Source organism: Hyalella azteca, unplaced genomic scaffold (genome assembly GCF_000764305.2).
Source record: "Hyalella azteca isolate HAZT.00-mixed unplaced genomic scaffold, Hazt_2.0.2 contig5114, whole genome shotgun sequence".
NCBI classification, from domain to species: domain Eukaryota; kingdom Metazoa; phylum Arthropoda; class Malacostraca; order Amphipoda; family Hyalellidae; genus Hyalella; species Hyalella azteca.
In genome coordinates, this window is record NW_025935314.1 from 699,492 (window position 1) to 766,531 (window position 67,040).

Consider the following 67,040-nt stretch of genomic DNA (forward strand, 5'->3'; position numbering starts at 1 on the left):
TACGACACTGTTCATCGCAATACCAAATTTATAACTTCCATAGTGCCATGCAATTATCAATCCTGCCACGAGAACCATTAGAACAGTTTAATTTCTGGTGTTGTTGCCAGAGTAATTAAAATACCTGAGACGCATAAACAAAGGAGTATGGATCGTCAATGCCTTGCTAGTAAAGCCACGAAATTCATGCTGCATAATAGAAGAAATTCATGCTGCATAATAGACGAAATTCATGCTGCATAATAGAATCTCCCACAGTGTCGCTCTTTGTTAGGAGGTGTGTGGAATGCCGTTCAAAGTGGAATGCAGGCGAGGTTTTTTCTACAATTTTTTTAGCGTTGTGTCTACTCCAATCAATTCTGAGTGTGTGAAGCATCCATAGATTTATAGGGTGTGTATTCACAACGCTAAGCATCGCAAAAAAATTAGTGTTAAATAATAGGAAAAGTACGACAATAATACTACGTCCTATATATAACGGATGATAGGATCATACATCTTATATCATCCTAACCGTCTCTTACAAATCGGTGATAGAACAATACTTTTCGTGTCATGCAGGATAAAAAGCGTTGATTTCTCTGTAATTACATGGAATCCTTATAAATAAATGGAGGTTTTCATGTCAATTGGTGCGACTTTGTATTGATTTTGTTCAAGATAATAAGGTAATTCTTTTCTTATACCTCCGTGATTCTGTTGCATATATAGCGGGGATCAAAAATGTAGCTAATGTAAGGGTAAAGCTGATGATTGTTTCAAATGTAATCGAAACAAAATGTGATCGAATGTGGGTGTGATGTGTGTCCGTGACAGCACACGATGTCCAGCGCCCCAAAACAGGCGTACGTGACAGTACACGATGTCCACTTTGTCCAGCGCCCCAAAACAGGTGTTCGTGACAGTACACGATGTCCAGCGCCCCAAAACAGGTGATCGTGACAGCACACGATATCCAGCGCCCCAAAACAGGTGATCGTGACAGCACACGATATCCAGCGCCCCAAAACAGGCGTTCGTGACAGCGCACGATGTCCAGCGCCCCAAAACAAGTGTCCGTTATCGTACACGATATCCAGCGCCCCAAAACAGGTGTTCCTGACAGCACACGATATCCAGCGCCCCAAAACAAGTGTCCGTTATCGTACACGATGTCCAGCGCCCCAAAACAGCTGTTCGTGACATCACATACGATTTCCAGCTCACACAAGCTGTACACAGCGTGCACAATTACAAAACTTTGGTGTAGGTTGGCAGAAGTTGTTCTATAATGTTCAAGTGTTGCAAAACTCCTCCCCTACTTGATAATGAATGAAGTTGCATTCGAAACGTCGCAATGAATTATAATAAAATGTCCCTTGGAAACCTGATATTTGAAATTAAAATTCCTATCAAAAGCCTAATTCGCCGAATAGAGAAAAACAATAAGAAAATTATCGTTAAGAAAAACTCGCTGGTCTTCAATGAAATCTGGATTAAATTACAAAACTGTACATGGATACCGGGGGCAGCTGTCAAACTGGCCACGAGTCTGACTATCCACGCGCATGTGGAGGATTAAATGGACAACTCAGGCTGCTTCAATATGTATATTGATTGACAACAGATTTGTTTTAATCATAGTAGTATTTCTGATATTTAATTGAAACAAAACTATAGAACAATACTGTGTTTTGTTCTATAGTTTTGTCGCTGTTATTGTTCTATGTATTGTTCTATAGTTTTGATTCATATCCGTCTTAGTCGCTGTTCTTAAAAAAAAACATGCACAAATCCCGCTGTGTTTCCTAATCTGAAAAGACCGATGCAGGAGTAACAAATGCTTATATAACTGATCACCATCATAAGTTGAGTATTTTTTTAACTGATAATGGGGCTGGTCTGCGAAACGTTTGCAATGAAGATATGGTGAATTCACTTGGCGTTTTTTTTTTTAATTTCAGTATTTTTTGAACTGACGCTGGAGCTGGTCTCCGAAACGTTTCCAATTAAGATATGGTGAATTCACTTGGCTTTTTTTTTATGTTTTAAAATTCAGTATTTTTTGAACTGATGATGTAGCTGGGCTCCGAAACGTTTTCAATTAAGATATGGTGAATTCACTTGGCGTTTTTTTTGCTTTAAAATTCTTACTCAAGAAAAGTTGAGCTTAATTATTCGATACGACGGAGACTCATGGCCGACAGGCTGGCATCGACGCAGGTGTTGGGCAGACGCTGAGGCTGGCGAGCAACTCTCCCCGCGCTGCTGCACCAGCTGCCACCTCACCAGCTGCCACCTCACCAGCTGCCACCTCACCAGCTGCCACGCTACCACCTGCCACCTCACCAGCTGCCACGCTACCACCTGCCGCCTCACCAGCTGCCACGCTACCACCTGCCGCCTCACCAGCTGCCACGCTACCACCTGCCGCCTCACCAGCTGCCACGCTACCACCTGCCGCCTCACCAGCTGCCACCCTACAACCTGCCGCCTCACCAGCTGCCACCTCACCAGCTGCCACCTCACCAGCTGCCACCTCACCAGCTGCCACCTCACCAGCTGCCACGCTACCACCTGCCACCTCACCACCTGCCATGCTACCACCTGCCGCCTCACCAGCTGCCACTCTATCTCCTGCTGCCTCACCAGCTGCCGCGCTACCACCTGCCGCCTCACCAGCTGCCACCTCACCAGCTGCCACCTCACCAGCTGCCACCTCACCAGCTGCCACCTCACCAGCTGCCACGCTTCCACCTGCTGCCTCACCAGCTGCCACGCTACCACCTGCTGCCTCACCAGCTGCCACGCTACCACCTGCCACCTCACCAGCTGCCACGCTACCACCTGCCGCCTCACCAGGTGCCACGCTACCACCTGCCGCCTCACCAGCTGCCACGCTACCTCCTGCTGCCTCACCAGCTGCCACCCTACCACCTGCTGCCTCACCAGCTGCCACGCTACCATCTGCCACCTCACCAGCTGCCAGCTCACCAGCTGCCAGCTCACCATCTGTCAGCACATGAGTTGCCACTACCATAGCTGTCGACCTACCGCTTGCCACCACACCAGCTGTCAGTATATCAGTAGCCGCCTAATTTTCAGCAATCACACCAGCTGCATCCACACCTGCTTTACCTGAACCTCATACCAATTTCTTCCTAACCACCTAGCTACTACTGCACCAATTGCCGACTTATTAAATGCCACCGCAGTTACTGCTGCTAAATAAATAGCTATATACTCTAATTTTAATATCTAATAATTATAATTTAACTCTTTTGAAAGCTAGAATAAAGCAACCGATCAACGTGTGAAGGAGCAACTTTTGATCAATACTCATAATTTTTGTGACGTCGGTGCACTGGAGGTGCGAGTGAAGCCATTTAACCAAATGACTCATAAGTCGTTTTGGCTGGCGGTGCAAAAAACGTTCTCGATACCCTGCCAGTGCGCTCCTGAGTCCAGGTAATTTGTGAGCATCTTTTCAAGTTAGAGTTATTTGTGAGCATCTTTTTTAAAGTTATTTGTGAGCATCTTTTTTAAAGTTATTTGTGAGCATCTTTTTTTAAAGTTATTTGTGAGCAACTTTTTTTAAAGTTATTTGTGAGCATCTTTTCAAGTTAAAGTTATTTGTGAGCATCTTTTTTTTCAAGTTACATAAATTCTCATGCTGACTGAAAATTTTACTCAGTCTATAGAATCATTTTCCCGGACATGCAAATTCTGTCAAACAGGCATACATTTTTAACCTCGAATTTTACAACATTTTAATATTAACCTGAATTGAATTGAAATCATTATTGTCACCATGCTTGATATTTGGATTTCAGATTATCAGTGAGTTAATTAATCTAAATAACTTTATTAGAAGTTTAATGCATTGCCGAGATGAAAGTGCGAGTGTCAAGAGTGGTTTATAAAGGATTTATAGCATCGAAGAAGTAGTATTTATGTGTGTCAGAGTGGTTTTTAAAGGATTTATAGCATCGAAGAAGTAGGAACCATAAGGTGGTTCGGCAGAGAGGAGGTTCACAGAGAGCAGAGAGGAGGTTCACAGTGGACCACACGCACTGCCATGCAGTGAAAGTGCTTCTCTGCACTGCGTCTTGCACTGCGCTGATCATATGCACTACTGCAAGGCAAGCAGCATGTCCAGTGCATGATATTTTTAGCGCATTTTCTCATTTATGGAAAAAAGGCGCTATTGTGCTCGTCATGTCCGTCCGTCTGCCCGTCCGTCCGTCTGTCTGTCTGTGACTTCACGTTGCCGAGTATCCATGATAAGCGGCAACGAGGAAATGCGCTCTCTGTCACTCGCTGCAGTGAGTACTGATATATTTTTATAAGTAATACGACGAAGAAGTCTGTATAACTTAAAACATTAATAAAATTTTCCTTCATTTTATACACGGTTGCCTATTCTGACCCGCATAGCCAGGCAACTTTTTCATTACGTGCTGAACAATAAGGTCAAAAATGCAATTGACTTCTCTGACGATTGCATACAGAAGTCTATGAATTTAAAGACTAAGATATATTCACCCGCCAAGCGCGTTTAAACGTGTTTTAGACTTGTTCAAAACTTGTATAGCTCCCAATTTGCGGACGCAACGCACTGATAATTTAATTAATGCACAACAACGCTGTAGAAAGTAACCAGCACTTCTGCTGTCTCTGACATCACAACGTGAGCTCTCTCTGTTTCTTTGGTTATAGTACAAACGGTAAATTAGAATTCCTTGACAAAGGATAAAACGAGATGAAATAAAAAATTTAAATGCATCATCTGATATTCTTTTTGAAGCATTGTGTTCTATTTATCAAAATATCGTATTTCATGTTGGAAGTTTGTAGGTAGGTGTACAGCAGTGAAATGTCGTCTGTATTTCAATAGTCATGTTGATATTAGATTTTATGTAAGTAGGAAAACAATATTCACGCGCCATGGTTAGAGGAAATTAGAAATCCTATTATTCACGTACTATAAGGTTGAGCTAACGTTGCTCTCGAGAGAATGTGTGAGATTAGTAGCAGGTTAATCGCGTTCGTACGTTGCTCATGCGAAGCGTTGAACCTTTGTCGCATCCACCCGGTGTCGCACATTCAGCCGGCATGAGCACGTTCAACTGGGCGACAGGTTTACCCGGCGTCGCGCGTTCACCCGGCATGAGCACGTTCAACTGGGCGACAGGTTCACCCGGCGTCGCGCGTTCACCCGGCATGAGCACGTTCAACTGGGCGACAGGTTTACCCGGCGTCGCGCGTTCACCCGGCATGAGCACGTTCAACTGGGCGACAGGTTTACCCGGCGTCGCGCGTTCACCCGGCATTAGCGCGTTCAACTGGGCGACAGGTTTACCCGGCGTCGCACGTTCACCCGGCATGAGCACGTTCAACTGGGCGACAGGTTTACCCGGCGTCGCGCGTTCACCCGGCATGAGCACGTTCAACTGGGCGACAGGTTTACCCGGCGTCTCGCGTTCACCCGAAATGAGCGCGTTCAACTGGGCGACAGGTTTACCCGGCGTCGCGCGTTCACCCGAAATGAGCGCGTTCAACTGGGCGACAGGTTTACCCGGCGTATCGCGTTCACCCGGCATGACCACGTTCAACTGGGTGACAGGTTTACCCGGCGTCGCGCGTTCACCCGAAATGAGCGCGTTCAACTGGGCGACAGGTTTACCCGGCGTCGCGCGTTCACCAGGCATGAGCACGTTCAACTGGGTGACAGGTTTACCCGGCGTCGCGCGTTCACCCGGCATGACCACGTTCAACTGGGCGACAGGTTTACCCAGCGTCGCGCGTTCACCCGGCATGACCACGTTCAACTGGGCGACAGGTTTACCCGGCGTCGCGCGTTCACCCGGCATGACTGCGTTCAACTGGGCGACAGGTTCACCCGGCGTCTCACGTTCACACCGGCACGAGCGCGTTCAACTGGGCGACAGGTTCACCCGACGTTGCACGTTAGTCTGAGTACTACCGGGCTTTGCACGTCAATCCGGGTAGCAGGTTTTCCCGGCATAGTACCTTCAACCTAGCGTCGCACGATTTACCGCTATTGACTATGCGTTTAACAAGAATTTAATCAATCTATTTTAGTAACTGTGGGCTCGATTCATATCATTTTTTGCTGACAACCTGACTATTAAAAATGTTTTTATATAGATACCAAAACAAAATTTTTCTCGTAAGTTGTACTGCGAATTCATGTCCTTCGCCATTGAAAAACCACTTCACTTCGCCGAGTTTTATATATTTTTCAACTGGCATTGCCGATTGACAACAAAAAGTGCAGACATAAATCGAGACAATTGCATCACTAAATATCAACTGCCGGAAAAATTATTATGCATTTGTTTTATATAATTTGCATAATGAGAAGTAAGGATCTACAATTGGCACAATTAAGAAAATTACTAGGAATTAAGATCTAAATACAATAATATGGATAAAATCAAGGTTCCCAACAGGAAGAATCACGAAGTATTTCACATCAGAGACGGAAATCAGTAATTATGAATGTTCCACCATTAGGCTCTCATTATTGATACCGTTGCGTAATTGCTGTATTGACTAATTGTTATTGAAGCTAAATTATATTCACAACAAACATCGTTTTCAATGAAATCTTATTTGATAATTATATGCACGTTTTTTTGTCAATATTTATCGTCTGCTGGCATTCCAGTTTCGCCACCCGCACCATCTGTCACGCCGTCCACTGATGCAACGCACCTTGTGTAATGCGACGCGGCAGCGGTGCCCCTTACGAACAGTCGAGCCATTCCGCACCTGTTCGCTATCAACAGACAATCCCATGAACGACATGCATGTCTGTAACAAGGATTGTTGTTGTTGTTATTGTTGCTGTTGTTGTTGATACTGTTGTTGTTGTTGTTGTTGTTGATGGTGGTGGTGGTGGTGGTGTTATTGTTGTTGTTGTTGTTGCTGTTGTTGTTGTTGTTGGTGGTGGTGGTGGTGGTGATGGTGGTGTTGTTATTGTTGTTGTTGTTGTTGTTGTTGTTGGTGGTGGTGGTGGTGGTGGTGGTGTTGTTGAGGTGCCACAAAGAAAGAGTGGATAAGAACAAGAGGTGGCGCAGAGTGGCCAGAGAGTTGAAGGAAAAATAGAAAATACAGAAGGAGATGAAAAAGGCGCATTGCACATGATTGGGTGGGTTGTAGGTGGGTAAGGTTTGTTTGGGGTTGAGAGAGGAGGGTTAATAAAAATGATGCGTGCTCATACTATTTACATGCGGTTTTTCGTCTATTTAGTGGGTTTCGTGAATAATTGCGGTCAGTTTAACTTGTGTCTTGTCAGTCAATGTAAGGTTATGTTGTGGAATGTTTGTTTGTTTATTCCTTGTTTGGCTATCTCGATAAATGTTCGGTTTCTTTCGTGTTCAATAGTTGCTTGTTGTGCTTGTTTGTTTTGTATTTTTTGCTTACGATATGGACAATTGGCGGCCAGTGTGCGGTGGTCGTGTAGCAGTTGAGACATTTCTTGTAGGTGTTGGTGCAGTGGGTGCATGTGTGGTCTTTTTCGGCGCTTTTGGAACAAGAGGTGGATGTACATTGTGCATTGGTGTGTAGGGCGGTCTTCTATTCGATAACATTTGTAGCATATGAGTAAGTGTGTGTGTTGTTCTTGTTCGCATTGTGAAGGTGTGAGTTTAGTGTTGTATATGTAGAATCCGTTGGTAAGTATGCGTTGGGCTATTGTGGTGTCCGTGCTTTTGATTTTGATGACGTGCGAGTAGTGTTTGATCTTAATGATGTCCTGTGTGTGTGACTGGTTCTGTTGTGTAGTGATTTCGTGTTTGATTTCGTCAGTAATGTGGCTTCCTACGTCACTGTCAGTTTGTCGTACAAAAATTGTCTATTTAGCTCAAAGGTCAGGAGGTATAATGGGTGTCAGGTTGATTTTATGGAAGGTTCAGTCGCTACATTTGAAGTTAGCTTGTCAATAGCAGTAGCGTCGTCAGTCAAGGCGTAAAAACCACTGTAAGTGTCAGTCAGTCGGATAAGTGGAGCGTCGAGTTCTTTGAAGGTTGTCTGGAAAATTTTGGGTATGTCGATAAGTATTTTTGTGTCGATTTTTTTGCAGTTGGATGCGGTAGGTCTGAGATCTTGAGTGTTCTAATAAGTTTGATGGTGGGTTGGGTGAGGATGAAGATTAGGGTGGGTGACCTTATGAGTGAGATGAGAGTCTAGGTCGTGATGATGATGATGTTGGGTTACTGCCTCTTGGCCTCTGCGATAAGCCCGTTGGGTTCCAGGCAGAAGTACCCCATGGAGGCGAGGGAATGAGGGTATGAGGAGGGTTGGGTAGTGAAAAAGTCGAATGTTCAAAAAAAGAGTAAAATCAAAAACAAAAACTAGAAAACAAGGAACAAGTATTCACTTGTTCCTAGTGACACGCACTTACGGTGAGAAAGCTGCTAAATCCAAGCAAGACAAGATTGGAGTTGCCATTTTATTACTATATTTCGCACCTGTTTGCTCACAGTAGTCAAGCCATGTAACAACTTATCTTGTTGTTACCAGGATGCAATGCTAGAGCTTCCAGTTTATCGAAACATTTCGCACCTGTTCGCTCACAGTAGTCAAGCCATGCAACGACTTGTCTTATTGTTACCAGGATGCAATGCTAGAGCTTCCAGTTTATCGAAACATTCCACACCTGTTCGCTCACAGTAGTCAAGCCATGCAACGACTTGTCTTATTGTTACCAGAATGCAATGCTAGAGCTTCCAGTTTATCGAAACATTCTGCACCTGTTCGCTCACAGTATTCAATCCCTGCAACGACCTACCTGCTGGTAACCAGGATTCAATGTTGGAGTCACATTTTATGGATAAATTAGGCGCAGGTTCTCTCACCGTTGATTTGACTTTGTAATTTCCACGTAAGTAAGATCTTGAACCGAGTTGTTTGGGAGCCATCTGGGCGATTTTTTAGCCAGCATCTGTCATGCGTGTAATTAATTAAGTGATTTTTCAGTAAAGTATTTTCGACCAGAAATTTTCCAACTAAACACAAACAAATAGAACAATTTATATAGTAACTTCCATCATTCAAAATTAAAATTGAATACATGTGAACTTTTTTAATTTTGTTTCGTTAAACCAAGAAACTATCACGAAAACAAATATTCTTGAAATAAGTATGAAATATTACAAAATAAATTTTTATTATGCGATTTTTATTATTTTTGATTTACCATTGCATGGTGTGGTTATCCATGCTGCTTCCTTGTACGCGTGTTCACCAAAGCGTTGCCAAGCAGGAACATCTGTTACTATATATAATCCGTATACCTCAATCATTCCCCTTCATTCCCCTTCCCACCTCAACCCCCTGTAACCCCAGCGGCAGCGTCTATGCCCCTCCCACTTCAAACCCCTGTATAACCCCAGCTTCCACTTCCCACACTCATTTGTTTTAATTCCCAGCCACCTGTTGATCAAGAGGATCATAATCGTGACGAAATTTCTTCACTTTCTTCCATTTATGCTCGTCTCTCTGATTTTGATTGTAAATATAAACTTTATAATGAAAAATACATGACAGCTGAGCGCCAGGTGATGCCTGCTGAGGTGAACTCTCCTCACAACACGCCTCACGACACGCCATGTGATGCCTGCTGGAGCGTGTATAAGCTGGAAAATGCTATGTGATACATACCGCAGCGTATACTAAGTACAACACGCCATGTGATGCCTGCTGGAGCGTGTACAAGCTGAAAAATGTTATGTGATACATACCGCAGCATATACTAACTACAGCACGCCATGTGATGCCTGCTGGAGCGTGTACAAGCTGAAAAATGCTATGTGATACATACCTTAGCATATACTTACTACAGCACGCCATGTGATGCCTGCTGGAGCGTGTACAAGCTGAAAAATGCTATGTGATACATACCGCAGCATTTACTGACCACAGCATGCCATGTGTTGCTTATTAAATCATATTCTCAATCAAACACGCCATCTGATTCTTCCCAAATCATATACTTAACCCAACGCGCCATGTGATGACAACAGCGTTTGTTACCAGGCCACGCAATATGATGCTTACTGAAAGGTATATACACAGCATAACACGTAATATGTGGTGTATGCCTGAACTAATGCTCGCCACAATAAGACATGTGATTCTAGCTGAACTTCTAAACATATGCTCATTACTCGCCTCTGAGAATGTGATGCTTGTTGAAACATACTTCCACAAAACACGCAATGTGATGCCTGTCGGAGCGTATTTTTGTCACACTTCTTCCTGAGCAGCCTGATGAATCACAGCTTCGTCACCCTTCAATCGTGCATCTGCATTCAAGCTTTTTAATTAATTAATTTCCGATACAAAGCAGTCACTCCTCAAAAACTTTCAAAGAAAATAACAAATCTGCGGTAAAATCCATCCTATTTTCAATATCTGTGCAATTTACACCCTCTTTTGGCCCGCTTTGATCTCTCAATCAGTGAAAACTCAAGCAGTTACGCTCAGACCCATAATAATTGCTTAGTGAGTATTCAAACATGCAAATTATAAATATTTTAACGTATGAGATAAAGTTCAGGCGCGTAGCAATTAAGTGAATGAAAGACATTAAGAACGAGACGCGTCTATACTCCCAGGATGTGCTACAGGCGACAGGTGCAGCTTTCTGTTCTGCACTGGCTGCTGTCTGCAGGTATTATTTTATTTTAAAATGAATATAATTTGTCACAGAGATCGTTAGTTCTTCAGGGCCTGTAACATTTGACTTCGCAGTACTCTTAATTAATGTGGCTGCAAAATGGGTAGAAATGGTCGAATGGTTCACTCTTATAGTTTTTGGCAATATTAAATTCAAAATAAATGCATTTCAATGTCATTGACAATTTCAATTACTTTAGTCATAAGGTAAAGATGAATTATTTCACCATAAATATTTTTTATCGTAGTTTGTGTATTTCAAGGGCTTGCTGAGTGCAGGGTGTTAAGGTGGGTGGTGCCAAGTATCAACATTATTGATGATTAATCAACATTGTTTTTCAAAGACTTCATCACCACAAGAACAAGGAGTTAGAAAAAGTCTACAAAATCTTTTGATAAGATGATGATGATTTTATTGTTATTTGAGTTGATATTATAGACGAGTCCAGCAACTCACTAGTCTTAATGAGACTGATAATATGATTGATTTCGTTGATCAATGTGAAATTCTTTTTATATGTTGGATGCCAATAAGGCATATGAAAAAATTATAGTAAAGTTTATAATGCATATATAAATGGCTGATTTAATACAAGCGGTAACTCAAATAACAGTTGTTGTTACCTATTATTTAAATTTTTTTATCCAAAAAGTTGTTTTAAAACCAATTAGGCTAACCATTAGTTTGTGTAACTTGTTAATAAGTAAACAACCAAATTCCTCATATTTATTGAGCCCAGAATTCTAGTAAATTTTGAATCGTTTACCGGGCGAGAACTGTGAAGCGTGACGGCAGCTGGCAATTCAGAACTTGGTTCCCTGGAGGCATGTAAAATATTAGAAATAAGACTTATTTATTGAGCTTAGAAAATTTTATTTATTAAATAAGAACACGTTCAAGTGTGACGGCAGCTGGTAATTAAGAAGTGGAGTTGCTGGAGGCATATATAACATAATAAAAAAATAATTTGAACTAATAAGTCATAATTTGAAAAGAAATAAGTCATAATTATTTATCCAATAATTCTGATAAATTTTAAATAAAAAACACTGCCAAGCACGACACGACAGCTGGTAATTAAGAAATGCAGTTGCTGGAGGCATACATAACATATAACTTATAATTATATATAACATATAACTCATAATTAATTATCAAATAATTCTGATAAATTTAAAATAAAGAAGACTGCCAAGTATGACGGCAGCTGGTAATTAAAAGCTGGGCACATATAACATATTAAATAATAACATATGTAACATGTAACATATTAAATAAATAAGTCATAATTATTCATTCAATAATTTTTATTAATTTAAAATAAAGAACACTGCCAAGCATGACCCGGCAGCTGGTTTTTAAGAAGTGGAGTCGCTGGAGCAGATCTTGGAAGGCGTTGTCGCGCGGAGCTTGGGTGGCACCTCCTGAGACCTGCACCTGCCTGGTCCTGGGGCGCCCGCTGAACCTTGACAGACGGCACCTGCTGCCGTGTAGTGGGGTGCTCTTCACCCTACAAGTGTAGGGTGCTCTTCTCCATTGTATGGAGCTCTATATCCAGCGGCTGCTCTTCACCACTCGAGTACTGGATGCGATTCACCTCGCTAGGTTAAGGTGTATAGAGTATAGGTGCTCTTCGCCACGTAAGTGTAGGGTGCTCTTCACCACGTGAGGATAGGGTGCTCTTCACCGCGTGAGTGTAGGGTGCTCTTCACCACGTGAGTGTAGGGTTCTCTTCACCACGTGAGTGTATGGTGCTCTTCACCACGACAGCGTAGAGTGTTCTACAACATTATAGGGTGCTCTTCTCTCTCATGAGTATAGGGTGCCCTTAATCACGCTAACGATGGGTGCTCATCACAACACAGGTGTAGTTTACTCTACACACGAGTGTAGGATGCCATTCAACACACGAATGTTTGGTGCTCTTCGCCACATGTGTGTTGGGTGCTCTTCACCAAATGTGTGTTGTATGCTCTTCACCACGCGAGTGTAGCGTGCTCTTCACCACACAAGTGTAGCGTGCTCGTCACCACATATGTTGTGGGTGCTCTTCACCACACGAGTATAGCGTGCTCTCCACCACATGTTGCATTCACCATACGAGTGTAGCGTGCTCTTCGCCACACAAGTGTAGTGTGCACTCCACCACATATGTTGTTGGTGCTCTTCACCACACGATTGTTGCGGGTGCTGTTCACCACACATGCTCGATCGAAATTTTTCTTGTAAAACGACCAGGTCTTGTTTAATGCTTCAAATTTTTGCCGCAGTTGCACGTAATGCTTTGCTTCCTTTTTTCATTGCCATTATAAATGGCTGAGTCAGCAATAATCTATGGCGGCTGAAGTAATATATATTTCCCACTCTATATATACGTGAACATCTAAAATACAACTATTAAGATCTCGAAGTTAGTATCGTTAAAATCTCGAGTCTAGGAGATAAAGCAATTGAAATTTCAAGGACAGGTGGTGATGGTGCAGGTGAAATAAATGATTGAAATAATGTTACAAACCTGACACAAATTCCAACACTTCGAAAGAACAACAAACGGGAAGGAAACTAGCGTATTAGACAGAACAATTAGACTTCACGTGAATTTTTCTAAGGGAAACAGTTAAATATGTTTCAGGGCTCAGTTTTTATAAATAGCTTTTCTCTCCAAATACAATAGGAATAATTTTTTTACATTTAATTCTTCCATAATCGACGACTAATGCACAAAATAAACAAAATTTTTCACTTCAACATGGCCTACTACGACGGATACTCGCTATTTAAAATATACAATCATTATTATTTATTTCATTGAATGATTTGCTGCTTATACAATCGCTGTTATTTATTTCATTGAATGATTCGCTGCGTATACAATCCCTGTTAGTTATTTCATTGAATGATTTGCTACTTATACAATCCCTGTTATTTATTTCATTGAATAATTTGCTGCGTATACAATCCCTGTTATTTATTTCATTGAATGATTTGCTGCGTATACAATCCCTGTTATTTATTTCATTGAATGATTTGCTGCGTATATAATCTCTGTTATTTATTTCATTGAATGATTTGCTGCGTATGGGCGGTGGCATGGAAGTTCAGGACTTTTGTGTATGATTTTTTTGTCCTCCATATTGTATTGGAGAGCGCGGAAATGGCCAAGGTCTGAGCCCCGGCCCGCTAACGACGCTTGTGCGGTCGCTCGAGTGGCGGCGAGTAAACAAGCGTTGACTCTCGACCGCATGATGCTTCATCGGCCAATTTGAATGCGATGTTGAATGTTGAATGTGAAAGAATGAATTAACTGTAAAAAGGGTGAGTGTAATACGTGTACGCACTCAAATGGGTACGTACAATGGGTCATGCAATGTTGAATGTTGAATGTGAAAGAATCAATTAATTGTAGAACGGGTGAGTGTAATACGTGTGCATTTCGTCGGCCAATTTGAATGCAATGTTGAATGTGAAAGAATGAATTAATTGTAGAAAGGGTGAGTGTAATACGCATGCGCACTCAAATGGGTACGTATTTCGCCGGCAAATTTGAATGCAATGTTCAATGTAAAACAATGAATTCATTGTAAATTGGGTGAGTGCAAAACGTGTGCGCGCTCAAATGAGTACGTATAATGGGTCATATGAATGGGTATGAATGGTTGATGTTGTTCAATTAGTGACACTCCCACAGCAGGAGCAAGGATTGGAGTGGACGTAGCACTGATACGCCAAACTGGGTCAAAATGACCCATGAAATGCGAAAAGTGCATCGCTATTGGACAAAGTTCCACTCATTTCTCTGTGTGTTTGTAGCGAGAGCGTGTAATACGTGAACCTATATCACGTATTTACGTATTATATTATAGGGCTGAGACAATATATTCGAGAGCTATCCTGTTAACAGGGCAAAAATTATGTTAGAAATCAATCATTTCTTCTGAAAAGTGGCGTCATAATAACACAAAAAAAAACTTATAATTTAAAAAAAAGTTTGCGCAAAAAAAACTTACTACACTTGCATATACGCCTGAAATATGCCACTGTGGTTCCAATTTCAATCAAGGATCGGAGCGCCTAATGAAAGAGTCATAAATTTCGATGGAAATTTGGGAGAATTTTGATGAAAGTCCAACAAATTTTCGCTGTTTTCTATGTATGTATGTAAAATCTATGTAGTGTTTTAATAAAAGTTTTTTCGCAGTCATCGTCAAAATTCGTGCAAGTCGTAGTTTATACAGCAGATACGCCTAAAAGTTGCATGGTTCTGAAGTCTGAAAAAAAATCATGACGGCTACTGAAGTGTAACTTAAAAACACATCATCGCGGAATTTGTAATCAAGTATACAGTATTTAAGTACCGTGACACTCACTGCGTTACCGTGACACTAACTGCGTTACCGTGACACTCACTGCGTTACCGTGACTCTCGCTGCGTTACCGTGACACTAACTGCGTTACAGTGACACTCACTGCGTTACCGTGACACTCACTGCGTTACCGCGACACTAACTGCGTTACCGTGACACTCACTGCGTTACCGTGACACTCACTGCGTTACCGTGACACTGGTGGTGGTGGTTGTGGTGGTAGTGGTGGTGGTGGTGGTGGTGGTGGTGGTGACGCACCTGCAAATCCCACAACAAAATGCGCCTCTCTCCCTCTTTGGTGTCCTCCCCAGAGGCCGGAATTAGCGTCCCCGTGTCGGGGAAAGTGACATTTGTAGTGACATTTTTTTTGGCCTCACGCCTCTCTCAGGGAGGCGCGCCTGAGTCCCGGCGCTGCCTCTTCGTGAATTTTTAAAGCAATGCAAGCGCCATAACGCTTTTTCACCCCTGTTGCTGTTCTCGTAGTCTGTTTCTGCTAAGTTATTCATCCGATAAAAGCTGAAAATAGTAATTTCCTCATATCGTTTTACCTCATTCACATTAGAAAGTCATTCAATGCGAAATATATAAGAAGCTCATTATTATCTCACTTCACATCGATAAAATTCCAACTTCATTTGATTCAACACCTAAAGTAATATCTAAAAATCAGTTCAAACAAAAAATATATTCCGATATATTAAAAAAAACGAATGAAAAAATTGTCAGTCAATCAAATTCTCTGATCTTCAATGAAACCTACTCAAACTAATAAGTTTACAGATAGCAATATTGTTGTTTTCTCACTTTCAAACAACGCGACCAACTGTGAAATTCAACTACTATTTTCACATAATAATCATTTAGCGAACAAATGAACTGCCAAGATAACATAAACATTACCATTGAAACTTTGTGAAGATCGATTTTATGGTTTGTGACGTAAGGAAAAGTTATCAAAGTAAATAAAAGCTTGGACTGGGGTGATTTAGTTTACCGACTTAGAAAAAAACATTGAGTTCAGACAGTTGCTTGTAGCTAGTCGTTCTGTACTCGATAAAGTATTAAACAGCATCGATTTTGACAAGCGTGTTATGTATATGTTGCCTCTGGCGTGTTATGTATATGTTGCCTCTGGCGTGTTATGTATATGTTGCCTCTGGCGTGTTATGTATATGTTGCCTCTGGCGTGTTATGTATATGTTGCCTCAGGCGTGTTATGTATATGTCGCCTCTGGCGTGTTATGTATATGTTGCCTCTGGCGTGTTATGTATATGTTGCCTAAGGGGCGTAGTTTTATGAGGCAATTTTTTTGTCGCATTCGCATCGCTTGCGCAACGCTGGTTTGTCCCTGGATTTCTAGTCTAATTTTTATGCCGTGCAATTGAATTCTCTGGAATTTTCAGCGTGTGAGGCAAAAGTGAACTGTAAAATATGCTGCGTGAGAACATCATGAGAAATTTAAAACAATAAATATATAGAAAAAATATAACTCAGTACTCACTGCAGTGACTGACAGAGAGCGCATTTTCTCGTCGATGAAAACATGAAGTCACGGACAGACAGACGGACGGACGGACATGGCGAGCACAATAGCGCCTTTTTTTCCTTAAATTAGAAATGCGCTGAAAATTATAGGCTTGAAAGGGACTATTTCAAATAAATGGAAATGACTTTGTCTAAATTTCGATGCAATTTTTCGCCCTAATATGGGTCATCCCGACCCAGTTTAGCCCTCGAAAAGGGCGTATCAGTTCTGCGTCCTCCGGCAACTCGATTGTGATCTTGGTAAAAAATGTGTCACTGACTGGATAATATTACCAATATTGGACATTATTTCTGAGCGATACTGTGCACTTTTGGCTTTTCACAATTCGAGTGACGTAAGCGATATCGGATATAGTATTCTTCACTATTAATTTAACTAATGCTTTATTAGGATGGTCAGCAGCACTCTTAAGCAATTGGTTTGGAAATTAGCGTCGAATGCCTGAATAGTGGATGATCGGCTTGGAATATTCATGAGCAATGAATAAATGCTTACGAAGTTGTGTACTATTCAATGCCTATAAAATAAATTTTGAAAAATATTAGATGATCTTGACGGATTTTTTTCTTTGTATCTCCCGAAGTTTATAATATGTTTCACATGCTCAGCGGTCGCCACTCTAGAATGAACTGCTACCACCTCTGTAAGCATAGCAATTATAGTTTCATAACATTCCATTATATTATTCTATTCTTTAATATAGTTTAAGGAAGTGGATCTTGAAAAATTCCTTAGTAAGTATATTAAATTAGTGTTAGTATAATTACAGACCACTTATCACTCACTATAACTATATATATTCACTAATTAGTATAACTATATATATTTACCGATTGGTATAACTGTTATAACCCACTTATCACTCAATGTAACCATCATATATGACCTCCCTCGATGTCTGTCATCCAACACCTCTATTAATTGTTGTTCCATGAAAAAAATTAAAGGCGCGATATCGGAGGCCAAATTACTACTGACGTTTGCCCATAGCTGTAATCTTTAGGTGTACAAGGTGAGTGGAAGATAGTGAAAGCTTACATTATAATTCAGTTCAATGCATTTATTCAATAGAGTAATCTTTGACATGAATTTCAATCAGGAGTCTCACAGCCTCAATCTACTACCACAGTTGTTGTCTTAATTAGGTAATAAAGTTTAACTTTGTTTTATTTTGGAACACATATTATTAGATACATTTAACAGATTGACGAAAATAATTGAAAAAAGTGCTGAATAAAATTCAGCACTCCATTTAATATTGCACGTTGAAAAAACGTCTCGTCATTTGTATAAAAATTCTGTTAATCCACGCACTTTTGACCTTGTGTGTGTCAACCTGACCCATTTTGGCCTAGCGAAAGGACGTATCAGTGCTACGTCCACTCTCTTCTTATGCTGTGGATAAGAAAATGTGTCACTATTTAAACAATATGACTCATACATTTCAATGAGTGTCAACATGGACGCTGGTCTCGCGATGTGTCAATTCTCGACTGCCATCTAAAATCTCGAAAATATTCACTAAAGCTAGAGGTTACTCCGTGACCTTCCCTAAGTTAGCGGGAACAAAGGAATTATCTTGACGGTTGGCAACACTGATACTGGCGAGACATACCTGGCGAAGTTCGTGCAGGTATGGCAATGCCAGCTGTGCAATGAATGCAGTCACTGCACTCAACAGATGTTCACGTATACCTTCCGTCACCACATTGGGCCATACTTTCAAAACTAGCTAAGTGAACGTAAGTGCTTACGCACTATTTTCTTGTCTATGATTGGTGGATTTTGCATGAAAGGCCGTCAATGATTGGCTGATGAACTTACGATCTCTTAACTTTTTTTGAAAGTATAGGCCCAGGGGCCATACTTTCAAAACTCGCTAAGTGAACGTAAGTACTTACGCACTATTTTCTTGTCTATGATTGGTGGATTTTGCTTGAAAGGCCGCCAATGATTGGCTGATGAACTTACGATCTCTTAACTTTTTTTAAGTATTGATAGCGTAACCTGGCAATTGATAGCGTAACCGAACTTACGATCTCTTAACTTTTTTATAAAGTATAGACCCTGGCAATTGATAGCGTAACCATACATGAAGGTTTAGCTGCAGAATCTCAATCCATGACTTCGTAAAGGTCACTTGAAAGGTGCTGAGTTTGTTGCCCTGCAAGCTGGACAGATGCGAGGAAGGTGAGACGTAGCATATGGCGCTACACGCTCACCATATTCAACACACTTGGCGCTACACGCTCACCATATTCAACACACTTGGCGCTACACGCTCACCATATTCAACACACTTGGCGCTACACGCTCACCATATTCCACACTTGGCGCTACACGCTCACCATATCCACCACACTTGGCGCTACACGCTCACCATATCCACCACACTTGGCGCTACACACTCACCATATCCACCACACTTGGCGCTACACACTCACCATATCCACAACTCAATTTCAATCCATTTCAAATACGAACTTTGCACCAGTTTTAAATTTATACGATATACAGATAAATATAATGCTAACAAACATCATAGATTAGAAGCCAGCAACTGTCTTTACTGCAACTGGTACCATATACCACTAGCTATTGTGTGTAATATATTTTGTATAATGTGTGTCCAAAAATGGAAAAGTCTGAGAGAGAAATATAATTAATATTGAATATAAGCCAAAGCATTATTTTTGCCCTAATTTCGTTGTTATGGTTATTGGTCACAAATATTCCATATAGTACATGTGTGATATTGTACCAAAGCCTGACCCATCTGTAAATTTCAACCCAATTGAATGCTATTAAACAAGGTAGTCATTTATACCTTCTGTAATCAATTACTAGCTGTTCTGCTCTGCGAGGCTCATTGACCAGCCTATCAACGTTGTGACATCATTTATGAATCAATTTTTAATTACCTTGTTTGCTGTCATGTTGTTGAAAAGTGTATTGGTTGAACTGTTATATAGCAACATCCATGTGTTATTTCTCAAACTACTATATATGTAAAGACTACGATTTAAAAATAATATTCTTAATGAGAAGTCCGATATTTCCAGGTTGTTCCAAAGAAACAATAAAATAAAAAACAGAATAAAATTTTAAATTTTATCCACACACATCAACATTTCTGATCCACACACATCAAACACAATAAACCGTTGTGAGAAAGAGAGACTTGGGTTCAAAGCCGTTAAATAAATTTGAATGTACAATACATGTGCAGCAGAACCTTACTGTAGAATAAAAAATCGACACATTTGCGGGAGCCAACAGCAACTGCTTGGGAAGTATATTTATTGCATTGATTCAGGATCTAGATGTTTTAGATTAAACATGTTTTGATTCAGATGGTTCTGATATACTCAGGTTGCACCCCCGTGTATTTGGACCGTGTGTGTGGACCGTGTATTTGGACCGTGAATATGTATCATGTATGGACCGTGAGAATGGAACATGTGTGTGAGGGCCAACAGTTTAGACCGTGAGTGTTGATTGCTCGCGTGGATCATGGATGTATACTATAAGAGTGGACTATGGTTGATAATAAATTCATCACACACGATTGTTTTTTAACGAATTTGGTGCTATACCATCAGCTGATATTTCCTGCTCATTTGCTCGCCTAATAACATTCTTTTGTAGCCGACTAAAAAAAATCTTCTATTCCACTCAAAATAAATCTCTTTTATACGTTCCCTCCAACACTATGTATAAATTGTTATACATAGTTTTGCGTTTCGTTTTGTCCTCGTTTTCGGGTATATTTGTTATTAAGAACACCAGGTGTCACCGCACCAACAACACACCTGGCTCTTGTACTGCCCTGACCTAAAGGACCGACCGAGCTCTGGTATATCTTAAATCTATTACGGATAACTCCACGTATATATTGCCCTGCTCAAGAATTAATTAACGAGTCAGAGCAGACCTTAATGAGAGAGTGAAGTGCGGGGCGGCAGGTTGTGTGCCGGCGCACCCTTAATGTGACTTCGCAAGGAACGCTGCCCATATAGGAGACCCAGGGAACGCTGCCCATATAGGAGACCCGACACCTGGCGAGACTCGTGTGTGGTCAGGGCTTGTACGGCCTTGGGTGCTCCGTCGTGCCTAGTGAAATACTGGGCTGCTGTGTGCTATACGTGGTATATGCTTTTTACTGTGCCGTTTTCGAAACTCTTTTCGCATTTTTTTATGATCCTTGTCAGAGGATAACCGAATTTCAGTGAAGTCAGTAAAAGAGTGTGCAAATAGAATGAATCAAGCCTATAGTGAAAGTGTTTTCATTTTAAATAACGCGGACTTATAGAGTCAGTGAGGGTTGCTGCGAGGGTAACGCGCAACTCCTGGCCCACGTGCGACAATAGAGCCTTTATTTTCGCGCCTACCTCTTCCTAGCCTAGCTCTTCCCATGAACACCTAAGCCGCTGAGATCGCCGCTCTCTGAAAGCCGCTTGCTCTCAAGTCTGTAACAATTTGTAACAATTAAACAATTTGTACAATTTTTTACTCAACTTGATTTCAGTTTTTAACTTGTGTTTATCTAGCTCTTGCATTTCAAGATGGCTGGTCAGAGAGGAAAAAGATTAATTAAGAAGGCCTCCAGTCCTGTTAAACCGAATGCGAAGATCAAATCGCAAAATGAGCGAGAGGAATTTTGTAAACTTTGAAAGCTGGTTTCGATTAACGTCAATGACGCTACAGTGGCCTGTGATCGTTGCGGGGATATCATCTGCAACAATTATTGTGCAAAGTTGAGCAAGACAGATTGCTCGGTTATGCGCAGAAACAAGGCTGTACACTGGTACTGCCAATAACCTGCACTTTGCGCTGTAAAAAGCCAAAAAATGTTGGAAGAGAAGTGCTCTTCTATGTTTTCTGTCTTTAAGGCCGAAATGGAAGAAACCATCAAACAGGAGTTGAGAAAGAGAGCCGAAATGGAAGAGAATCACAAGAAAGAATTGAGCTTGTTGCGTAGCGAATCACACTCTTTACGAAACGATCTGGTGGAAATCAAAGCTCATCTGCACAAACAGAAAATAGCGATAACACAGAAGGTAAAGGCCGCAAAGATGTCATCTCTGATCTCGCCAGCGAGAGCACTCGTGAACTGCTGGATAGAGAGAGAAGAAAATTTAATCTTGTTTGGTTTAACGTTCCCGAAAGCAATGCTCCGGATGCTGAGTTTATTACTGATTGCTGTGCCAAGGCACCTAACGTCTTAAAGATTAAAGATTATGAAGCTTCCAAGCCTCAGTTATCGACGTCTGCGTGGGGAACTCATTGAAGCATACAAGTATACTCATGGCTTATACAAGGTTCAGAAGGATTACTAGAATTTGAAACAAGAACCAACACCAGGGGCCACAGCTATAAACTAAAAAAACTGCGTTGTAACACATCCATGCGACAACATTTCTTCTTGCTTCGAGTCACCGACATGTGGAACAGCCTCCCTGATAGTATCGTTGACGCTCCGAATATGAACGCCTTCAAAAACAGACTAGACGAAGCTATGCAGGAGCATATGTTCAGTCTTAAAATGCCTAGCAAATTACGGACCAGGCAATAAGTCCAGCAGCTATCTCAATCAATCGTCAGGTATGGAAAGATCGGGTTCCAAAGGCCGGATCCCTTGTGAATCAAGTCACGAAAAATTCAAGAATCGGCAACAGGCCATGGGCCTATTTTCTTCAGTGCCGACACTTCTATTCTATTCTATTCTATACCAGCGCTCTGGGTTTTGTTGGGTGATGTTGCATGCTCGTAGTGCCTAGTGAAATACTGGGCTGCTGGGTGCTATACGTGGTGCATGCTATACCAGAGCTCTGGGTGTTGTTGTATGCTCGTAGTGCCTAGTGAAATACTGGGCTGCTGGATGCTATATACGTGGTCCATGCTATACCAAAGCTTTGGGTGTTGTTGGGTGCCTTTGGGTGCTGCTCTTTTTGCCTGATGATATGTTGGGTGCTGTCGGACGTTCTTCGTGGTTCACGAAATACTGAGTGCTGGTAATGGACGATTGGTATTGATTTCCTTTATGTTAATAAAACGAAAGCTTACCAAAGAACTATTTGGTTATTTGTCCTTCGGTAGAAAATATCTATGGTTTCTATGTGCTTAACGGAATCTGATTTTCAATCACGGTTGTTATTGATAAGATGAGAAATAAAACAAATTGTTGAAATAAATAAAACTTCGGCGTCATATACAATTATTAGACATCGCTATTGAGGAGAAACACTAAATATTATTAGACATCGTTATTAGAGAGGAACACATGTCATTATTAGACACCATTATTAGAGAGGAACACATGCCATTATTGGACACCATTATTATAGAGGACCACATGCCATTATTGGACACCATTATTAGAGAAACACATACATTTTTTTGTAGCGGAACACGTCGTAGCATCAAACGCAGGTGATGGTATATCATAATTTCATGTTTTCGATAGAAAGAAAGCGTTTGCGTGTAGTGGGCTGATTTGTTATGATAATGACGCGCATGTCTGATGCCGCTGCGTACAAAGCACTGCTGGGCTGTGGTGCCAACATATAGATTATGGTTACCGCAAAAATACCATGACCTTATATGAGATAAAAATATTAAAAAAACGGCCGTTATGATGTAGAGTATGAATATCGAGCTGTAATACTCGTATATGTGGTGTTAATGGAGTGTTGAAATTGTAATTATTAAAAATATTTATAATATAAAACACGTTACGCTTGATTTTATAGATCATTGACTTTCGCATATATTGCGAAACTCTCTAACTGTAACGTGTTTATAGCATATTTTGATTCATGTGAATTTGTTAGCCGAAATAAACAATTTAAAGTTACACATTTATTATATTTGTGTGTATCTCCGTAATTTGTTTGTATGGCCATTTATTAAAATTCAAAGATTATCAAATTTCCAAAGAAATTGAATTTTTTGTAATTCTCCTTCGCTGAGTCTAACGTAGCGTCAGTACGTGAATTCACGAAGTGTAAATCAGCAAATTTAATCAATATAATTCAGCAGCTTTTAATTACAATTTAATGATTAATAAGGTGGAAATTTTTGCTATTGAGATGTATGTAAAAGCTGATCATCGGTAATACAAGCTGATAATTTCAGCAATTTTATCAAAGAATTGGTAAAAAGGAAGAGAATGTATGTTTAGATTTATTGTAAGATCATCGGTTTAGAAAAGGTAACAACTTCAGCAATTTCAACGAAAGGATTAGCAAGAAGAAATAAAAAGGAGATCAAAATGCACAATATGTTCGTCGGTTCAAAAAGGTAAAAAAAGAAGGTGAGAATAAAATTCATAAGCGTGAATTACGAAATCTCAGTTGCAAATGTACTTGCGTTTGAGGCTATTTTGTGGCTATGGTAACATGGCGGTGACATATGTGACATATGTCTATGCAACGTATCACAGATGGTATATACGCATACCAGAACCAACTGTATTACTTCATGATCTTTACCTGCCATATGGTGACTATATATGGTGACTGAAGAGTTCTTAATGAGATCAAAGAATGAGACGAAGAATTTATTCTTTTCAAAGGCTCGTGCTACCTTGATTGTATAGTAAAGCTCAATGTTCCAGCCGGAAGAAAATGCCTAGTGATGTGGCTGTACTGCAACTCAACCAGCTGTTGCTTGAAGTGTCTTACCATACTTAGGCTCAACCAGTTGTTGCTTCAACCGATATGGGTATTGCGGTTCATCACCACCACAACTCCACCAAACGTCAAGCAACTGAAGCAGTTAAGCAATTTGACACGAGTAAACTTCGCCAGCTGTTATGTGTAAGGTGGCAGACGATCGGCAGCTGTTACAATATGACTCGTTGCAGATGTTGCTGTAAGAGCCTTCTCTCTCTCTAGCTACTGTTGTTTCTCTTGCTGTTGTTAGTGTTGCCTTTTGTTAGTGATACAAACGTACACTTCTACAGCGGGCGTTCTGATATAACAGGCGAGCTTCAGCTGTAGTATGATTTCTTCGCACTATCGTGTAGCATTGTAGCTACCTTCACGCTATCGCGTAGCATTGTAGCTGCCTTCGCACTATCGTGTAGCATCGTAGCCGCCTTCGCACTATCGTGTAGCATTGTAGCTGCCTTCACACTATCGTGTAGCATCGTAGCCGCCTTCACACTATCGTGTAGCATTGTAGCTACCTTCACACTATCGAGTAGCATTGTAGCTGCCTTCGCACTATCGAGTAGCATTGTAGCTACCTTCACACTATCGTGTAGCATTGTAGCTAACTACACACTATCTTGTAGCATTGTAGCTGCCTTCGCACTATCGTGTAGCATTGTAGCTGCCTTCGCACTATCGAGTAGCATTGTAGCTGCCTTCGCACTATCGTGTAGTATTGTAGCTACCTTCGCAATATCGCGTAGCATTGTAGCTGCTTTCACACTATCGTGTAGCATTGTAGCTACCTTCGCAATATCGCGTAGCATTGTAGCTACCTTCGCACTATCGCGTAGCATTGTAGCTGCCTTCGCACTATCGTGTAGCATTGTAGCTGCCTTCGCACTATCGCGTAGCATTGTAGCTACCTTCGCACTATCGCGTAGCATTGTAGCTGCCTTCGCACTATCGTGTAGCATTGTAGCTACCTTCGCAATATCGCGTAGCATTGTAGCTACCTTCGCACTATCGTGTAGCATTGTAGCTGTCTTCGTACTATCGTGTAGCATTGTAGCTGTCTTCGTACTATCGTGTAGCATTGTAGCTGTCTTCACACTATCGTGTAGCATTGTAGCTGCCTTCGCACTATCGTGTAGCATTGTAGCTGCCTTCGCACTATTGTGTAGCATTGATATGTATACCATAGACTCAGAGGTGGGCAGTAGCGCGCTACATGTAGCGGCCGCTACATTTTCAGTAGCTGTATAGCGGTAGCGGCGCTTCATTTAAGGCAATGTAGCGGTAGCGGTAGCGCCCGCTACATATTTAAGTAGCGATACGAGGTTTTGCCGCTACAGTGCTACCGCTACATTTATAGAAAAGCCTTTCTATTTTACTTAATAGTATTAAATATTATTTAAAAACCAGCATGATACATACATAATATACTGTAAATTCCAGAATAAAACTGTACGAAAGATTTCGGTGTAATGTTGTCAACCTCAGCCTGTTACTAGTGTCAACATGTTAGTTTTTACTTGTTAAGTTGTTAAACTTGTTAACTTGTTAAATACCACTTACAGGTATTTTTCATGTTTCAGTTTGCTTACAGTTATTCTACACAGTTATTTTTATGTTTCACCTTCCCTACACGGATGTCTACTTTAATCTACCAATCTCAAAAATAATCCACATATATATACAAATATAAGACTGATTTTTTGTATGTACTGTATATGTGGATAATTTTTGAGATTGGTATATTAAAGTAGGCTAGTTATCCATGCATGTAGGGAAGGTAAAACATGAAAATAACTGTAACTTTTATTTACTGTATCTAACCCGTACTAGTTCGGTTAGGTTAATTGCAATAAAGTTGCATTGATTAGTATAGTATAGTATAGTATAGTATAGTATAGTATAGTATAGTATAGTATAGTATAGTATAGTATAGTATAGTATAGTATAGTATAGTATAGTGTCTTCGGCGCTGAAGAATAGGCCTGTCGCCGATGATCGTACTTTTCTTGACTAGTTCACATTGTAGCTACGTTTGTTAGCAAAACACACGTGTCAGCGAAACGCACGTGTCAGCTTAAAATAGAAATGCATTCGTCACAAAAACTGGAAAGGCCTCTTTCAACCGGTTTCTCAAGATTCAACAACCTGTTTGCAATTAACTTGTAGATAAGCGCAACCGAAAACAAGTAAACCTTGAGCTACGCCCCTGAAAAATAGGAGACATAGGGAATGCCTATAGGACTCGGGGAGCACGTAAATGTGCTACTCTGTCCGCCTATTGGTCAACATTCCGATCCTTGGTCGGACTGTAATATGCGAGAGAACTCCAGAAGATATTTTTTATCTCGTTATCTTTCTTGTTGAATCTTGAATTGTTACGCAGGATCTACCCGACCTCAGTTCGCAATTCCGGTGTTCACAACGAGTTAAACTCTTCTGCTGTGATCTGACTCCATAAGATCTTGTTAATAATAAGTAGTCAGTCGTCAATGATACAAAACTGATTTACACTAATTATTTCTTTATTTCACTCAAATTTTCAAGCTCCCCAAAGGTTGACCATCGTGTTTATTAATGTCACTAGCAACGTTAAAATTTTGCCATCGTGAAAATCGATTTCGACTGGAAATCAGAGCTACGGACGGTAAACTGGCTACGAAAACGCATTGACATCGAAATTTCGAGCGAACAAAGAAATGTTGGGCTATCAAACATCTAACATAATTTCAACTCGACAAACTCCAAAAATATCAACAAATGAAATCTCACATTTCTACTGAACACGAGGAACCTATAGCAATGATAACAGTTGCCCCCCGCCGTCATCCTGCTCACAGTGACCCACCATTAAATTCTAACTTAAATTTATTTGATTCACTTATATTAGAGCATTAAAAAAGAGATTCAGCTTTGAGGTTAATGCGATTGTTAAAATCGCAAATTTAAGCAATCGAGAACGAATTCGGTTACAGTTCAGAGTTACAGTTCAGAGTACCGAGATTGGAGCAGAGAGGAGCGGGTTCGATCCGGCTGGGATCGAACCCGATGGATAGCTGGAATCCAATCCGTAGAGATGTATCGTAGTATGAGAGATCGTATCGTAGATTTCTATCAGGCTTTCGGGACACTGAAAGATGAAGATGCTGTTGGGTTCCTTCAGAATATTGGGACTGATGGTATCGTTGAGTTTGACATTGTTGTCAAGGGTGTCCATGGAGCCTGCCGAATACCTCGCTGATCTTGAGATGACGCTACTCGTTTGTAATACTTTGAGTAGTTGCGAACTTGCCTCATTTGGAAGGATAAACGGCTGCTCAATGTCGTCGTAATTACTCCAATTATTCAAATGTAGTCCTCTTTGATTGACATGCGAATGAATTCCTCAGGAAGTAATTATATACCGTACTTATTTTCATCAAAATTTTCGTATTCAATGCTTCCTATAACTAGAAAATGAATTTTATCATATTCGACACGTTATTTAATATATTTTAAATTAAAATTCCTTTCTAATACCTGCATTTTGATCAACCAAAGTCATCTAAAGAATTGTTCCATCTAAAAATTTAAATCAATGAATACATATCTATAGATATAGTTTTGCAGGTGCTGACAAGCTCGTCCATGCATGAAGGTGCGGAAAGCTTCTGCCCACTGCCTACCGCTCGAGTCTTGAAGTGCAGTCTCTGGGCATATACTTTCAAAAAAAGTTAAGAGATCGTAAGTTCATCAGCCAATTATTGACGGCCTTTCAAGTAAAATCCACCAATCATAGACAAGAAAATTGAACGTAAGTACTTACGTTCACTTAGCGAGTTTTGAAAGCATGGCCCCTGTTAGCAGCTTGCAGCACGGTAGGCTTGGCCAAGCCTACTCTTGTCATTCTCGCAAGAGACTATAAAGTCGGCAAGGCGAATCTTACTAGTCGCTGATTACGATCGGGTGGCCAATTAGACACAGAATTGGTGGGGTTTGTCTTCAGTTATGGAGTATCCACCGTATTATTATGAATATGAATAACTCTAACCCAACTGTGGCGAGTCTGCGGTGGGGACAGAAGCATACCCCAAATTTTATTAGGGACGAGGTTTTATAGAATATTTCCCTTTTTAAATGAAGGTCTAGGAATAATTCAATATCCGTTATTTGTTCGAATACAGCTCGATTTTTCATAGTCCGTCAGGCTTTCGTTTATAATTGAATTGGTACAATGCAAAGCAAATTCACAGTAGCGTTGTGGTACTAACGTTAGCGTCAATAATATTCTAGCTAAGAATCGGTAGGTATTAAAATTAAGAACCGAAAACCATTTTTAAACTTTTATGAAACACAGATAACATAGGAAAATGATACATTCACAAAAGTAAAATATTTTATTTCATCATTACACAAATGGTTGAATTTCACTTTCAAATGTGCTCACATTTAAGTTGAATTTCAGCTTCAAATGTGCGCACATTCATGTTGAATTCTTACCCCAAATGTGCTCACATTCATGTTGAACTTTTGCCTCAAACGTGCTCGCATATAAGTTGAACTTGGGCATAAATGTTCTCACATCTAAGTTGAATTTACTGATTACATGTTCCCACATTCGTTCAGCTATTCAACTAACTCAGGTTCAAGACAAAACAAAAGTGTACGAGCGTCTATATAAACTAAGCAAAATATTTACATTATCTAATAATAAAATGTGAATATCAATAGCCACAAATGCACGAACACTGTACAAAAGCAAACGAAAAATAGCATCTTTGGTTAGCAAAATCTTATAGTAACTTTTCTGAACAAGTTAACTGTACTGTCGAAAACAAAAAAACAAAATATTGCTTCACATGCATTGAAGTGATGCTCATAAATTTGTTTTCCGGACCTAAATCGATTACTTTGTTGTCAATCTTTTCGAGAAGATTTATAATTAGAAAAAAACGGTTGAAAATACAGGTTTACACTGAAAAAATAATGCTTCAAGTATTGTTACACGTGAGGTCGACACGAAACAAAACAGACGAATACGTACTATCTTACATAAGAAAGATTTTTGATTTCTATTAATTTCAATATACAAACAAGCTCAGTCACAAAATCCTCCTTACCCAAACGAAAGGAGAAATTGCATTTCAGTTCAGACTAGTGAGCGTTATTCGTCTTCTACGTGTGGATGCCGAGCAGTGTTTTCTACCTTTTTTGGAATATATCGCACGAAATATGATGCTTGCAACATTATATAAACAAATTTTTAAATAACATAATAAAGCAAAAATTAAAAAAATTATTACCCCTATCATGATACTTGATTTCCTTTAAAAGTACTGAAATCAGAAGATATATATAGGAGATGCCCATATTGGTTGTCTCACACATCTAGAACCAGGGCATATTATCTCACTAGATTAACCCATGCACACAATATACCTAGCATTGTGCAAAAAAGAAAGTATTTCAGCTTGACGCGTCACATCCAGTTACATGGGATGTAAGAGAAAGCTTGTAATAACGTTATATAGGTTCAAAAAAACAACGTCTGGAACGTAACGATCTACAACTGACAAACTCAAGCTTCGATTTCGAAAGTCTTTCATGTAATAACAACTGTGCAAGGAAGCTACGTGCTTCTTCGTATAAAGGTATAATATTACAGCGCAGTTGTTCAATTTCAAAGATTACTTCGAACAAGTTGCCGATATTAGAGTCAAGGGCTTCCGAACACTAGATTTCCTGGCTTTGAGTTTAGTTGGGGCGGAAGAAGTCGAATTGGGCATCGACAAAGAAGCTCCAGCTGAAATTTCCCCAGAAAAAGTATATGGATTTTGTGAAATTGGCGATAATTCGTATTGCAAAGACGAGGTTTCCCTTCCACTAGGTACACCTGTGAAATTTTGTGAAGAGTTCGCGCGGGATGGGAAGAGGTGCGAGATATCAAACTCTGGAGCCATGCTCTGTAGAAGTCCGCTGATATAAGCGCTGTTCTCGAGTACCTGAATCATGGGATGGTCGATAAGTTGGTTCTCGAGTTGCTTGATGTAAGTTATGACGTGTTCTATAACTTCAAGCTTTGGAATTTTTCCGGTTTTCGGCAAGGAAGGCACCAAGACTCTGAGTTTTTGGAAATATTCCAAAAGTTCGCGTTTTTCTTGCAGAGTTTTTGGGTCGCTGACGGGCGGCAGAGGCATGCACTGGGTGGAGTCATGCAGCACCGGCCCCCCCTGGGAGTGGTGGAGACCCCGGGTGCGGTGTAGGGTCTGTCTGCGCTTCTTGCCGGGGTGTTGTGGGTGGGGAAGAGAAGGAGTCATCCCCCCGCCTGGGGTGTTGGCTATACCGCCTGGTAGACCGGGGACACACACGGAGTTGCTCATGTCGGCTCGCATGGTCAGCGTCTGAAACAAATGAAATTTACCATTAAAAATGCAGTTCATCGCAATTACAGTGCATATTCATCGATTAAAACACAAAGAATATATTTTCCTGTTAGTTTCCTCGGCCATAACAGGAAAAAAGTGATAAATGTTGTTAATTTCACAATTTTGCCCTCTACTTTGTTCGCGTGTATCGTTTGAGTTTAAGGCTAAAGCATTTTCTTGCAGCTTTTAATGAGGTGAGTAGGCATTCTTCGCAAGATAAATAATTAAGACTCAGAATTTTTAAATGAGCGTTTACAGGATTGATTCTGCCGCCTCAGAATTTAAACTAAAATTCAAGTGGCAATCTTTTTTCTTTTGAAGAATTCGTTCTGAGTAGCCAAAAACATCGATGACAAAAAATGGAAGCAATTGGAAAAATCAATGACCAAAAATGGAAGCAAAATTGAAAAAGTTGATTTTCACTCACACTCTGATTTAATTTGATTATTAACAAGCTTTATCAAGCGATCATTCATTCGTCACTCCACGCGATCATTCAATCGCTGCTCCACGCGATCATACATGCGCCACTCTACGCGATCATTTAAACGCCACTCTATGCGATCATTCATACGCCACTCTACGCGATCATTTAAACGCCACTCTATGTGATCGTTTTTTAACTGAGACTTAATTAATTTTTCGTAAATTCGAATCCGCACGACACGTGCGATGGCCTAACTGATCCCATAGGGCATTAGTTTCATTGTAAGCTCACTGTTAATTATATAATAATGATGCCCAATTAGCGGGAGCTTAGCTTATGCAAATACAATGTTTTAATGAAAGAGAAAAATAATTGCACAATAAATTCGAGCCAAATAAGCAATTATACATATATTAATATACAGCTCTTGAATCAGCTTTATCAATTAGGCTCAATCAAAGGTATTTGATCCAACAACCATATTCCGATATGATCCATCAACCATATATATATATATATACACGAATTTTCACATTATTCTTATGTATCTTTTCATTAAATTTGTTTGTATAATATTATTCCCTTGTTCCGTAAATGCCATTCATTTCACTATTAAATTCGCCACTGCGTTGCGCAAAAGACACTAGAAAACATACACATTGAAATTGCAATTTCCTTAAACCGTTTCGTATAATAATGTTCGCTCCATAAAATACAAATCATCATAATCACTATTAAAGTGATATTGCCTACATTACCATACAACATACATTAATGTGGTGCACAATCATAAGTATGCTTTGCACCATTGCAGAAATGCTTCGCATAGTCGCAGAAATTCTGTGCATAATCGCAGAAATTCTGTGCATAATCGCAGAAATGCTGTGCATAATCGCAGAAATGCTGTGCATAGTCACAGAAATGCTGTGCATAGTCGCAGAAATTCTGTGCATAGTCGCAAAAATGCTGTGCATAATCGCAAAATTGCTGTGCATAGTCGCAGAAATTCTGTGCATAGTCACAAAAATGCTGTGTATAGTCGCAGAAATGCTGTGCATAATCGCAGAAATGCTGTGCATAATCGCAGAAATGCTGTGCATAGTTGCAAAAATGCTGTACATAATCGCAGAAATGCAGTGCATAGTCGCAGAAATGCTGTGCATAGTTGCAAAAATGAATGAGATAACAGCTGTTGCTGCTGCTACTGTATTCGTGTCAGCAACTGCACAAACATCTGCTTTGCAGGGAGAAAACAGCCTCAAAACAGCCAGGATAACGCGGGGAAGTTGTATGTTTGCGTGTGAATTTACCATAGCGTTTTCTCTTTCTAGGGTAAAATTCATGTCGCAGGGTAAATTCAGCCCGACGTCCGGGAGTTTTTAAACCAATTCACTCCTGTTATCAAGGTTACCATTGTCAAATGGGCATTGATTTTAATAGCTAACCCAATTGAAAAATTGCTTAAAAATAATGGTATGGCACCCAAGAAAGTGCGATACCATTTAACTGGCAAATGAACAGAATAGACATTGACCAGAACCTTGAAAGATAAGAAACTTGAAGACGAATATCCAAATATTCTAAGTAAAAATTAATCCCAAGATCACAGCTTTAACAAGGACGTGGTTAAAGCAACATCAGCGACGCAACGTGCAGCTGTCCTGATGGAAGATCTGCAGCTGCAAGTGTACGTTGCAGCTGCAAGTATACGTTGCAGCTGCAAGTGTACGTTGCAGCTGCAAGTGTACGTTGCAGCTGCAAGGGTACGTTGCAGCTGCAAGTGTACGTTGCAGCTGCAAGTGACCAGCTGCTAGTGCTCTAGCAGCCTTTGCACCATCTGCTAGTGCACCAGCTGCTAGTGCACCAGCTGCTAGTGCACCAGCTGCTAGTGCTCTAGCTGCTAGTGCACCAGCTGCTAGCTACCACCTGTCTCAGCTCTCAAGAGAGAGCAGCTGCGTGGCTGATATGGTGTTCTCAACAATAGGTCGTGTTGTCAACAATAGGTCGTGTTGTCAACAATAGGTCGTGTTGTCAACAATAGGTCGTGTTGTCAACAATAGGTCGTGTTGTCAACAATAGCTCGTGTTGAATTCGGGACTGCTGTCGTGATGACATCAAACCTCTAATCACGATCACATAATGAGACATCAAACGGCCGTTCGGTGCCGCTCAATTAACGTCTAAGCTATGATAATCATCACACTTTACAGTTAGCGTTCGTCACAATTAACACTCTAATTACCCTTCTCATATCACGCTCATCACACTCACGTGAGATGAACTGAAGCAAGAGTTCATCTAATTATATAGCTTTACTGTTACAGTTCGATGACATGCTACAGTATCAACATTTCAACAGCGTTGACGTTTTTGACGTAAGGGCTTTACTAACGTTTGAAAGGTCAAAACAATGCTAAAAATACCCGAACTTTCATTTTCACCATGACTTCTAAACATGAGTTAACGAACTTTCCTCATCACCAACAAGTTTGAAAAAATAAAAGAAGAAAAAAACTGAGCTGGTGAAGATACAGGCAAGGCTAATCTCATGTATGTGAGTGCGTTTGTGTGTGTGTGAGTTTGTACGATGTGGTGCAGGTGTCAGGTGCTCGAGAGAAGCAGCAGCTGCAGCACTCAGCCCCACACCCCCCTCCCTCATTTCTCCCCTTTTCACCCCATCTCAACCCCTGTATCCCGCCTTAGCCCCCACCTTGCTCTCTACCCCCGACCCCCACCATTCCACTGAGCAATGCCTAGTAACGTAACGAATCTCAAGTAACATCGCAAGCGATCGTACCAAGGGAAATAGACTATAAGTCACGTTGATACATACATAGTTCAATTTAAACAAATATCACTATGTCAGCAAACTGAGATGTCAGTGAATATTTCAATTAAAACTAACAATAAGGTAAGTCGTGAGATTCGATTCGAAGCCGAAGATCTGACAGCATGGAAGACGTTTGTTACTTACAGAACTGATCATAATAATGATTAATAATGATCATATTATTATTGCACGAGTTATGTGAGAACACACATGTGTAGAGGAGGTGTGTGAAAGATATTTGTGTGTAAAGGAGATGGAAATTAAGTGTGTGTGTGTTGTTTGCTTGAGACGTGTTCTCAGTTCTGTGATGAGTGTTAAAGGATTTTGTGTATAGATGAGATCTGTGTGTATGTGTTACTTCCTGTGTGCAGGATAACTATGTACAACACTGCTGACAAAATCAGTATTTCACAAACAAGCACAACTCAACTAAGAAAAGTCAACAGGATATAAATAGAATCAAAAGCTTCTCTGGGGCTTGTATCCCATATGCATTCGGCCTTAATATTCCTATTAAGGCCGAACAACGACGACGGAATATACACGACGCAATAATCTAAATCCAATGCACCTTCTCAATCCACTGCATCGAATCAATCCACTTCAGTGAGTCAATCCACTGTTCCGAGCCCAGATAAAAACGTATGTAGTAATAACTCAGACTATTATTTGCTTCATCGCTCGAACATCGAATCCTAACTTCACCTCCACAACATTCAGCCCATAACCTCATCCCTGGAACATTCAATCCTGGCCTCGACATTCGCAAACGACTAGTTAGCTATTGCCTATTGGAATTAAAATCTTGAGAGCAGGCTCTGAGCCGCAGAGTAATCGGCGACTCAGCGGCGCAGAGCTCTGAAGAGCCACCACCTGACGCTTCTTCAGCGAATTTGTTCGAGAGGCGCTCGAGTGGACCATGACAACCTAACCTACCTCAATCTTCCCTAATCTAGCTTAGCCTTGCTGGCAATTTCAGTGCGTATGTAATCGAGTGGGCCACTACAACTTGAGTTACTTGACCTACCTCAACCTAACCTAATCTAGCTTAATTAGCCTTGCTAAGGATATCAGTGCGTATGTAATCGAGTGAACCTTGACAACCTGACCTACCGGCTACCTCAACCTAACTTAATCTAGTTTAGTCTTGCTGACGAAATCAGCGCGTATGTAATCGAGTGGGTCATTAGACTTACAACCAAACCTACCTCAACCGAACCTACCTCAACCTAACCAAATCTAGCTTAGCCTTGCTGAAGATTTCAGTGCGTATGTAATCGAGTGGGCCATGACAACCTAACCCAACCTAATTTTGCTGACGATTCCTACGCAGATGTGATCGAGTGGTTAGCAGAGCAAACAACTTAACAATTGGCCACTCGAACCAATTGTCACCACGGAGCGTTAACCACGGCTCTATAATAATAAAGAATTTTCGGTGAATTATGTGCTGAATTTTAATGAATTCGTCTAACGCATTTTACGAAATGATAAAGAGATAATCATTAATAAATGCTAAATAGTATATACTAGAAGATGAGGCAACTTACAAAAACTCGGTCGTCAAATGCAGTGGCACGATGAGTGTTTGTTTTGGGAGTACGGATGTCTCTCCTCTGGAGTTGAAGGATCACTTGAAACTTAGAACACACTTCACGTACTGCGAGTCACAGAATTGTTACACGCCAGGGACTAACCCTCATGCAACGAAGAAGAACGCTCGACTAAATGTGAACGTTGGAGGGAACGTTTGATATAGGCAGCCGAGGCGCCGCCCCGTCTATCGTCAGCCAATAGGGTGCGCGCTCGCGATGAATGAAGCAAGTATACCGCCACACGTTACTCGCAACCTCCAATACTATTCAACAATATACATTGGCAGGTGTTTGTCGAGAGGCGTGCAGGTGCTGGAAACGTCGGTACATCCTCGTAACTGGTCGTCCGTTCGCTGCTGCAGGAGGCGATTGTAAGACGACGCAGCATCTCACCGGCTGCTCCGTAACCCGTGCAGGTGGTGGCTCTCGCCGCCATCTGTCAATGTCGATCGGGTAAAAAATACAGTGCCAGCTGGGAGGACGCTCGTGCAGGTGTGAGTCCTGCAGAGTGTATGGCAGGAACGCACAATTATAGCAAATACAAGGATAGTGTAAAAGACATCGCTCATATCTTGGCCAGCTGCCGTCAGTTGACCCAGATGGTCGAGGCGAGTAAGGAGGTGCTATCTTCTTAGAACAGATGTTGTGTCATCAGCGAGCGGCGGTTTGCGATGACAAGAGCTTGTAAATGTACACTACTACTGCAGTGAAACTCACGGCGGCATGTGGCAATGAATTGGTATTTCTCATGGTCTTGTTGGTGCGCGGCATGGGCATTGGTACTTCTCATTGTTTCGCTGTCACGTGGCATTGCTTTGGTACTTCTCATGACTTTTTATTTGCTGGCAATGGCATATATATTTACTCCTCTCAGACCTCTTAATCATGAATAACTTGTTTCTGTTTCTCTTACAGTTGATCGAGTTAAATCTGCTGTCTTTTCCTCCATTAATAAAATTTTCCAATCTACATGGTCTCGTTTTCTTCGTCTGATTTCAAAATCTGAATCAAGTCGCACCTATCAAGCCAAATGATGCGTAACCGAGATTAGATATAATTGCTACTGACGCAATGTGCAAAACGTCCATATAATGACAGAGAGTTAAAAAACATTTTTGTCAATGAATGCCCTGATTTTTAAAGAAGGTAAACAATATTTTTCCATGTTTTAGATTCTGCCGTTTTAGCAGTCGAGTCATGTTGCATTTGTTGCAATAGTCATGGTTATTTATTTACAGATCGTTCTTCGAATATTCTAATTTATTTTTAATTAATATAACATAATTTTGTTACTTGTTACTTTTTGTTGCTTGTGAAGATGAGTCTATAGTTTAGCTGGGCAGCAATCTATATGCCTTGTAGGAACATAGAGGCATAGATTATGGCTTAGAATTAACACCATTTGCCAGACATTCATGAAATAAATACATCAACATTCAAACTATATATACAAGTTAACATAAAAGCAGTCACAGTTTTTTACGCATTGTATATTCTGAAAACATGGATAATTTGAAGAGAAATTTGAAGATAATTTGAAGAGAGAAACTCTCACATTATTATCTCGCATATTTTAAGTCGAAACTAAACACATTGATAAACGGGCACAAACACTTATAAAAAACTATAAATATTTTATTTATATTTTGAAAAAAGTTATACAAACAGCACGTATTCTGATTGCAATGCTGATCTTCTTTAATGTTAGATAACTTCATTTCTTTAAATCTTATTGGCAAAATTTTTCTCAAATATAGAGGCTTAAATCTATATATCACAGGCAGCTGCAAGGAAAGGATATTGATTGGTATGCTGAGCAAAACAGGTTTACCGTTAAGTGTTGTACCAGATGATATATATATACGTACCCAAACACACATATATGTTGGTCAAGGTCAATATCAACACCTGCAATGTTAAATGTTGTACCAGATGATATATATATACGTACCCAAACACACATATATGTTGGTCAAGGTCAATATCAACACCTGCAATGTTAAGTGTTGTACCAGATGATATATATATACGTACCCAAACACACATTTATATTGGTCAAGGTCAATATCAACACCTGCAATGTTGGCTTCCAAGGTCATCACTGCTTTACTGTCTGTTATTATTGATAGCTTGGTTGAATGTGGATATCAACAGCTAACACCATAACTTTTGGATATCAACAGTTTATATTATTAATGATAGATATCAACAGCTAACTTTATAAATTGATGGCCTGTTTTATAAATGAGGAGATTTCAACAGCCCGCATTATAGCTGGGTGGAGGTGGATATCAACAGACAACATTAAAAATGGGTTGATATCAACAGACAACATTAAAAATGAGTTGATATCAACAGATGTGATATGCACTCATATAAATGGGCATCACAATACACCTTAAGCGTTTACCGTACGATAAAACATTAAGTGTTCCTCATTAACAAGGGAGCAATACCCCTTAATTGCACATTTAATTATCATTAGATTAGCAAATTTATAATGTATTATAAATTATGAATGAAGTATAATTTTCTTCAGAAATTTAAAATTGACTGTATTGAATTAATTATTCTATTTATTTGTATAATTAAAGGTCTTTTGTTCGTATTTCATTTTGAGTATCATTTCTCACATATCATCACCGTGAGTATTGATAACAATGATAGATGAATGTTAAGATCATTCCGTCAGTGGACTTTAAATGTTTGCCTATTGTCAGTCTTACGATCATTGTGACTATGTGATCTTCGTTGCTGTCTCGACCATATATGTTAATATCACGAGAATTTTAGATAATACTATCATTGTATTATCTATCTACTCTATATCTAACTATCATATTATCTATCTTTCTATCAATGCTATCTTACTAATACTATATCATATTATTTATTAGTTATTTGGGTCTTAAAATCATCATACATGGTACAATCATCGTAGATCTTGTAACGATATGTAGTCGCAGATCTCAATACAATGTAGATAATTTTGATTTTCATATATTATAAGATATTGCAAATCCTTGATATTTAAAGATTAAAAGATATTTACAAAATAGATTATAAGATATTTACAAAATAGATTATAAGATATTTACAAAATCTATATTTATAGATCTTGAGGTGTGCGCATGCGCGGTCGCGAGGCACCGCGCGCCAGCTGCTCCAGCGCGCGAGCAGCTGCGTAAAAAGCAGCTGCGCAGAGACGGCAGCTGTGGCCTCGTACTTGGCAGCTGCCCAGCCGCTACGTTTACAGCTGCCGCTGACACGCTCTCTGGCCGCTGCTGCTGAGTGGGTACAGTTGCTTTGGCATCTGCTGACATTCCAGCAGCTGCCTTATATGAAGTCAAGCAAGTTCGGATAACAGAGTGCGATCTTATTTAGATAATAATCAGCTGTTCGTCAACTTCGTCTCTTCTTGTTCTTCTTGATCAATTGATCGCCGATTTTTAAGTTCTGGTCTTTCCTGATTTCCGGCTGTTCATCGCTTTTTCTTCGCCTTATGTTCTACATTGCACAGTTTCATCTTTGGTTTGCAAACTGACAACAAAAATGGACCCAAATTTATGCATGAAATTAACTTAATTCTCTCTTGACGGCGTTTTAGGTATTTTTTCCTGTAACGGTTCAAAAGTACTTCAAAAAATGAAAGAAAGACATTTAAACTTCAGGCAGATCCACTTCATCTATTTTTATAGGTACCAAGTTACTGTCAGCATATAATAAGATGATTCATTCAAACTTCCTGTTTTATATTTCGCGCCAAGCAAGCAGATGTAAAAGGAACAGAATTGGAAGTATTTCATATGAAAAGCAAGGCCATGAAGTTTTATATCTTGTCTAATTAATGGCAACTTTGCATTGGACAAGTGAGCAGCGTGCGTTAGCTGTCCGGACGTACCTTTCTAATGGTCGTTTCATTATCGCTACTCAACGAGCATTCCGTACTCGGTTCCATAGTCATTATTCATGCCGGATTCCTGATCGGAAATCGATTGTTACGTGGGTGAACACATATAGGGAAAGTGGCAGTGTGAATGAAAGAGGGCCAGGAGGTCAGCGGTCGGCCAAAACACCCAAAAACGCAGAGAGAGTTGAAGAGGCGCTTCTGCGTTCTCCACACCGTTCAGTATGTGAACACTCTGCTATTCGCCTCATCTCCTTGAGAGTTGGCCTTCTTTGGCCGGCCCGATCCCATGATTTGGCTCCGTGTGTTTTTTCTATGGTGTTATCTTAAATCAATTGTTTACAATGACTTTCCGAGGACCATACCTAATTTGAAGAACAACATGCGCCCAGCCATCGCCGACATACCGGTCAGTATGCATCAGCGAGTTGAACGGAACTTCAAGAATCGACTAACTGAATGCATAGACAATGGGGCCGTCGTTCATCTGACATCATCTTTAAAACTAAATTGTACAAAAATTCAGCTTATGTCTTTTTCAATAAAATCTATATTGTAATGATATCTTTAAAAGTTATTTTTAATTGAGCTTTCAAATCCGGAAATTTCCGTAAATCACCCTATACTACCTACCTATCAGCACAATGCCAAAAATGTACTAAATTACAATGCATCTAGCGCTCAAGGCACCATATTATCAAAAAATCTCATGGCGTAAAAAGGGATTTGATTTAAAAAATACGAATGATAGGTCGCTGTCTCCATTGATTTATCGGAATAAGAGGAAATTTACGGAAATCTTGAATTGTGATGAAGTAGAAAAATACAAAATTGAATAAAGGTGTGATAAGGAACTAAACGGCTCATGATGTATCCTAAAATAATTGTATCAGTAATGTCTGATTATTATTTATTGCAATACGATTAAGTTAAGTAACCACCGTCTACCCATCAAATTGTGTGAATTCTCGTAACTGCGGTTCAAGTGATTAGCAGTACGGTATTTTTCAGTATAAAAATTGGATTTTATATCTATCTGAGTTAATAAATGAATTATGAGTAGCGTAGTAAATTAATTTTTCTATAATTATGAAGACATATATCACGTGAGGCACACTAATTGAGCATGATTATTGTTAGTTATTATAATACGTTATACACAACGGCAGCGATTTGTTGTCGCTGCGCTATTTTCATTGCCTGATATCACAAGGATTCGGAAGCAATTCAAGATTTGCCGCGGCTGATTAGGCCGATTAATTAGTGAATATTAGCCCGTACATATATGTGGGCCTACAGATATAAGTACAAATAGTTTGCTTTGCAGTTGTGCATTTTCTGATGCGAACTGTCGAACAAACGCCGGCACAAATGCGTTAGCAGCCTTATCAAGACGCCGGCACAAATGCGTTAACAGCCTTATCAAGACGCCGGCACAAATGCGCGGCGGTATCAAGACGCTGGCACAAATGCGTCGCGGTTTCAAGACGCCGGCACAAATGCGTTGTGTTATCAAGACGCCGGCACAAGTGCGTTAGGTTATCAAGACGCCGGCACAAATGCGCCGCGGTATCAAGACGCCGGCACAAATGCGTCGCGGTATCAAGACGCTGGCACAAATGCGTCGCGTTATCAAGACGCCGGCACAAATGCGTTGGGTTATCAAGACGCCGGCACAAATGCGTCGCGTTATCAAGACGCCGGCAAAAATGCGTCGCGGTATAAAGACGCCGACACAAATGCGTCGCGTTATGAAGACGCCGGCACAAATGCGTCGCGTTATCAAGACGCTGGCACAAATGCGTTAACGGCCTTGTCAAGACGCCGGCACAAATGCGTTGGGTTATCAAGACGCCGGCACAAATGCGTCGCGTTATCAAGACGCCGGCACAAATGCGTTGGGTTATCAAGACGCCGGCACAAATGCGTCGCGGCATCAAGACGCCGGCACAAATGCGTCGCGGTATCAAGACGCCGGCACAAATGCGTCGTGGTATCAAGACGCCGGCACAAATGCGTCGCGTTATCGAGACTCCGGCACAAATGCGTCGCGGTATCAAGACGCCGGTACAAATGCGTCGCGTTATCAAGACACCGGCACAAAACTCGTCCGGTATCAAGACGCCGGCACAAATGCATCGCGGTATCAAGACGCCGACACAAATGCGCCGCGTTATCAAGACGCCGGCACAAAATGCGTTGTGCTATCAAGACGCCGGCACAAATGCGTCGCGTTATCATGACGCCGGCACAAATGCGTTGCGTTATCAAGACGCCGGCACAAATGCGTTGGGTTATCAAGACGCCGGCACAAATGCGTTGGGTTATCAAGACGCCGGCACAAATGCGTCGCGTTATCAAGACGCCGGCACAAATGCTTTGTGTTATCAAGACGCCGGCACAAATGCGTCGCGGTTATCAATACGCCGGCACAAATGCGTCGCGTTATCAAGACGCCGGCACAAATGCGTCGTGTTATCAAGACGCCGGCACAAATGCGTCGCGGTTATCAAGACGCCGGCACAAATGCGTCGTGTTATCAAGACGCCGGCACAAATGCGTTGGGTTATCAAGACGCCGGCACAAATGCGTCGCGGTATCAATATGCCGGCACAAGTGATACGCTGGTACAAATGCGTCACGGGATCAAGACGCCGGCACAAATGCGTCTTGTTATCCTCCATTTTCATTGTGCTCGCAATTGTGCACCGGGCGCGCAGGTGTTGCTGTGCACGGTCTGCTGAAGCGCCACACCCTCTGCGCAGGCAAGGGATGAGGAGGTATGCTTGAGTCACCCCGCCCAGCTGTCTTCACGACACTGGTTTTGCGCTGTGATTTTCTCATTCGGCCCGCCTTGTTTCCATCCGTTTTGGTCCGGAGAATAGATTAATTTTAGAAAAAATGACGTTTATCCGAAATAATGTTGTTGTTTTAATTGTTCTACGTCGTGATTTTCAGCCCGCCCGCTTCATTTTGGTCCGTTTTGCTGCAGAGACCTGACTCATTTTAAAGAATTTTGCATTAAAGTCGTTCATGAGAGATTGAGGCAGGAATTGTTTGTTGTTTGAGGATTAATTTATCCTGATTTCTCAACACCGGCCCTTTTGAATATTTATTCTTTTTTGTTTGCACTTATTTATAGGCTGTTGAGACCAGGTACACAAATGACGCGTGGATAACATTCCGAGCTAAATTGGCTCGTGTGAGGCAGGAAACTATAGCTAACACAAAATTGTTCATACCTCGAAAGCGTTAATTAGCAAACTACATGTAATGCCTTTTCGTGCCACAAACACATGTGTCGCAGATAGAAACCATTGTTGAAGAGAATACATTTAAGAACCGCTACTGTACTGAATGTTTTAAAGAACCGCTACTGTAGTGTCAGTAGTGAATGTATTAAAGAACCGCTACTGTAGTGTCAGTAGTGAATGTATTAAAGAACCGCTACTGTAGTGAATGTATTTAAGAACCGCTACTGTACTGAATGTATTAAAGAACCACTACTGTACCGGATGTATTAAAGAACCGCTACTGTAGCGAATGTATTAAAGAATCGCGACTAGCTGTAGTGAATGTATTTAAGAACCGCTACTGTAGCGAATGTATTAAAGAATCACTGGCGAAGTAAATGCATTGAAGAACGTCCGCTGTAGTGAAGGAATTAGACAATCTCTCCTGTAGCGAAGGTATGACAAAAGCGCTGATGTAGTGAATTTATTAAAGCGCCGCGTATTTACGTGAAATAATATGCGTGAATTTAGCTTTAGTTCCTGTGTCCTGCAGTCATGATCAAAGCTGACCATTCAATTTCATAAAGTTCTAGAGAGTGACATTGACAATCTTATATATTCTTATATATAGACATTGACCGATACATAACATAACATATCATAGTGATGTCGGCGCTAAAGAGTTTAGAGTAGGCCTGATGATCGGCTCAAAATTTTAACTGGGATGTAGCCCGTCGCCGAATCTTGAACTTTTCGCGACTTGTTCATAGAAGATCTAAAATCTTGTCATTTGATCGGATATTTTCAAGACTGACGATAGTTTGAAATAACTACTAGACTTCCACCGGGTTCGATATGGTGCTAGGCATTTCAAGTCTGAACATATATTTTTCCATAGCTTTATCTAGTCTGTTCTTGAACGCGCTCATACTCGGAGCGCCAACGATGTAAACACTTCGTGCTTACATTGAAGTTTATGAGTACTTGAACTATTTTCTATTTTGTAATCTTCATGTACATTCTTACTCTATCGAAAAATGACAAAACATACAAGCTTTTGTCCCAGCCACATAAGTCGCTGGACTGTAATAACAATATTATATAATATTGATCAGAAGTAAAATTTTTCATCCATTCAAATTTTACCGAAGCTGATCAAATTCCACCATAAACTTATAGTAATATTTTCTAACTTATTCCTTTGTATACACTTAACTTATTTTTGTTCAGCTCTTGTGTTATCGTACGAATTTCTGGCACGTAACATTGCTTGCAGGTGATGCACAGTCTGGATGAGATGGAACAGTCCCCCATATCTTGAAGGGGGCACATTGGTTTTCTATAACGCCAGAAAATGCTTCCAAAAAAACGTTATCAAGGTGTAAGACTTCACCTATTGCAACAAGCCAACAACAAAAAGATTCAATGAATAAGAGGTCTTTGAACATTAAAAAACGGAATATTTCAGAGATGAGAATTTAGAGAGAACCAATCAATAAAATTATGCTTATAAATTGGATATATTATTCAAATTATTGAAAATTTTCATGCATGATGCGATAAAGGTAAATAAGAGGTTAAAATTCTACCACGACTTATTGTAGACTTGTAGTGACCTGGTAATGGATTGCAATTATTCAAAAATATTAAATAAGATCCTCGCACCGACTACCGAACTACCCAACAAAGGTGCACAGAATCAGAACACGAATTTCGTTCGTGACTTTAGCTGGTAAAAAAATTTTAGTTTTCTTTCATTGCCAATGAATAATTCACATCATCCATTTTGACAGCCATTTCCTTACACGTTAACAGAATATATCAGTATATACAAAGTTTACAGTTTAGTAATACTAAAATCACGATAATCGCATGATAATCCCAAGTTCCATGAATTTTGCAATGCTGCTAAGTAATTTGGGTAAAGCATAACCGCAATTATACTTAGAGTCTAAGCGTGGCCGAGGTCTATTTTCTTCGCGTCATCACCCGAGTAAGACCTGGCATGTGAACGTGCATTTGCGGAAGTGTTGGTTTAACTTTAATACGTTGAGTGCGATACCACCCACCAAGGTTGCCACATAGAATAGAATAGAATTTAAGACTGAACATATGCTCCTGCATAGCTTCGTCTAGTCTGTTCTTGAAGGCCTTCATACTCGGAGCGTCAACGATGCTATCAGGGAGGCTGTTCCACATGTCGGTGACTCGAAGCGAGAAGAAATGTTGTCGCATGGATGTGCTATGGCATAAAAACTGCCAATTCCGCGGAGAAACAGATCTAAAATTGATATTCGTTAAAAAAATTGTAGGTTCCTGTGCAAAAATTTAAATTTGTTTTGTCACTATTCAAAATTTAATAAAAACCTGCCGATATTATAAATTTCTGCCGGCCAACGCAATTGCAAAAAAGCTGAATCGCGGAATTTGTCCGGAAAAAAATATCCTGAAACCTTACCGAAGTCGTCCCGCACTCAACGTGTCGACTAAGTCTCGATTTCGGAGTTGACTAAATTGTCCTCTCCTGCCGCAAAAAAAATGTCTTCTATTATCTTTGATTAATATACAAGGTATAAGGCGGAAGGAATTATAATTTAATCAGGAAAATTATTCGAAGCAGGTTAAATGCATTATTACCATTATTTCATACAATTATTCTATCAAGATATATATCAGTAAGCCGTAGAACTGTAATTCGAATTTGTTGTACGAGGGAAAATAATTGCTGAGCGTCTTTATGACGAGATTCATATCAGCGTAGCTTTCATAAATTAAATTTCCAACCAAGAAATTGATCGATTTCATTATTTTCAAAACAATTTTGAACATCTTTTGTGTGGTTTTGAATGCTGTATATACCGTAGAATATTTTTATAAATATTTCATGATAAGGCGTTTTATAAATATTTCATGATAAGGCGTTCAATGCCCGCAATATCATCTTCGGCATTTATCAGGATTAAGTTGTGAATTTTTAATTGTGTGGAGGAGTCTACACATTTCACAAGGTTACTTATAGAATAACAATATGTTAAAAAATTCTCTGATAATATTAAGTATATCAATTTTCAACATGGTAAGGCTGTACAATTATTAAGATATAAAAATTTTTGAATATAAATAGAATGTAATCCTATAACCTACGTATGTATTAAGTTATGGGATTCATGAAAAATTTATTCACATGAATATTTACACGAATAAAAAATCTATCTTGGAAAGAGTAAAACTCATCCAGTGAATTGCTGCGTTTTCAACAGAAAACTTTCAGGTAGATTGCATCTAACTGATGCCGCATGACAATGCACGGCATTTTCGTCTTGCTAGAACAACAAAAAACATATTTTTTAAACATGAGCCACACGTGGTCTATTCATTTGGAAAATTGGATGAGTTGATCATGACACGAAGAAGGCTTAGCGTGCAGGACTATGCCCTCCTGTTTTGCGGTTAATTTAAATACGACGTTCGTCTGCAAAAGGGTCGTACTCTCAACATATAAACTACATTTAAGCGGTAACATTGGTGTTAAAAGGATTCTTTCTCGAATTTGCAAAACTTTAATTGTACAAATTATTCAGATAGCAGAGGGATAAATGTTCGTCGCCCTGCGAAGGCCATTTTATAATCTGAAAATAGGGCCACAGTCGTACGATTTTGACTCTTCGAATTGGCATTTCAAAGATTATTGCTCCGTAAAGAATTAATTAATGAGCTAAAAATTTCAACCTAGTGATTTATTGACCAAAAACAACAACCAAAATAAATTGATCTAAAAATTTCATGAGAATGGAATTTCATGCGGCGACTTGAAAACAGCGACTCATGCATGGCTCCTGCAGACGGTATGGTTCCTGCAGACGGTATGGTTCCTGCAGACGGTATGGTTCCTGCAGACGGTATGGTTCCTGCAGACGGTATGATTCCTGCAGACGGTATGGTTCCTGCAGATGGTATGGTTCCTGCAGATGGTTTGGTTCCTGCAGACGGTATGTTTCCTGCAGACGGTATGGTTCCTGCAAACAGTATGGTTCCTGCAGACGGTATGGTTCCTTCAGACGGTATGGTTCCTGCAGACGGTATGGTTCCTGCAGACGGTATATGTGGTTCCTGCAGACGGTATGGTTCCTGCAGACGGTTTGGTTCCTGCATACGGTATAGGTTCCTGCAGACGGTATGGTTCCTGCAGACGGTATGGTTCCTGCAGACAGTATGGTTCCTGCAGACGGTATGGATCCTGCAAACGGTAAGGTTCCTGCAGACGGTAAGGTTCCTGCAGATGGTATGGTTCCTGCAGACAGTATGTTTCCTGCAGACGGTATGGTTCCTGCAGACAGTATGGTTCCTGCAGACGGTATGGTTCCTGCAAACGGTAAGGTTCCTGCAGACGGTAAGGTTCCTGCAGACAGTATGTTTCCTGCAGACGGTATGGTTCCTGCAGACAGTATTGTTCCTGCAGACGGTATGGTTCCTGCAGACGGTATGGTTCCTGCAGAGAGTATGGTTCCTTCAGACGGTATGGTTCCTACAGTGCACAAGCAATAAACTTGTTCATTCCCACACAAACGATGCAATTCTGCTGATGGCTGCAGTGCGCGTGTAACCAACGAGGTCCTTTTCGCACGAACGTTGCAATATCATAAATGGCAGCGATGTATTTAACTGAACTGCGGGCTCTGTCACTTCAGTTGAGGCGGAACGTTTGGTAGGAGTGGTGGGTTGGTATTTTGGTAATCTCATGATTGAACCAATTAATTCAACCATTGGTATTCTGCTGTAGCGAGTAGCACAACGCAAACCTTGAACACAATAAACACTTATTGTCAATATTTTCAAGAACATCTCATGCCAGTGCAGGTTCCGAACTGCATATTCACCACACACCAACCGCTGGCAATAACTGTCTACACAATATTAATTTTTAACTAACAAAAGACGAAAACGTCCAGATTTAGGTATTTAACAATACCAAAACTTTTATTTGTGACCATAATAAGCAAATTTAATGCATTAATGCAATGAATTTCAGTAACGCAGTAAAGCAATGATTTTCAGTAATGCAATGATTTTTAACCGATCATGGCGTCAATGAATTACAGTAACATTTCAAAGAAATTATGAATAGACCCGAACTCTCTTGACCCAGACCCAGCCGAACCGGGCCCAGTAAACCCAGACCCAGCAGACCCGAACTCTCTTGACCCAGACCCAACCGAACCGGGCTCAGTTGACCCTGATCCAGCAGACCCGAACTCCCTTGACCCAGCAGAACCCGGTCCAATAGACCCTGACCCAGCACACCCAGTAGACCCTAAGCTCACGTAGACCTAGCAGAGCTCGTGTCACGCTCCTGCCACGATGCAGAGCACGACCACCGCCTGCCTGCGACTTGTGTTGCTGGTGTCGTTAGTCTGCATCTCTGCTGCTGGTTCTCCGGCGCCAGGTATATACTTGACAAAAATATATTCCTACGTAAATACTCTACAATTTACTTCATTTTTACTTGGTTTTCTTCTGAAAATAACACAGCTTTTCTTCTACGGGTCAATCAGAAGTAATCCATGCGCTCTTTATAATTGTTCGACCCGGTACGTGAAAGTTATTTCGTGACGAATATAAATTTTATTTAAAAATCCATAATTGCGTGAGTGTTAATCCGGTCCCTTGTCTATGCAAGAACTTTAACGACGATAAATATATTCAACACAATCCATTACTATCGTAACAGGTGCACAAGATTCTTCAATGGGTGCGCCAGGACCGCCGGGAACATCTGGGCCATCTGGAACGTCGAGCACCATTCGCTGCTATCCAGTTAATTTGGCAAATGACTCGTTGCCATTAACGAGCGCTTTTCTCGTCATCTCGGTGATGGTTAAGGTTCCCCATGATGGTGACTGGGTAGAATACTTCGATGAGGAGCACTGGCTCAACCACCCTGTCGAGCCGGGGAAAGAGGAAAACAGTCGGACATTCCTCACCCTGAATTTCACTAACTACACAATTGAAGCAAGTGAGTTGTGTCGTATGTTGCATTACCCAATGATGTTCTATAAGTGATGGCTATTAAAAGACAATCTATTATATGATTTATATCTTACTTCTAATTATAATCATATCTTACTTCAAATTATAATCCTTTTCATAGGATCATGCCACCAGAACTAATAGAATTAAAAAAAAAAGAAACAGGATTTAGAATTTGCTTCCTCCTGTCAGCAAATCCCAGGTACTCATTTCTTCTAAGACAACTATCTTTCTGATAATGCGTACATAATATTACTCTTTCTGAAACAGCTTCTTTTCTAAGACTGAGTGCATCATATGTTCAGCATATGTTCAGTCTTAAAATGCCTAGCAAATTACGGACCAGGCAATAAGTCCAGACGAAGCTGTGCTGGAGCATATGTTCAGTCTTAAAATGCCTAGCAAATTACGGACCAGGCAATAAGTCCAGCAGCTATCTCAATCAATCGTTAGTTATGGAAAGATCGGGTTCCAAAGGCTGGATCCCTTCTGAATCAAGTCACGAAAATTTCAAAAATCGGCAAAAGGCCATGGGCCTATTTCATCAGTGCATGCCGACACTTCTATTCTATTCTATCACTTTGTCTTGACAGCTATAGACATCTGAGTGGATCACTCTAGACATTACATAAAAGTCAGCTTCTTTTCTATGGGGATGCGTTCTTTTTAAATGAGACGTTCATTTTAAGACTGCTTACAACCCCTTCTTCCGCGACTTTTTCTGGAACAGCGTGCACTTTTTTCTTTAACAACTTTTTCAAGGGACAGAGAGCACCTTTTTTCAAAGAAAATCTGTCTTTGACTGCGTGCATCAATCTTTCTAGGACAATAATTTTCCTAGAACTGCGTGCGTCGGGCGAGCTGGAGATCGCGCTCCCCTCAGGTGTTCATAAGCCCCTAACCCTCTTCCCGGTCACCAAATGGTTGAGGCTTCTTATCGCTCTGGACTTGCTTAATTCTCAGGTATTTCATTATAAAATATTCACTTACACAATTGCTAAAATAATTTGAATTACAGCAGTTGTAAAGCATTTTTTTAGCTTTAGCCTTAGCTTAAAATTCCGAGAAAATTTGAATGTGATATTCGATAACATGAATTGTCGGTAAAAACTTTTTTCTCCACTACCGAGCAGGTTCAAGTCCGAGTGGGCCGAAATACCGAGTTGGAAATATTTCCAATGTTTGATCTCGCTGGGAATTCAACAGAAGAATTCGATGGAGAAAAGGAAGAGGAAGAGGGCGATGAAGAAGTGTCGTCTTCATCTGGCATGATGAACGCCGGGCCAATTAATATGTATTCTACAATATGGCAGTTAAATCCTCGAGAAGTTTGTCGTGAGGAGACCACGTGGGTGTACCTAAAGCAAATGCAACTTTACTTGGCAGATAATTTCGATTCATTGTTACCCTGTGAGTCTCATATAAATGGAACTTCCTTATTAAGCCATGACGTTGCTGACAAAGAACCCTTGAGTGTTCTTTGCAAGGATGAGAGTACCTTGATTAAATTAGAATCAAGGAACAACTATTTCGAACATAGGGATAGTTGCAAGAAGTTTCAGGGTTCAATACTGACAAAAGAAGACGTGGTTGCCTATGCTAATAAATTAAAATCTATTATATTTATGTCAAGCATCGATGGAGAGTTCATCTCATGGCTAGAGGGTCAAAGTGACGTGGCGGAGAGCTTCAAGTCTTGGTGCTCTGTGTTAATGCGCAATGGATCCCTGAGTTCACTTCCATGTTTATTTCCTTTGAACTTCAGCATCTGCAAGGTGCAGACATCTCTTCCTATTCATTTATATGGAAAGATAGCCATCTTTGACCGGCAGTACGTACTAATATCAGAGCTAGATGGAAGTTGGAAGCTCAAGGGCTCCAGTTCCTTCATTAATTTTCTTGCTGGTGAATGGCTGCTCGAATCCAATCTCCACAAGGCAAAGTGTAATACCAGCAACGTTACGCTACCACTCGTGAGGAACATTTGGCAATGTGGTGCATCTAACATAACGCTTGGGCTTTCGTCTTGCAGCACGCACTCTTTCAGCTGCAGTTCTGGACAATGCTTACCGAAAAGTTCTCGTTGCGACGGCGTTGCTGAGTGTGAGGACGAAAGTGACGAAGAAAATTGCGACCTCATCCTCAAGGACGCCGGCTACGACACACTAATCCAGCCTCCATCACTCGCTGGCGAAGAAAAATTGCGCATGAAATACGAATTCGATGTTTGGTCCATTGCACCCATGCAGACCACAAACTTCTACGCAGAAGTGACCCTCATGTTTATTGTATACTGGAGAGATCCTCGCCTGACCGTATGGAACCCGGTCACGTACAATGACTTCGACACGTACAATGACTTGGACTGTGATGAAATTTGGTCCCCGATGTATCTCGCGGCAGATGGCTACAAAGGAGACTGGGTGTCTCTTCCAGCGCAGTTCACCGACGGCTGCAAGATGGAACTACTATATGATCATCCACTCAATGAATCTACAGATGATCCTTACATGGGTGAGAGAACTTCACCCAACCTGTTGGTCGGGTTCAAGGCCTCAAATTTGAGCTTTAAGACTGATAAGTAATAACCTACAATTTGATGCATTTAAGGCGCGCCACTTTAGTGCAGCACGTAATTACCGCAGATACCACAGTTTTGCTCAGTGGTAGCAGAACCGAAATTAAAGGAGCTAGTGGTGTGGTTGTGCCGTGGTAATCTCAGTTAATTTCTATGTGTCGTTGGTGCGCGGCGATTGGTCGCTGTCAATGGTGGTGCTTCCAGTATTGCCTTGGCTTAGTGTCACTAAACAAATGCTAGGTACGTACTACCTGAAGGATCTTAGAGGCGCCGTCAGGTCGTGTCCAGTCCTATGAGGTTTATTCACTATTTCTTTAAATTATAACTCGCGTCCTAAATAAGATACAAGTCTCAAATTTGGAATGCTATTCCAGCTATTTTTCCTCATTTCAGGTACATTGAAATAAATTTTGCAAATTTTGTCTTTCAACTATTATTAGGAAGGATAAAATTGTGCACCCCGTCGTTCGTGAATCGCGTTACTATTCTACAATTTTCTTGATGTACATAGGTTTAGCTATTTATTCTTCATTGATCGGTATGTCGTGCACGCTTGGGCTTTCGTCTTGTAGCACGCACTCTTTCAGCTGCAATTCGGGGCAATGCTTGCCGAAAAGTTCTCGTTGCGACGGCGTTGCTGAGTGTGAGGACAAAAGTGACGAAGAAAATTGCGACTTCATCCTCAAGGACGCCGGCTACGATACAATATTAAAGCCTCCACCACTCCCTGGCGAAGAAAAATTACGCATGAAATACTTCTTTCGAGTTTATTCCATTGCACCCATAAGGACCAAAAACTTCTACGCAGAAGTAGACGTCGAGTTTGCGGTACACTGGAGAGATCCTCGCTTGACCGTATGGAACCCGGTCAAGCACAAAAACTTGGAATGTGATAAAATTTGGTCCCCAAAGTACGTCGCGGCTGATGGCCATCCTGAGGGACACTGGGTTTCCCTTCCAGCGCAGTTCACCGACGGCTGCATGATGGATCTGCTAGACGATCATCCGCTCAATGAATCTACAGATGATCCCTACATGGGTGAGAGAATTTCACCTAACATGTCGGTCGGGTTCAAAACCGCAAATTCGAGCTGTAAGACTGATAATAACCTACAATTTGGTGCATTTAAGTCGCGTCGCTGTTGTGCAGTACCACACAGTTTTGGGCAGTGGTAGCAGAACCGAGATGAAAGGAGCTAGTGGTGTGTTTGTGCCTTGGTAATCTCGGTTTATTTCTACGTGTCGTTGGTGCGTGGCGATTGGTCGCTGTCAAAGGTGGTGCTTCCAGTATGGCCTTGGGTGAGTGTCCCTAAACGAACGCTGGGTACGTACTACCTGGAGAATCTTAAGGTTTACAGATTGAATTTGCTGTGCATGACTCATTTCATGGAGAATCTAGAAAAATCACGAAGCTTGCCGGAAGCGGATTGGAAACTCGAACCTGGTAACAATTTGAGTTTGAGCTCAATGACAACATTTGGGAACTGGTTATAGGTGTTGACGGCACTTGAGACTTGATTGGTGTTGACAGCAATTAGGACTGACATTGAGAACAAATGAGGTAAATAATGTGCATTTTAAACATTTGTGCTTATTGATTAAAGTTTAAGACCTGTAGGCTTAATTTATTAGCGTTGGCGGCATGCGGTGGTTGACTGGTTGATGATAGCCATTGTTGAGTGTTGACGTTTGGATCTGATGATTTTCATTGACGGTATCGGGGGTTAGTGATTGCATACCGTCAATAAAATGTGGTATGCATGGGTTGGTGATTGCCTACATTATAAGTATCAAATTGTATGTTATAAATAGAGATAAGAACTAATTGGAAATGTAAATTTTCATAAAATATTTATTAACAGTTCCATACGTACTTGCATAACGAAACTCTTTGTTTTCAGGTCGCTTCATAGGTGGGTCATCACTAGAGTTGGTCTACACGCTCAGTGGAATCTTCACAGTTCCGTGCCGCTTTGATCTTCGAAAATATCCGTTCGGAGACCAGAAATGTGAACTCAATATTTGGGTGGACGCAACTGAATTTGACGAAATAATTTACGAACGTTTTCATGACGAGCTAGAAGACGATGTCCACTTCTATGGTCGTCGTGACGTGAGGGAATTCTGGGTGTCTCGCACATGGCGAAGAGAGGTCAACTACAACCAGTCGGTATCGCTCATGATCGAACTAAAGAGCCTGTATGGGTACCACGTTCTCAACAGTTACCTAACCAGCTTCCTCATTTTGCTCATTTCTTTCTCGACCGCTGCGTTCAGAGTCGAAGATTTCAACGAGCGTGTGATGGTATCCCTGACGTCCCTGCTAGTTTTGACGGCTCTCTTTACTCAAGCCAACTCCTCTTCGGTGCAAACTTCGTATCTCAAGCTTCTAGATGTGTGGTATGCTGCGCTCATTGCCTTCAGCTTCCTTATTGTTCTTGCAAACACCTTCTTGAATTCTTACCATCACAAACTGGATGCCGAGAAGAAACTCAATGAGAAATGTTACGATGAAAAAACTATTATAAAAAAGGTTAAAGTTTTGAACTACATACTTTTCGGTTCACTTAGCACCGTATTTTGCAGTTTCATGTTCTTTTATATCCTCTCAGTTGCCAATGTAATTTAAGATTACACACGCTGTGGTTCTTAGACATGGCCTGGTGAAATCTTTTATATATGTACTTGAGGGTAAGTGTTGTTGGACGTACTTAAAGTCTTGACACAATGGGCGGCCCAGTGGTTAGAGTTAAGAGTTTCAAGATGAACTGGGGCAGTGCGATTTGGGTTCGATTCCAGCTACCAGCGACAGTTCTGGTCGAAATATCGGGGAGCAACAAAATTAACCACAGCCAAATTGAAGCAGGTAGTCGCATTTTCGGAAGTCGCATTTAATTTTGTTTGTAATCAAAACTGATACCGATTTTACGAGTACTGTTACTATTACCATGTGAAACTTATTTGGCCCGCTGATCGGCTGGATGGTTCCTACATCATATCCTTACTCTAAATAGATTTACCATTATTGAGTTATCTCGTACATGAGATACCTGTATAACTCTGCTAATGCTATTCCAGCAATTTATTTCAATCTAAGCACGTCAAATAGAATATGTAGCATGTGTAATGAAATAATATCCTAAACATAAATAATGCACATTGCTGTTCACGAAGTGTTATTGACTTTTGCAACCTTTCGGCGTGAATGTATTGTCATATTAATTTCAAAGTGATAGCGATACCAAAGGATTTCTCGATCAGCTTCTTGGTAACTTTTAGATCACATTAATTTAGATCACTAATTTGTTCTATCGCAAAATTGGAGCAGCGAGTTGCGTGTTCGAGACCACAACAAACTTGGAATATTCTTCGATGTTAAGAATCAGTGGCAGGTCTAACAGCCTAATCGACGCTGACACGATCATATTATAAATTAGTCAATGGCGAATAAATCAGAAAGGAAGGGGGTAAAAACTCAGAGTTATGACAGCCTTCATTATGTTATGGGGTCCAGTTCGAATTCTGTTCGGAGGTGGCTGCGAAAGTGATATTTATATATAACATTTTGCATTAGTGTGACAGACGCTGATGACTAAATAGTTTGTTGAACCCAACGGGTAGAGAATGAAAGCTCATTGCCAAGATCACTTGAGTAAAAAATACAGCGACAGAAATAAATCGTGAGCTGTTATTTGCCCAGGTCGACTGCTGCTTAAGCCGCTCACGGTCTTCGTCGAGACAGATATCCACAACGACATTATTTTGGCTTTCACTAGTGGTCGTGAAGAAAGAGAGGAGATAAAGGGTAGAGATTGGATTTAGAATTAAGTTACAAACGGCCGCCCCTCTTGTAATTAATTAGGGTTAATATGTATTATGTAGGTTGGGGTAAAGATGAAGATTCAATATGTCAATTGATGGAATGAAGAATGATGGCGCCGACCAACATCTGAGGTGTTGGAAGATTGTTATAACAAAAATACGACATGAAAAAAATGGAATAAGCACTATATTAAAAGAATGTTGTGGATACAAATGTTTATTCAGTTATAATGTTGGCAATATTAAAAACACAATTATCCATATTAAATTCTAAAGGTTGACTTGGCAGCTCACCCCTGGCAGTTTGTTGTTGGTGTTCCCCGAGCCCCGGTCACGCCAGGAAGCCCGTGCCGCGCAAGAAAGCCGCCACCCGAGCCGGCTCGGACCATAGCTGCGCGATGGATGTTATGCCTGACCGGAGCCTGGGTGCTGCCAGCTCCAGGCACTCGAGCAGAAGATGCTTGACGGTGTGGGGGAGTGAATAACATTGGGGGCACAGGTCCGTTTGAGTGCTGTCCATGCGGTGTTTGTAAGAGTTTAGTGAGGGATGGTGACTGCAGCGGAGTCTGCTGAGGTGCACCCGGCCTGTCTGCACGGCTCAACTGCTGTTCTGTATGGCTGATGTCTGGTGGTATGTCGTCAATGATGCTATTGATTGGTAGATTTTTCAGTGCGTTCCGGGTTAGGTGTGTGTATGTATGTATTTAATGAAGTTGGCTGGGTCTGTTGGCGGAGGTATGGAATACATTATTGTGAGTTAGTAGTTGTATGGAGTGTTGGCAATGTGTCTGTGTGTAGGGGGTTGGTACTGAAAGTGATGGCAGGGACTGAGGGGGTTGTGGAGTGCTGATGCAAGGAATTGGGCGCCTCTCATGTCTAGGTGTTCTTTCAGAAAGAGGACTTTGGTTTCTGCATGGACGTGAGTCACGTGACTGGATGGTGTGGTTTGGGTGCTGCCAAGTGCGATTCTGAGGGCTGTGATTTGTATGGTTTGTAGGTGTTTGTGAAGTGTGGGTGAAATTATGGGTGCCCAGGCTGGACTTGCATAGTCCAGCACTGAACGTACGTATTGTTTGTACACTAGTGTGAGGGTTTCTTTGTTCTGTCCGAATGTTGTTCCTGTGAGGGCTTGGAGTGTGTTCAGCCTAGGTCTGCATTTTGTTTTTATGTTCTGTATGTGTGGTCCGAAAGACATAGAAGTGTTGTAAGTGACACCTAGAATCTTGGTTTCATGTGCGTGTGGTATGATGGTGTTGTTTAGAGTGACTCTGGGCCTGTGCTGATGCTCCTTTGTGTGGCTTGTTAGTAGTGTGCTTGTTGATTTGGTGGGGGCTACTTTGAGTCTGTTGCGTGCTAGCCAGCCCTCTAGTTGTGTGATGCAAGGTTGTACTTGTGTAGAGCATGTGTTAGTATTGGTGTGTGTTGATGTAATTGTGATGTCGTCTGCGTAAGACGAAATGTGAATGTTGTCTGGTGGGGCTGGAATGGCGCTGGAATGTCATGCATGTAAAGGTTGAAAAGTGTTGGTGAAAGGACTGATCCTTGGGGTACTCCGTTCGGTATGTTCTTTGTGTGTGATGATTTGCCGTTGTAGTGAACGAATGACTGTCTGCCTGTTAAATAGTTGGCAATTCAACGTTTGGTGTTGTTATGTAGTGTTGTATTATAGATTTTGTCTGTGAGTAGGAGGCGTGGGATGGCATCAAAGGCTTTGCTAATGTCGATTGTAATCAGGAGTGTGCGATGTGCAAGGAGCTTGGAGTTAATGCCATCCTGTATACGTTGTGTGAGGTTGGTGAGGAGTGTGGTGGTGGAGTGATGGGTCCTGTAACCGTGTTGTGTGGGTGAGAGGGGAATGTGAGGCGTGGTTATGGAGAGTATGAGGCGCTCTGCAACTTTGGATGGTGTGCAGAGGAGTGTAATGGGCCTGTAGGAGGCTGCCTCGGTGGGGGGTTTGTTCAGTGTCAGGAGAGTTATGATTTTGCCGGTTTATCAGATTGATGGTATAATGCAGTTAGCAAATGAAAAGTTGGCCATATTTGTGAGAGTGATGATACCATGCGGGCCGAGGTGTTTCAGATGAATGTTAGAGATGTTGTCTGGCCACGTGGCTGAAGAATTTTTGAGCTGTTTTATGACGCGTGAGGTGTCTGATGCTGTGGCTAGGATGTAATTATTCGCTAGTGGAAATTTGTGTTTGCGCCTGTAAATTTGTTTGTCTGCCCTGTGCTTAGGTAGGTGACTGATGCTAGTATAATAATTTATCAATATGTTGGACTGTTGTTTGCGGGAAGGGATGGTATCCGAGGTGGTAATAGCCGAGTGAGATGGGGTGAGGCCACTGTTGGAGTTAGTGGGGCTGCGGATTGTTCTATATAGTTTTGAGAAGTCGGTCCTGTGGTCTAGTGTCGCCACAAACTCTTCCCAGCGTTGCTTCTGTTTGTTCATTATAGAGGTTTTGATTTGTTCATTCAGTTCGTGGATGTGGTCTGTAGTTGCCTGTGAGTGTGGTGTTGGTGTGCATCGTAGGTTGTTGCGTGTTCTGATGAGACGGGAGATATCAGGTGTGAAATTAGGGTTGTACTTTTTCCTGTTTCCCTTGGGGACATATTTTTTATCAGCTTCGGCGATGATGGTGTTGAAGTGGGTGAGGGTGTGGTCAATGTTGGTGATGGGTTGTGTGTTCAGCTCCTGGAAGCAGACCTTCGTTTCCCTTGTGAATTCTTCCCAGGAGCTTCTGTTGTAGTTGCGAATGGTTTGTGATGTGTGCCAGTTGGTGCCTTTGGTGGAAGGCAGTGTGATGATAATGGGTAAGTGGTCGGATGAGAGGTCTGGCAGTTGATCACGACGCTGTCCAGAAAATAAATGAAGATAGGTGCTTGTACACGAAGACAGTGCAGGCGTCACGTACATCAGGCAAATGTCTGCCGCTTGGTAACTATAGCCTTATAGGACAGTATAAGGTGCCTATCTATCTCAACGAGGACAGTATAAGGGGCCGATATCTTCTCGTTCGTGCCCGCAAATGCGTCGTTAAAAGCCGTCGAGTGAGGTCTGTGAAAATGGAAAGTGAGATCACCTTCAGGCTTCACCATCTCGAGTCTGTACGTTGTTTTTATACTCTTTATTCTAGCTCTTAAAAATGCAACGTCGGGAGCATCTAAACTCTGACTAATAAGGTCTACTTTCAGTTGCAAAATACTCGTTTCTCTCTTCATTTTGTTGGGGTAACCAGCATAGCGAACATTCCACATTAGTTCATATCTTGGAATATCTCAAAGAACAATTGAATATCGTCTGGACTCCACTCTGTTGGGTTATTCTTAGAACCATTCTCGTTCAAACAAGCCATGATTCACTCGATCCAAGATGCTTCACACGAGCGTACAAATGCTCTCATCATGGCTGAATCAGCCCAACTGGCCTCTTCTCGTATAAATAAACCTCGTGTTCGGCGAAGAAAACAACACATTGTTGTCCCTCTCTGCCGCGTCTCGAGCACTTGCCGACAAATGCCACTGATGCAGCTGAACTCATACACGAGGCCAATAGCGTGGACACTTCAAGCGGCAAATGAAGTGGCGGCCAGTAGGCTTACTGTCCTCGTGTACAGGCACCTTAAAGCATCACTGGCCAATGCTGCCGCGTCTAAAAAGAATTCGCAATTTTGAATGACTCATTTATAACACAAAAGTATTTTTGTCGTTAATAGAATTTTGATTATTTGAAAATTAGACGAATATTGTACATGCATGAAAATTGATAATATTTTTGATTTGTTATTTTACAATGGAATAACAGTGAACATTGAAGTAAATACTTGAATTATGGCTAATAAGGTTACATAAAGCTTCAAAAAATAGTGTTTAACGAGCTGTGTGATTTAATAAAGAAAAATAATTATAACGTTCGCAAGAAATGATAGTGCACGTTATGAATACGAGTCACTGGGTCCGGCCGTAAATTTGTCCGAGACGTCTTGGTACATCGGACAAATATTTTTTCTTATGAGTACCTTGGAAGACGGATATGACGCTCGTGCGTGGGTATCGCCTCTTTTTTCAAAAAACTTCGTATTCCTTTGAATAATGCGCTCATGTTGCTGAAATGAGTACTGCTAAATGAGAATTGACATTCAATACTTTGTTCGGATTTCACTGAATATTAAGTCACGATATCGGTTCCATGTTTACAAACTACTCTATGTGCGGCAGGATAAGTTGTGTTTTTGTTAGAAATAAAATCAATTTCAATGAAATAATGTTATATTGTTATTTATTATGTTATGAAATGTCATCACAGTTGTTTCTTTTTATTCTTTTCCCATTTTTGAACGTGGGAAACAATAATCAGCATCGATTTAAGTATTGCGGTATTATCTCGCCACTTGACTCGTGTTCTCATAGACCCAAAGTTTTTCTGAAAAGAATAGCAATTAGGAAGTTAAGCGTTTTAGTTGACATTTCTATTACATGAAATATTGCCGTTGTTTGTATATAAAACTATCTATTAACATGGCATGTTTCCACGAAATTTTAGGGTATTTGCTATCAGATTTGGGGAATATGGACCAAAGAGGCAGTTTCAAATAAGCAGCAGGCCGTGTAAGGCTAGAGGCCGGAGAACTGTTTGGCGACGGTGGCGTGTGTGCGAGGAAGATTCAAGTCAATCCGTGAGATTCGCCATGTATGGGTTAGAAATTGGAATGTTCTCTTTTGAAAATTAATTGCAATTCATTTTTTTAACTTGCCGAATTGAGATGTAAATAAATTCATCAACAAAAAACATGTAAACATCTCATTATACTAGCGTTTAATTTTTTCATTTAGGCAGACCAGTAAATTTGGTGTCGTCAATGGCATATAAGTCACCACTCAGCAGCTACTAAGCCTACTGTATAGTGTATAATATATACGATACCTCGCCATTCGTTACCAGCAGGAAACAACAATATAAACTGGTCAAAATTACGATTTGTTGGGTTTGATTTCTCCATAGCCTAATACCTCGGAACTTTGGAAGCTATTTCAGTAGTCCTATTTGATTGTATCATTCATTCATTGTGCTAGAAAGTTGTGGCTCAGTTTTGTATTTTTGTTGACAAAAGAGATGGATTCTTTTGAACTTCATTTGAAGGCTGGTGAGTGGTGACATTAGTGCTATGGCAAAGTTAGTGGCATTGAGCCATGGATTGTAATCATTTAGGCTAATCATCTTAGACTTAGAAGTTAGAGGTGAACTCTGGACTGGAAGCAAGAGTGTGAGTCTGTGAGACCAGAACTTGGTTGTGTTGTAACTACTGAACAACGATGAGTACAATCTACTAACAAACATAGTGAAATCCTTTTAATTTCTATCCATTTTTATTCATATGTTTTGAAACTCTACAGATCTGTATTAAAAGATGAATTCTGAAGAAAAAGGTAACAGTAATTCTAACAAAATAATACCAGTTCGTGTTGCTGTTCGAGTGAGACCATTTGTGGAGCGAGAAAAACTAGAATATTGTGAATCATCTTTAGAGGCATCATCAGATAATTCTCAGGTAAATTTTATCTCTTAAGTCCCATAATAATATTTGCTAAGGAAAAATTCAGGAACTAGCTGCAAATTATTATAAAATATCACAACTTTTCCCATTGTCCCAACTTTATTCAAATTTCATTAAATAAAAAGTGAACATGTCTCATGAATCATGATTCATGATGTCTGGACTAGCTGCATGATGCAATCCACAGCCAGGGATGTGCCAGGTGCCCACTATGCAGAGGGTGGATGCAGCGTCGGCAATATATGGATTTTTAAGCCCAAAGCATCGCCGGCCATTTTAAAGATGCGTCGCCGGGTAATTTTTAATGAAAGGCCATTTACGCTGAGTAATGACGAACTATTTACAAGCCATGAACTTATTACAAGGTTGCATGCACGTGTTACCCCAAATAACTAATTTTACCCTAAAGTCCGGTTGTACAGCAAGTGTCAACTGAACAAGTAATAAAGCAGTCTGACCGCTCTAATGCGACCAAAACTACGCAATCAAAAAAATGTTGTTTACATTTTTTGCGGGAACTCATCGCAACTGATTTCCGGACAAGCTTCGCTTATCGTAATCCATCCAACGTACCGGAAACCTTACTTTTTTTCTAAATAGTTGGCTGAAGACTGAGAAATATATTAAATGCAAGAATTTCAATCTAAATGTGTTGGCAAGATCTTCTGAAGGCGAAAATTTTGCCGATAATGCGTCGCCGTAGGTCTTTAAATCTTCGTTCACTCTCTGCACAGTGGCCAGGTGCGTGGGAATTTTTATTATAATTTTTTATTTATTATCATTTAACAATGCTATCACCAGGATGGAATTCTAATTTTAAAGGTTCATATATTAAATTTCAATCCACCTAGGGTTGACCTGAAAGTCTAACCACTACTCTGAGAAAATTTGTACTCACTACTTGAAATTTACCATGTCCATTTTATTTACCAACTTCAATTAAATGATGCAACAGACGCCCAAAATATTCAATTAGATTACTAACTTTAAGAAGTGTTTGTTCCTTGACAATTTGTCTCTAAGTTAAATTAAGCAAACTAACTAATTGGTAGGAAGTATTAGCATCTCACGACTAAGACAACACCAAATCGAGTTCAATGTGATGCACACTGCCAGGGACATTTGGAGGAGCAAATGATACACAAACATTTACCACGAATGCATGTCTGCAACTGATTGATGTCAGGTGACTGTTGACGCTGCATAGCTGCATTTCTACGCGATGGTGCCAATTATTATTAAAATTAGAAATAAAATTACGCACTTAGCTCATTTTTATTCTAAAGGTGTGTATATTTGTTATATGTTGCAATCAACACTCATGTTTTCATTAAAAAATATTAGATGTTATAATTATTAACTGAGTGATATGAGTCAATTCAATAAGCCTCATCTGTCACTCATTTTCTTCCATCATGGACGATCTCTTTGTTAGTTGTAAGGAACTGGAATGTTTGCTGCAAATCATATGAACGGTATATTAAGTTCAAGTTATTTACACTTGCACAATTTCTGATGGAGGTTTAAAATATATTTGTATCTTTACGCCAAGAAACAATTTTTTTTACAATCCTTCCAAATTTCCAATGATCTCACTCATCCTCGTCTAATTATTCAAAATGTAATTATTTCGTCATTTTTGAAGACTCCATTGACTATAGAGCAATCGCATTAATTACCGTATTATTGATGTGACATCATCGTATTATTGATGCAATATTGCCGTATCCATGAACATGCCATTGAGCATTTACAACAACCTTGTCCACTGCAAGCTTCATATCAGCAGCCTTATAGCATTTTTTCTTTATCTGTATGCTTACAGGCTTGTAATTTCACACCATTTTAAAATTACATTGAGTGAATTTACTATGAAAAAAGGCGTGTTCGCAGCGGAATGCGGATTTGGATGAGTGTTGATTCGGTCCTAAGCCATTGAACTGACATGTGCATTGGGTAGCTGCTAAGTGTCACAGTGTTTGGTCAATATAACATTAGCAAAATTGAGCATTAAAATCACAAAACCTCTTGCTTACTTTTTTAAGTGCTGGCCCTATATATTCTGCTACCATTTTAAAGGTTTCTTTTTTATTAACCTATCGTTAATTTTTGCAGCGTATTTATCTATCGATAAAATTGTCTGTCTAATTTGTTCATGCATCAAATGATGAATTTTAAATACTTGTACCCAAATTTCTGTGATTGAAATCCTGATACTTTATCGCTATTAAATTTTAATACAATTTTATTTTCGCTCCTATCATATGATACTCATTTATACCAGCTGCAGCTGTAGAATTAAATTAAAATAAAATACAAATAATTCAAAATTAAAATGTATTGAATTAAATATATTTATTTAATACACAAAATGGTACATGCTGTTGATTTAAATTCCATTAAAAAAATGTTTAGTTAGAAATTTGATTCAAAAATTCGAATTAGAAATCAAATTTTATTAAAATAACTTTTATTATTTAATACAACTCATGGTACATGCCTAAGCTCTGAATGATGATATATTGCAGTAATTTCTGCTTCAACAATGAACGTTTTCTAAAAGACATGAGACGTTCAAAAACGCGCGATGGGAGACGAAATCATTTAGAATCTGAAGTGAAGTTAATTATATAGACAATATTGACAAAATAGGGCAAAAACATGAAAAAATGTATGTCTGGACGCGTATCAATGGGTATTTATAATTTGAAACAACTTTCCATCATTTAAATGTCTGTATGGAATGTGGATCAAGTCTATTTATTGTGAAATCAAACTTGACATGACCAAAAGATATGCGTGTGACACTGCCATATCAGATATGATCGTAGAAGCACGATGTGAACGTGGACGCCTTGGAAGAGTTGAAGTTCTTCTCATACTTTTGTGTGTTATTGAAAACTTTGTTGGTAGTATTGTCCAATCATGAGAATTTTTTACGAATATGGATGTGTTTTTTTTTATTTTAGAACCTATTCATTGCAAAAATTTGTCCACTAGCCTACAGATAAATGACTAGTTAACTTGATTAGGCGTTGGCAACACGGGATTGGATTTCAAACCACGCGCGATTTTGGAAGCGTGGCAGTTTCTAATGAGTTCAGTGCTCAGTGTCTGTGTATCAATTTTCACTGCAATGGATGGTGGTTTAACGTGGTAGGGTTGGTTGTTCAATACGTTTTCTTATATTAATATGAGGATATATTACCTATAAAGAATTCCACACTGGCTATCACACTGTTCACACATGAACAAATATCTGCATCAAGTTGACTAGATTTCTAACGTGATAACTCAGGTTCTAAGAGTTGGCACAGTGCTGAATATTTATTCATTATTCATATATCACAATTCAGTTGGAAATGAATTACAAAACTGAATAGTAGAAGGTGACAATCCACATGGCTTGAGATTGGTGCCTTCTAATGAAGGACTGATTTTGGCAAATAGTATCTACAAACCCGAATGTCAATGTTGGGAATACGTATGTTCCCGACATCCTCCCGGCTGGTGAAATTGGTTTGTGCGGTGCAAACCCATTGAATACAAAACACAGACACCACCATTTTTTTTTTAATTACCAGTTCTCATTTTTTGCAACTTTGAAGGTTAATTATATAGGTAAACAAACAACAAACAATAATAAATTATGAATAGCTTCAAGATAAACATCACATGACACATGACAACGTATCAGCATTGCATAAAGTCTATAAAGACAATGTTGCCATACCATTACATTGGGAATTTCTGATGACAGTTATGTCTAGACATATTTTATTTACGAAAAATTTTGCACTCAAAACTATTTTCCATTAATTAGAATGATGAAATTATTTCTGACTCCTTTCATTAACCGTAGAACCTTTAATAGCCCTATCAGCGCACTAATAGTATATATAGAACAAGCAAAATCTGTCATTTAACACTAATATTTGTTTACTAAATATGCCCAATTTCTGAGGACTTGGTTATTCACCACTCGGAAGGTCTACGGAAGGTAAACAAATGATGTTCGTATAAGAAATTTGTAGAAAATTTCTTTTAAAATAAATTTCTAGATTTTTACTTTTACAAAACTTCCATATCAAGGAAAATCATAGATTATTGATGGATAATTGAATGCATATTGAGTATTATAAGTTTTCTGTCTCTTGTCCCTTGACAAAATGTATCTGCACACTTCTGAAAAAAAATAGAACTTTTCCAGCCCTGTTTTCAGGTCTTACTAATATGTCATAGGTCTTGCAATGCCTACCACATTATACCTTCCACTGCAGTGACAATTGATACACTAAGCTAGACAGAAACTGCCGTGGATACTATATCGCGCATGGGCCTTGGTTTGGAATCCAATACTGGGTTGGCAATTACATTTACTAGTCGTTTATCTGTAACTGACAAATTTTTGCAATGAATATGTTCTAAAATAAAAAACATAAATATCAACTTTCACCAAAAATTCTCACAATTTCACCAATACCAACAAAGTTTTCAATACCATACAAAATGATGGGATAAACTGCAAATCTTTCATGGCATATGGGGGCATTTTGCTTCCATGTAAACATTTGACAAAACAGCACACACCTTGTTTTGGTAATGTCAAGTTTGATTTCACAATAAGCCTTGTTATTCACAAAATAAGGCTTCTGCCAGGGTGTGTACTGGTCATGGAAAATCTGGAAAGTCCTGGAATTTGTTTATTCACTTTCCAGGCCTGGAAAGTCATGGAATTTCATTTCAGGTTATGGAAAGTCTTGGAATTTGCAAATAAATAAATAAAGGACGTATTTTTCTGTGCTGCTTTTTTAACCCCTAATTGCCACGGGTTGTCGCGTCACACTACAACCTCGGGTGCAATTTTTTTCAGGTGTTTTCTAGTTTACCTACGCTGCGATAATTTTACCAGGCACTAATATAGATTGTTTCCTATCAAATGCAGTCTTCAAACATACAATTTTGAACTCAAATCCATTTTTGAAAATTATGAGAATAAAAGTACCGAATTTCTGTCCTGAAGCAGAGCCATCTCCGTGTACGACTACCATCAACCGGGGCTACTCGGGACTGGCAGGGCTACTCGGGACAGTCGTCCGACATGGCGTAAAACTGTTATAGTAGCAAAACTAATAGGAATATTGCAAAACTAAATATAGTGGCGTAAACGTCAACATTTTTTCTATCTATGTAGTATAAAGGAAGTTGACAAATACTACATTTACTAGCTTTGAAAAATTCCTGAAAAAAATGGTGAAAAACGCTAAAAAAAATTTTACTTACATAAAAGACGCACCCAGGGGCTATTCGGGACACCCCCCCAGGGCTATTCGGGACACCCCCAAAACCGCATTTACAGTAGAACCTTAGTAAGCAAAGGGCCCAGTTAAGAAAAAAATAGATAAAAAACAAAGAATATTGATTACATTTACCTCGCTCGGCAAAAAAATTTCACTTATCGAAAAATTAGTGCATCATCGGTCGTCACAAAATTGTACATAGAATGCTATATATATATATATATAATTGTGCACCGGGCATCATAGAATGAAAAGTAATTGACCTAAACTATGATTTATTTCTCCAAAATATATGATGTTTGTCACTAAAACATTCCTTTCTGTTTCAGGTATGTTTTTCCCGATCTTTTTTATAGTAAATTCACTTAATCCAATTAAAATGGCGCATAAACGAGCACTATTGTGCTTGCCATGTCCGTCTGACTGTCTGTCCGTTCGTTCGTCTGTGACCTCGAGTTTTTGTCGACGAGAAAATGCACTCTGTCACTCACTGCAGTGAGTACTGAGTTATATTTTTTATAGTAAATTCACTCAACCCAATGAAAATGGTGTGAAATTACAAGCTGTCCTGTGAGCTTACAGATAAAGAAAAAATGCTATAAGGCTGCTGATATGAAGCTTGCAGTGGACAAGGTTGTTGTAAATGCTCAATGACATGTTCATGGATATGGTAATATCACTGGACTCCTGCGTTTGGTATTTTTTTTAATCCGAGACGAGACGAGACAACAGGCTCTGTCCCGGTTTGCAATAAAAACCGGGACAATTTTCAGCCTTCCGTTGGAATTCCGGGACGATACCGAGACGAGACGAGACGTCCCGGTTAAAATAGGTACCTTAAAATTTCCCGGAATTTACAGTCATTTTAACGAGACATAACGAGACTAATCAATTATTGATGTGGTGTAAACTTTGGCTTACCGTCATACATTTATACAGAGCTGGGCAGCGCTACTTTGAAATGCAGCGGCCGCTACCGCTACATGTTCTAAATGTAGCGGGCGCTACCGCTACAATGGCTTAAATATAGCACCGCTACCGAAAATGTAGCGGCCGCTACATGTAGCGCGCTACTGCCCACCTCTGGTAACAACAAAC

The 67,040-nt window shown here is 40.3% G+C and overlaps 5 protein-coding genes across 5 annotated transcripts; 3 read left to right on the top strand and 2 right to left on the bottom strand.

Annotated features, from left to right (window-relative positions):
- The first annotated feature begins 911 nt into the window (after positions 1-911).
- Positions 912-3,077, top strand: LOC125177820 (vegetative cell wall protein gp1-like). The gene is given in 2 exon segments (XM_047880287.1): positions 912-932; positions 2,187-3,077. Coding segments are annotated over 2 exon segments (912 nt in total).
- Positions 3,078-5,006: 1,929 nt separating this feature from the next.
- LOC108675476 (accumulation-associated protein-like) lies at positions 5,007-5,852 on the bottom strand. The gene has a single exon (XM_018163500.1). It carries the CDS (start codon positions 5,850-5,852, stop codon positions 5,007-5,009), a length of 846 nt encoding a protein of 281 aa, XP_018018989.1.
- A 22,778-nt stretch (positions 5,853-28,630) lies between these two features.
- Positions 28,631-35,669, bottom strand: LOC108675504. Its single transcript, XM_018163528.2, has 2 exons — positions 35,480-35,669; positions 28,631-30,648 (listed from the first exon to the last, which is right to left on the bottom strand). The coding sequence occupies exon 2, from the start codon at positions 30,637-30,639 to the stop codon at positions 29,935-29,937; it is 705 nt and encodes a 234-aa protein (XP_018019017.1). The 5' UTR covers positions 30,640-30,648; positions 35,480-35,669; the 3' UTR covers positions 28,631-29,934.
- A 10,824-nt stretch (positions 35,670-46,493) lies between these two features.
- Positions 46,494-47,989, top strand: LOC108675477 (cell surface glycoprotein 1-like). The gene is made up of 3 exons (XM_018163501.1): positions 46,494-46,653; positions 46,854-47,180; positions 47,790-47,989. Exons 1-3 carry the CDS (start codon positions 46,494-46,496, stop codon positions 47,987-47,989), a joined length of 687 nt encoding a protein of 228 aa, XP_018018990.1.
- LOC108675465 lies at positions 47,807-54,525 on the top strand. Its single transcript, XM_018163489.2, has 5 exons — positions 47,807-48,107; positions 48,393-48,677; positions 49,533-49,654; positions 49,825-51,205; positions 53,171-54,525. Exons 1-5 carry the CDS (start codon positions 48,023-48,025, stop codon positions 53,896-53,898), a joined length of 2,601 nt encoding a protein of 866 aa, XP_018018978.1. The 5' UTR covers positions 47,807-48,022; the 3' UTR covers positions 53,899-54,525.
- The last annotated feature ends 12,515 nt before the right edge of the window (positions 54,526-67,040 follow it).

Excerpts from the sequence above, each read along its gene's own strand:
- LOC108675476 (XM_018163500.1), bottom strand. The coding sequence starts at position 5,852 with ATGCCGGGTGAACGCGCGACGCCGGGTAAACCTGTCGCCCAGTTGAAC.
- LOC108675504 (XM_018163528.2), bottom strand. The coding sequence starts at position 30,639 with ATGCGAGCCGACATGAGCAACTCCGTGTGTGTCCCCGGTCTACCAGGC.
- LOC108675477 (XM_018163501.1), top strand. The coding sequence starts at position 46,494 with ATGGCTCCTGCAGACGGTATGGTTCCTGCAGACGGTATGGTTCCTGCA. Across the intron at positions 46,654-46,853 it reads TGGTTTGGTTCCTGCAGACG|ACGGTATGGTTCCTGCAGAC; the intron begins GTATGTTTCCTG and ends TGGTTCCTGCAG. Across the intron at positions 47,181-47,789 it reads GAGTATGGTTCCTTCAGACG|ACCCGAACTCTCTTGACCCA; the intron begins GTATGGTTCCTA and ends AATTATGAATAG.
- LOC108675465 (XM_018163489.2), top strand. The coding sequence starts at position 48,023 with ATGCAGAGCACGACCACCGCCTGCCTGCGACTTGTGTTGCTGGTGTCG. Across the intron at positions 48,108-48,392 it reads TGCTGGTTCTCCGGCGCCAG|GTGCACAAGATTCTTCAATG; the intron begins GTATATACTTGA and ends CTATCGTAACAG. Across the intron at positions 48,678-49,532 it reads TAACTACACAATTGAAGCAA|AACTGCGTGCGTCGGGCGAG; the intron begins GTGAGTTGTGTC and ends TAATTTTCCTAG.